Source organism: Quercus lobata, chromosome 10 (genome assembly GCF_001633185.2).
Source record: "Quercus lobata isolate SW786 chromosome 10, ValleyOak3.0 Primary Assembly, whole genome shotgun sequence".
NCBI lineage: Eukaryota > Viridiplantae > Streptophyta > Magnoliopsida > Fagales > Fagaceae > Quercus > Quercus lobata.
This window is the reverse complement of record NC_044913.1, coordinates 38,419,699-38,491,787: the sequence shown is the minus strand read 5'-3', so window position 1 is coordinate 38,491,787 and position 72,089 is coordinate 38,419,699. Positions and strand designations below refer to the sequence as shown.

The window sequence follows — 72,089 nt, the reverse complement described above, 5'->3', positions numbered from 1 at the left end:
AGAATGCCTACTAAAGCAAAATTTTCACTACCTAAGGGAAAATGGATGGGTTACTTAAGCCTAGAATACCCCACCTGGTTGCCCATTTCATGTTGGACAATGTAAGTCATCGTGCCATTCACCCAAGATGATTAAGAAATCTTGGTCCAAACCCTTGTTGGATTCAGGAAGACACGAAATTAGTCTGACCAAGGGAACCCTAATTTTGAGATAATACCCAATGTCTTTAAGGTATTGGTCGTTATACACCCAGTTAACATTGTGATGAGTGAGGTTCACTCCCATCTTACGATTAAGGGCATCAACACTACCTAGTATCCTAAATAAGTTTAGAGAGCATTAGGTCGAGTAAAGTCTATGAGCAATTAAAAAAAATCTCTATTTACCCTCTCCATAGGAATTTGCATTCACCCATCTATAAAAGGCAATCATAGTTACCACAACCCCCTCAAGTCTAAAAGCATGCCAGTCTCCTAAAAGGCAATGCTATATTGTAACCCGAGGTGGTATATTATATCGGTTTTTAAAAGCTTCTATACCCTCAGGAGTATCTACCAAACTAGTATATCTACCCATCTAGGAAATAAAAGAAAATTGTTAAAGAGTAAAGATAAGAATTATAGGCCAAGGAAGGAGAGGATCCTAAAGTCTATATACGAGCTAGATGGTACTTACAGGGAAGTGTATCAAGAGCACCTCGGATCGCTTCTTTGAGAGATTGAAGATTTGGAAAATTGAGGAAATGGGCTCCCTACGCCCTTTATATAGGGAGACAAGGTGAATGGGAAAATTCCCACTCGAAATTTCATGGAAAATCCTAATCGTAGGATCTCCATCGCGTCGTAGAATGTGGGGGACAAAGCGTCGTGTGAAGTAATAAATGGGGTGTTGTGAATGCCGAAGTGTCAAGAGCATACTCAGAGCAGGTGAAAAGACGGTACCACATGGGAACGTTCCTTAAGTGTGTAAAAATTTGGAACAAAAATCAAAACCCCACTTTCATCATTAAAGAAAAAGATGGAGTTTTGAGGGGCTATTGTGAGGACAGGAAGATCGAGTAAGTATATTGGGTTATAGGTCGTGCCCAAGGACGAACAAAAGCCTGAGGATGGTCAAAGGGATTGTTAAGTCTAAGTCAATGGGTCGAGGATAAAGGAAGAGAATGACAAGTCAGCTGTGGTTCCCGAGGAGCTGAGCCACCTCGGGAGAGCTTTAGGTAGGTAACCATTTTGGAAAGATAAGTTTCAAGGAAGGTAGCAAAGCTAAGTCAACAATAAAAGAAGAAATATCTAGAAAGAAGGCTATCACCACCACATTAAATGCACTGTACCAAATGAACTGGCTGCATTTATGGAGAAATGACACTTGAACAATGTCATATGAGCTCACAACTACTCACAAAGCTTCTAGGAGGTCCTGATAGGACAAGCATCCAAGGAATTTTCTACAAAATCAACTGGTGGAAGGCTGGGATGGAGGGATGAAAGACTATATAAGGAAATGGCCACCATAAAAAATTGACACTGGAGTAAAGTGACAATTACAAACATGGTGGCATAAGGAGTATCTGAATAAGCTTACATCCCAATCTAATTAGTTTCTTAAGCCCAACCATGTTGATTTTCAAGCCCAGCAAATAAAGTCATTATTTTCTCAACAATTCAAAAAATATTTGAAGTCATTTTCTCCAAGAAGTCAAAGAGAATTTAATGTTGGTTTCCTAACATTCAGCCATTATGTTTTGTTCCTCTTGACACCAAAGTGTTCCAAGTTCTGATCGAAGTGTCCCAAGATCCAGCAAGGCCAATCTAATGACAATCCGATCCAAAAAGCTTTCCTTGAAGATCAAAATAACAACCCATTATTTTAAAAAGTTTTTAATAAGTCAATTTGTCTTTATTCAGTGTCTCCTAGGATGAATCAGACTTTATGTTTTATTTCTCCTAGGCAGACAAGTAATTTATTGTGTTTCTAAGTTCCTAAGAGTCATATCTAACTTTGGTTTGATTACGTGAATGTATTTATTATTATTTTCGTTTTCCTATACTTGGGGGGCTGTTCCAAGCTCTATTTAAGCCTTTGGTTGAATCAAATAAAAATCAATAGAGTGTATTTTTAGAATTAAAAAAAAAAAAAACCTTGTGTTTTTCAGAAGATGAATTTCTTCTAAATTATCTCTTGGGTGGATTCCTTTGAGTGGCGAGTATCAGTTTTTTGTATCTCTTAAGTGGTGTTAATCTGTATCTCATAGAGTAGTGAGCCAAAATAGTTATGTATCTTTAGCTAAAATTCCTTTGGGTGGTGTTATCTGTATCCCTTTAGGTTTACTTTGGTGGTGAGCTTATCTATCCTTAAAATTATTAAGTGCTTTTCTTATTCCATAAAAACCAGAAAATATAAAATATATTTATCCAACCTATTTCTATTTATTATATCGGTTAAGTTTGGGTTGCCCCTTATGAATCTAGTATCAAAAATGGGGCATGTAATCTATGAAAAGAGAAAAAAGAGAAGAACACATTGTATTCAGATAAACTTGAGTTAATATAAGAACATCTCATCCTCGATCTTGGCCGAGGAGCGTTATTTTTATCAATTTGTGTTTTTAGTCTTATTGGCATGAATCATATTAGCTATAGCCCATACTTCATTTGCTGAGACACCTTCTTGTAAAACCCATTCTCTGACAAAATATATTGTTTTGGGCTTGTTGATCATCCACTGTTTTTGGTGGGTTGAGGTTCAAACACTAGTCCTTACAACTATCGTTAGTAATATTGCTTACATGGTTAATAGATTAGTGAGTCGAGTATTTTTAATTTACTACAAGTTCTTATAAATTGATGTTGTTATTTGAGGTTATGTTTGGTAACAGTTTTTGTATTCTATTTTCAAAAACTTGTTTTTGGGAATTTTTTTAGAAAAAAAATTTCTTGTATTTTTGAAATCAAAAACATGTTTGGTTAGTTAAAATTAAAAAGATAATTTTTTGAAGAAAAAAAAAAACTAAAATATGTTGTTACCAAGATTTGAAATCTAATGCTAACTCATTAAATGAGTTAGATTCATTAAATTAAATCTGTGTTTTTATTGACTTTTGAAAATTAGAAACTGAAAACAACATTTTTGTATGTTTTCAGTTTCCTTCACAAATTGAGTTTTGAGAATAATTTTTGTTTTCTGTCCATTTTGGGCTGCTAAACAAGTTTTTTAGTCTCAAAAATAAAAAATTGTTTTTGAAAACAGAAAATAAAGAAAAAAAAAACAATTACTAAACATACCCTAAGTGTTTATGCCATGCAGCTATTTAATTATAAGATTGTCATGTGATCTTTAATTGATTTTTATTTATTCTTATGGGAAAATAATATTGGCTTTGGCCCCTCCCCCTCCTCCCCTATTTTCCATTTCTTCGCTTCATTGTTTTCTAGTTTTCAATCAAGTCACGGGACTACCTCACAACCAACAAAAATTTGTTAGAAACACTCAACAAAAATCCAAATCTAAGTTGAAGACAACCACCTTTAAGGATACAAAATCTTTTTATAAAACACTCTCTCAAATCTAAATTTAGTGGATCAGATTAAAAGGTTGGTAAAGCAACTAATTTAAATAAAAAAAAACACCCACACACACACCAGTGTTAAGCTTGATAAAGAGCCTAGACAAACTATATATCCCTCCATTGAGCATGAATCACAAAGTATAAGGCTAGCATAACTAGAATAGATAAGGGTAAACAATCTTTGGATGAAGTTTTGGTTTCAAAACCCATGTCTAGACTCCCTCATAGGCTATAAGAAAAATATGAGTTTGTACCCATATTAAACCCAATTATTGAGTCTTTTGTGTTAATATTGCAAAATCTGAACTTAATTTGCGTTATAGGTACTGTTGAAAGTTATTTGGGATTTTGAGGAGAGAGACTGAATTTCGGTATCACCATTGCTGAAATTCAGCCAAAAGTATGAGAGAGAAGGTGCAAAAGGAGGAAAGAGAAAATGTTGAATTTCGGCAACGTGGATACCGAAATTCCCCTACCCAATTCTGTTGCCCGAGTGCTGTCTCTTGTGTGCCCGAGTGTGGAGTGCTCCGGAAAAAAAAAAAAAAAAAAATGCAATTGCGGTAATGCCATTACCGAAATAGGCGAAAAAAATTGGTAATTGTGGCAATGGCATTGCCGAAAAAGGGAAAAAAAAAAAAAAAAAAAAAGAATTGTGGCAATGGGATTGCCCGAAAATGTGAGAAAAAAAAAATTTGTGGCAATGGGATTGCCGAAAAGTGAGGGAAGAAAAAACAAAAAAAAAAAAAAGAATTGTGGCAATGTGATTGCCAAAAATGTGAGGAAAAGAAAAGGAAAAAAAAAGAATTGTGGCAATGGGATGCCCGAAAATATGAGGAAAAAAAAAAAGAAGAATAATTGTGGCAATGGGATTGCCGAAAATAGAGGAAAAAAAAAGATAAATTGTGGCAAAAAAATAAGGAAAAAAAAAAAAGATAATTGTGGCAATGGGATTGCCCGAAAATATAGGAAAGAAAAAAAAGATAATTGTGGCAATGGGTTGCCGGAAAATGAGGAAAAAAAAAAAAAAAAAAAGAATTGTGGCAATGGGATTGCCGAAAATGTGAAAAAAAAAGAAAGAAAGAATTGTGGCAATGGGATTGCCGAAAATGTGAGGAGAAAAAAAGAAAAAAAGAAAAAAAAGAGAGAATTGTGGCAATGGGATTGCCGAAAATGTGAGGAAAAGAAAAAAAAAAAAAATTTGTGGCAATGGGATTGCCGAAAATGTGAGGGAAAAAAAAAAAAAAAAAAATTGTGGCAATGGGATTGCCGAAAATGTGAGGAAGAAAAAAAAAAAAAAAAAAAAAGAATTGTGGCAATGGATGCCGAAAATGGAGGAAAAGAAGAAAAAAAAAAAAAAATGTGGCAAGGGATTGTCGAAATGTGAGGGAAAGAAAAAAAAAAAATTGTGGCAATGGGATTGCCGAAAATGTGAGGAAAGAAGAAGAAAAAAAAAAAATTGTGGCAATGGGATTGCCGAAAATGTGAGGGAAAGAAAAAAAAAAAGAATTGTGGCAATGGGATTGCCGAAAATGTGAGGAAAAGAAAAAAAAAAAAATTGTGGCAATGGGATTGCCGAAAATGTGAGGGAAAGAAAAAAAAAAAAAAAAAAATTGTGGCAATGGGATTGCCGAAAATGTGAGGAAAAGAAAAAAAAAAAGTGGTTCTGAAATCTCTGGAAGAGTAAAAAAAAGTGTAATATCCATAATATTTTTATAACATTTTCACAATAAATCACATGTAATTAGTTATTATTAGTTAAAAAAAATTTGTGGCAAAGTAATTGTGACAATGCCATTGCCGAAATAGGAAAAAAAAAAATTTGTGGCAAACTAATTGCAGCAATGCCATTGCCGAAATAGGGAGGAAAAAAAAAATCGGTGACAACCTAATTGTGGCAATGCCATTGCCGAAATAGGGGACAGGAAAAAGTTAGCAATTGTGGCAATGGGATTGCCGAAAATGAAAAAAAAAAAAAAAAAAAAAAAAAGAATTGTGGCAATGGGATTGCCGAAAATGTGAGGAAAAAAAAAAAAAAAGAGAATTGTGCCAATAGGATTGCCGAAAATGTGAGGAAAAAAAAAAAGAATTGTGGCAATGGGATTGACGAAAATTTGAGGGGAATAATGGAATGGAATTGTGGCAATGCCATTGCCGAAATAGGTGAAATTTTGTTTTTTAAAATAAAAGTTGTTGCCGAAATCTGGGGAGGAATTTAAAAAAAAAAGTGTTACGCTCACAATATTTTTATAATATTTTCACAATAAATCACAGGTAATTAATTATTATTAGTTCAAATTTGAATTTATCACTATATTACTTTTTTAATCTAACAATAACAACCTCCACTTAAAATTTGTTGTTAAAATATTGTAAAAATTGTGTGTACCTGTAATTTCTTTAAAAAATAAAATGTGGAATGGATTTGTGGCAATGGCATTGCCGAAATAGGAGAAAAAAAAATTGTTCCCATTGCCGAAATAGAGGAGAGAGATATAAAAAAAGTACGCATATTATTCTTTCAATATTTTTTTGACTGAACCAGTTTGGTTTGTCATGTTCTTTTAGAAATAGATAAGGATAGATTCAAGTACACATTTGCTACATTGAATCTTTTTCTGAAGTGCACGCTGTAAAAAAAACAAAAAAAAAGTACATAGATTCTTATAGAAGAAAAAAATGACTGATGTGCACGCTGTAAACAAAAAAAACAAAGAAAGTATACAGATTCTTACAATAGAAAAGAAAAAATGATTGATGTGCACACTGTAAACCAAAAAAAGTAAAGAAAGTACATAGATTCTTACAATATAGAAGAAAAAAATTATTGATGTGCACACAGTAAACCAAAAAAGCAAAGAAAGTACATATATTCTTACACTACGGAAGAAAAAAAATGATTGATGTGCACGCTGTAAACAAAAAAAAAAAGCAAAGAAAGTACATAGATTCTTACATGTACGCTATAAACAAAAAAAAGCAAAGAAAGTAAACCAAAAAAACAAAGATTCAATCAACCAATCACCTCAACTCTTCATCTCATCTGATTTTTATTTTCTGCAGAAAATATATTTTGCCACGCCTAAATCTCCAACGTGATTCTTTTTTGTCTACTCCTCATCTCATCTCCAACATGATTCTTTTTTGTCTGCTCCTCATCTCATCTGATTTTTATTCTTTGCAGAAAATATATTTTGCCACGCCTAAATCTCCAACGTGATTCTTTTTTGTCTTTTTATTGTTCAGTTGGTAATAAAAGATAAGGGAAGTGCAAATTAGAATTGCATCTCATCACAATTCCTCAGGTTGCAAAGTTACTCTTTTACTTTGTTTCAGTGTGCCACAACTAAGGATTGTAAGTTTTTGGTTAATGTAAGTTTTTTTGCTTTGCTTATTAACTTATAGCTCTAGAAATTAACAAATTTATTATTATTGTATAAACATGTGCTTTGTAAATATTAGAAGCTAATACATTGTAAAATATTATGTATTGTTGTAATTGTAATTAATATTATTTGTATGCCTATGATTATGATAATTGTTGGTGTTGTTGTTGTTGTTGTTGCTCTTGTTATTCAAATTTTAGATTAATGAATTATTTTTTATGGTTATCTGATTGTGTGTTTTTTTTTTTTTTCCAAGTATCACTCTATAATTCTCACTCTTTTAGTTGGCATCACAATTGTGGTAAGCATCTCAATTATAGTTAAACTAATTATTGTGTGTATGATTATTTTTGCTAAAACTATTATTATTATTATTATTAAAAATTTTGCTTCATAAATCCTTTATTTGAGTTTCTTTCAATTTTCTTGTAGGATATATTTGAAATGGAGCAACAACAATATCACATCTCTAATGACGCAATGGAAGGCAATGTACGTTGCAAGATCCAAATTTATTAATGTCCTAATAATATCTACAATTATTCAATTTACATGAAAATAATTTAAACATTAGCAATATAACATTGTATTTTTTTTTTTTTAAATTCAGGTTTCCACCTTATGAGTGCGACCCCAATCGTTTGCACCCCTCCCGCAGTTAGGCGAGCATATCACCCCATATTTGCATCAATGTAGATTATACCGTGTTACCCGCCTACCACATATAGATATTGATTGGAGTCTTATCACTTCTTTGGTGGAGCGATGGCAATCTAGTACCCATACATTTCACCTACCTAATTGTGAAATGACTATAACTCTACAGGATATAGCAATCCTTACAGGATTGCCTATTGATGGCAATGCAGTGTGCGGGTCAATAAATTTGATTTGGAGTACAGAATGTCGTAATTTACTTGGGGTGACACCACCTGCAACAGCATTGAAATTTGGTGGCCTTAAAATAACATGGGTAAGGGATACATTCTCAAACCTACCAGAGGGTGTCAATGCTATAACAACCCAACAGCATGCTAGGGCATACATGTTTCAGGTTTTGGCTTTACTATTTGGAAATAAGAGCCAAAGTAGATTGCATTGCTGCTTTCTCAAGCTGTTAGAGGACTTTGGTGTAGCTGGGGAATATAGCTGGGGTAGTGCTACACTTGCTTACCTTTATAAAGAGCTGTGTACTGCTGCTATTAAAAAAAGCACGGAGATTGCAGGTCCTGTTTTCATATTACAATTATGGGCGTGGGAGCATCTTCCATATCTGACCCCAATTCCAATAAATCCAATAAATTTAAATGGCGACGACCCATACGGTTGCAGGTATAATATTTACTTTTTATTTCTATACAATTTTGTAATCCTTGATACTTCCAAACCCTAAATATTGTATGACAATCATTAATTGTGTATAGGTGGGATACCAAGAGAACGTTTACTCACACACCAACACATGTTTTGCGTGCATACCGTTCTAATCATGACACACATAATAATAAACAGGTAATATATCACAATGCATCAATGGTTAATTTACTAGTTATATTATTGTCTTGATTGATTATAACATAGTTATTGTAATTGAAATTGTAAGTTGTTTGGACACCATACGATAACTATATGCATCCATGGTGTCTTGCAGAAAGATATATATGGACTACAACAGCGCCATTGTTGTGCTTCCAAATTGTAGAGTATTACCACTCAGAAAGAGTCATGCAACAGTTTGGGTTGTTGCAAAGATGTCCAAGGTGGCCTATAGACAATTTGGATAAATCTGTGCATTGTGTAAAGTTGACAGGAAAGTCCACTGTTAATTGGAGAATGCAACATGACCAATACTACCATCATTGGAACATGCGAGCTGAACTTCTAGTTGGAGATGACCATTTTGATTCAAGTGTGGACTACGCAGCATGGTACCAGCAAAATGGTCACCTATTCACAACACCAAAGGCGGCTGCCCATATGTACCAGGTTATTATTTTAGCTTTTTTAATAATACTGCACTAATATTGATAACAAGTTATTTACACATCCAAATACTGCACTAATATTGATAACAAATTATTATTTTGCTTTTTCAATAATACTGCACTAATAAATGTTATTTTCCTTTTTCTGCGGCAGCAAACTGAGGTCAATAATATGTTAAATTTAGCTGTTGCAAACCAACAGAGGAATGATCTCACAGCACAACAAGTCCTTCCACCAATAGTAGAGGGCCTTACCCGACTGAAGTTGTCAATGGAAGCAAATATTTCCTCCGTCCCTACTGAAAGGGTGACAACCTTCGGGCGACGACAAAGACGCCAAGGAAGACAGCCGCAAACCTATACTAAAACCCACTCATCCACCTCTGCACAACGTGGACAATGCGGAAATGATGATGCCGGACCATCCACCTCCGCACAACACAATATGTACAGCTCTACCCAAGCTGGGCCATCAACATTTGCTGGTAATGAGCCAACAACCTTCAGTGAGTATAATCCAATTAATTATTGCATGAATTTATATCAACAGATTGGGTCATCCACTTCCATAGGACAAGGATTTGAGGGTTTGTTTAGCTATGACCATTATCCCCAACCTAATTCAACACCTCCCTCCTATCACCCATCGCCACCTCCATCTTATGCTGGGCAATACAATTATGGCCAAGATAGCCAGTACAACTATGATTTCTGCACACCACAACCTTCCCAACCACCCCCTCATGTTGGTGATTTTTGCACGCCACAAAATACATGGGCATGTGCTCCAAACTCCGAGGAAGAGGCCTCCGTAACAGACTCTGAGGAAGATGCCTCAAATGAGGACAGTGGGGAAGATGCAGAAGATAGCCAAGATATGGAGGTGTCTTCAGATAATGAAGATGACAACTATGGTAATTATCAAACAGAGGTTGATATTAGAACACAGCCGAGGCGCATGGGGAGAAGTCCTGTGCAAGCACGAAGGTACCCACAACGAGAAAATAGGCATCCTCCATGTTGTGGAACACAACAAAAATTGAATGTACCCCAACGTCGCAATCACTAATCAATGTAAAATGACTGTTTATTAAAAATATATTAAAGTATTATCATTATTTATGCATCATTGTAGCAAAAAATATTATGCCTAGATAGTATACATAGCACATTATACTACTAACCGTAAGACCTTTGTGAAAACAAGAAATGTGTACTTATTTTTTCGCATTTGAAATTAGTGCCCAATTAATCTAATCATACATCAATTTACTATAATTGTTCATTCCTAATCCGACATAGAATCTATATGTGTAGCCACAACTGTAGGCGCATAATAGGTGGAATAAAAAAGGTGTCAAACTTCAATAAATGGGAAATCTTTTTTCCTTTGCATGATGGCTACTGTGGTGTACATTTTTATTTTCATTCTCCACAGCCTCTCTTCCACAGCCTCTCGTACATTGATTCTTATTCTAAAGTGCACGTTGTAAACAAAAACAAAAACAAAAAGTACATAGATTCTTATAGAATAGAAAAAATGACTGATGTGCATGTTGTAAACAAAAAAAAAAAAAAAAAAAGTATATAGATTCTTACAATAGAAAAGAAAAAATGATTGATGTGCACACTATAAACCAAAAAAAAAAAAGCAAAGAAAGTACATAGATTCTTACAATATAGAAGAAAAAAATGATTGATGTGCATACTGTAAACAACAATAAAGTATATAGATTCTTACAATACTGAAGAAAAAAATGATTGATGTGTACACTGTAAACCCAAAAAAGCAAAGAAAGTATATAGATTTTTACAATATAGAAGAAAAAAAATTGATTGATGTGCACGCTGTAAACTAAAAAAAAAAAAAGCAAAGAAAGTACATAGATTCTTACATGCACGCTGTGAACAAAAAAAAACAAAGAAAGTAAAAAAAATAAAACAAAGATTCAATCAACCAATCACTTCAACTCCTTATCTCATTTGGTTTGTGGCAATGGCATTGCCGAAATAGAGGAGAGAGATATAAAAAAAAAAGTACGCATATGAAAAAAAGTATCCTATAAGGATAGATTCAAGTACAATGACATTGCAGAGATTCTTTTCAGTATTTGTGGCATTGCAGAGATTCTTTCAGTTTTTTTTTTTGTTGCCGAAATAGAGGAGAGAGAGATAAAAAAAAGTACGCATATAAAAAAAAAGTACCCTATAAGGATAGATTCAAGTACAATGGCATTGCAGTGGCATTGCAGAGATTCTTTCAGTATTTGTGACATTGCAGAGATTCTTTCAGTATTTTTTTGACCGAAGGAGTTTTGTTTGTCATGTTCTTTTATGGTAAAAGTACCCTATAATGTCACTGAATTTAACTGATATGAAACTTGCATCCTATTTAAACAGCACTAATGTCACTGAAATTTCCACAGTTCTTATTTTCTACTCTTTTTCCCCTATAAATTCCATCAATCTTCTTCTCCACTCTTGTTCCCCTCATAATTTTACCAACCATTTTCAAATCATGCGTGCCATATATTCTACAAACAACTATAAGTAACAACACTTGCAAATAACTATCCGTTCGTTATCTCTTAGAAGGTGAGTTATATTTCTTAAGTAGTTACTTTTCTTTTTATAATATTCATGTTGATATGTTTTAGGGGCATAGCTAAACATGAAAATCTTTTTTTTGTTAAATTATTTGTTCATGCAAATCTTGTTTCTGTATTATGTGTTTTGCAACATGAACTGATTTGTATGATATGTTTTAAATTATTTATCCATGAATTCTTGCCTAAATTTCAAAATTGACGTATATTTCCTTAAAGAAATACTTAGTTTGTTAGCCTATAATATACACGTATGTTTAATACTATTATTATCAGTGAATATTTTTAATGGATTACCTTCTTGAATTGCATTGTAATAGTTGTGTTGTATTAATTTATTAATACTATTATTATGTTTTAGTGTAGATGGCAGAAAAGTTGTTCATTTTTCTCATCTATTCCGGTAGAATAATAAAACATGGAGAACATGGGGTTTATTACGAAGGGCCACCTCCTTCTATGCTTCCATTAAGTCGGAGTGTTACATTTGAAGATCTATGTGATGGAGTAGCATCCACGCTTCATATAAACAGAGAAGATTCAAAATTGACTATTTGGTATAGATTTTCATTTCAATGTCATCCACATCCTGTGACTTACCAGCAAGTTTTGGTAGCAGATGATAATGGTGTCAATGCAATATTCGATATGTTAGACCGCCAATATGGATTTGTAGGTGCAGAGTTATACGTGGGTGTAGAGCCTATAAGAAGCCACCGAGATGTTTTCCCTATTCGATATGCCAATGAAGGACCGAGTGCATCGTTTAGTTATTCACATAGCGAGCACTTCCATGATCCATATGCCACTCATATTGGTTATTATTCTCAAGATGCGGCTCATTCCCCAATCAACATTGGCGGTGCTGACTATCATGCTCCATATACCCATGTTACAACTGAGGACCAACATGTTCTTTCTCGGCCAATGAACAACAGTGATGCTGACTATGATAATCCAACTGAGCATGTCACACAAGAGACTACTTGTTTTGAATTTGAAACTCAGTATGACCAAACCGTCACTCAGAGAGCTGCTAATGATCCCAATGATACACATCGCATAGTTGCTACTACTGAAAATGCGGTCCATACATTATCAGAAAGGATGCGGACCATGGATAGTGATGACCAACTTGATGACGATGAGGTCCTTGATGATATTGGAGATGAACAGGAGCCTCCAAATGAAGGTAATCATGAAAGCAGTCCAACTATGGCAGTCCATCAACCTTCATCACTAAGCTTTTCACAAAACATGTAGGATAATATGATTGATCCAACCCCACCATTTGAAAAGCCCACTCAGAGTATTTGGGACCCTACCCAAGAGTTTTATGTGGGCTTGCTTTTTGCCGATAAGGATGAACTACAAGCTGCTGTTAAACGCTATCACATCAAGAGGAACCAAACATTTTGTGTAAGAGAGTCAGATCCAGAATGTTGGTCTGTAAGGTGCAAAAATTGTTCTTGGCATCTTCGAGCATGCTTCTGGGCTACATATGGGTTATTTGAGGTTAGGAAATACAATGGTCCACACACATGTACAGAGTCCACGCTCACACAAGATCACGAGCAATTAGACACCCATGTTATTGAAAAAGAGTTGAGGGATGTTGTCAAAAATGATTCAACCATAAAGATTGCTTCACTTCAACAAACTCTTTACAATAAGTACCAATACAGGCCTTCTTATTTTAAGGTGTGGGAGGCAAAAGAGAAAGCAATTGGTAGAACGTTTGGTGATTGGGACAAATCTTACCAATTATTGCCAAAATGGTTGAAAGCTTTGACTGATTCAAACCCGGGCAGCAGGGTTATTTGGAGAACAATACCTGATACTATGCCAGGCTGTGCGATATTCGAGAGAGTGTTCTGGGCTTTTGGTCCATCAATTGAAGGTTTTCAACATTGTAGGCCAGTAATTAGTATAGATGGAACTTTCCTATATGGTAAGTACAAAGGTACGTTACTGATTGCATCAACGTGGGATGGTGACAACAGACTTTTTCCACTTGCCTTTGCCATTGTGGAGAAGGAAACTGATGATAGCTGGTATTAGTTTTTGCGTTGTATTCAGAGTAATGTCACTAATCGGGAAGGGTTATGTGTCATATCTGATCGTTATCCTGGTATAATGGCAGCGATACGAACTATATGTCAATTGACACGTTGGTATCATCGTTTTTGCCTTCGCCATGTGGCTAGCAATTTCAATCAACAAATTGGGAATAAAAACTTGATGGCTATGGTAATGTGGGCAGGCATGGAGAATCAGTTACGAAAGTATCAAATCACCAGGGATAGAATTACTCAATTAAGTGCAGATGTTGAGAAGTATTTAAGGGAAATACCAGTGGAAAAGTGGACGTTAGCATGCGATGGTGGACATCGTCATGGGGCAATGACCACAAACTTGTTTGAAAGCTTCAACGGAGTTCTAAAGAGTGCTAGAAATCTGCCCATAACTGCATTAGTTGAACTTACATACTATCGTTGTGTCGCCTACTTTGTCGATCGGTATACTAAGGCATGTGCAGAGGTTACTGCCGGTGAACGCATTACGGCCTATGCAAAGAATAAATTCAATAAATTGGAAAAAAAGGCACCAAAGCATTCATTTACTGTGTTCAGTCATGAAGATGGTCTGTTTGAAGTCAGAACACCAATAAACCCTAACTCTGCATATAGGGGTAATCATCGTCATGAGGTAAATTTGAGGCAGAACACTTATAGTTGTCAAAAATGGCAGGTTTATAAGATTCCGTGCTCACATGTCATTGCCGTGTGTAAATATCAAGGCATCTCTGCAATGCGATATATCGACTGTTGCTACCATTTGGAAGAACAAGTTGCTTGTTATGCACCTAGATTTCGCACGGTTCCAGACAGTGTACATTGGAATGAGCCTAATTTCCCGGTCTTGTATCCTAATGTCAAGCTGCGCCATGAAAAAGGTCGACCAAGAACAACTCGGCTTCGAAATGAAATGGACGAAGGGGCAGAGCATCAACCAAGGCCATTGTGCAGTCTCTGTAGGCAAGAAGGCCATAATAGAAGAACATGCCCCACTCGAACTGTGGCTGGCTCCACTAGTGACTAAACTAAATGACCCAACATAAGTATTCAATCTACTTCAGTGGATTGGTTGGACTGTTGTTTTTTTTTTTTTTTTTTAATTATGTTTTTAAGAGTTGGACCATATTGTTAGTTTGTATTATTTGAAAGAACATGATACTAATTCCATATGCTATGATGTTACAGCGTGCACATCAATCATTTTGTAAGAATCTATGTGCTTTCTTTGCTTTTTTTGGTTTACAGTGTGCACATTAATCATTTTTTCTTTTCTATTGTAAGAATTTATATACTTTCTTTGTTTTTTTTATTTACAACGTGCACATCAGTCATTTTTTTCTTCTATAAGAATCTATGTACTTTTTTTTGTTTTTGTTTACAGCGTGCACTTTAGAATAAGAATCATTGTACCAAATAGTGTACTTGAATCTATCCTTATCTATTTCTAAAAAAACATGACAAACCAAACTGGTTCAGTCAAAAAAATATTGAAAGAATAATATGCGTACTTTGTTTATATCTCTCTCCTCTATTTCGGCAATGGGAACAATTTTTTTTCTCCTATTTCGGCAATGCTATTGCCACAAATCCATTCCACATTTTATTTTTTAAAGAAATGATAGGTACACACAATTTTTACAATATTTTAACAACAAATTTTAAGTGGAGGTTGTTATTGTTAGATTAAAAAAGTAATATAGTGATAAATTCAAATTTGAACTAATAATAATTAATTACCTGTGATTTATTGTGAAAATATTATAAAAATATTGTGAGCATAACACTTTTTTTTTTTTTAATTCCTCCCCAGATTTCGGCAACCACCTTTTTTTATAAAAAAAAAAATTCACCTATTTCGGCAATGGCATTGCCACAATTCCATTCCATTATTCTCTCCCCATTTTCGGCAATGACATTGCCACAATTATCCAAAAAAAAATTTCATCTATTTCGGCAATACCATTGCCACAATTACCAAAAAAAAATCGCCTATTTCAGCAATACCATTGCCACAATTTTTTTTTTCCTCACATTTTCGGCAATTCCATTGCCACAATTATTATTATTATTATTTTCTTACATTTTCGGCAATCCCATTGCCACAATTCTCTTTTTTTTTTTTCCTCACATTTTCGGCAATCCCACTACCACAATTCTTTTTTTTTTTCCCTCACATTTTCGGCAATCCCACTGCCACAATTTTTTTTTTTTTTTTTTTTTTTTTTTTTTTTTTCATTTTCGGCAATCCACATTGCCATAATTCTTTTTTTTCTTTTTTTTTTTAATTTTCGGCAATCCCATTGCCACAATTGCTAAATTTTTTTTTGTCCCCTATTTCGGCAATGGCATTGCCACAATTAGGTTGTCACCGATTTTTTTTTTTTCCTCCATTGGCACAATTCTCTTTTTTTTTTTCCTCACATTTTCGGCAATCCCATTGCCACAATTTTTTTTTATTTTTTATTTTCGGCAATCTCATTGCCCCAATTGCTAAATTTTTCTTGTCCCCTATTTCGGCAATTGGCATTGCCACAAATTTTTTTTTTCCTCCCTATTTCGGCAATGGCATTGCTGCAATTAGTTTGCCACAAAATTTTTTTTTTTTCCTATTTCGGCAATGGCATTGCCACAATTACTTTGCCACAAATTTTTTTTTAACTAATAATAACTAATTACATGTGATTTATTGTGAAAATGTTGTAAAAATATTGTGGACATTACACTTATTTTTACTCTTCTAGAGATTTCGGAACCTTTTTTTTTTTTCTTTTCCTCACATTTTCGGCAATCCCATTGCCACAATTTTTTTTTTTTTTTTCTTTCCCTCACATTTTCGGCAATCCCATTGCCACATTTTTTTTTTCTTTCTTTTCCTCACATTTTGGCAATCCATTGCCACAATTTTTTTTTTTTTTCTTTTCCTCACATTTCGCAATCCATTGCTCATTTTCGGCAATCCCATTGCCACAATTCTTTTTTTTTTTCCTCACATTTTCGGCAATCCCATTGCCACAATTCTTCTTTTTTTTTTTCCTCACATTTTCGTTTTTTTTCTCACATTTTTCCATTGCCACAATTCTTTTTTTTTTTTTTCCTCACATTTTCGGCAATCCCATTGCCACAATTCTCTTTTCTTTTTTTTTTCCTCACATTTTCGGCAATCCCATTACCACAATTCTTTTCTTTTTTTTTTTCATTTTCGACAATGCCATTGCCACAATTACCAAAAAAAAAATTTCTTTTTCACCCCTATTTCGGCAATGGCATTACCACAATTGCCTTTTTTTTTTTTCGGAGCACTCCACACTCGGGCACACAGGAGACAGCACTCAGGCAGCAGAGTTGGGCAGAGGAATTTCGGTATCCACGTTGCCGAAATTCAACATTTTCTCTTTCCTCCTTTTGCATCTTCTCTCTCATACTTTTGGCTGAATTTCGGCAATGGTGATACCGAAATTCAGTCTCTCTCCTCAAAATCCCAAATAACTTTCAATAGTACCTATAACGCAAATTAAGTTCAGATTTTGCAATATTAACCCAAAGACTCCCCAATTATTCTTTGCTCAAACAAGACTCTAACTCAGAATTCACACCTAAACCTTTGCCTAGGAAGCAAAGTAGTCTTAAGACTATTCATGTTTGTCACAACTATGGTGTTTTTGGAGTACACATTTGTCCAAATTGTTTAAAAAATCATCTTCATAAGCGAGTGTTCAATTTGTAATAAGGCTATGTCATGTTGTTTGGTGAGTCATTAAAAGCCTCAGGTATTTTTCCTCCATTTCAAGGGAAGGTTGATCCCTCCCAGTCCTTCCATAGACGTGCAAGGACCAATGCCTCTTCACCTTCATAATAAAGACTTGTGCCGTGTGGGCAAGGAAGATCCCAAAACTTGAGTGTCTTTCTGTATCTCCTTTGTTTCAATACTTCCCACTTATTGTTGGACATTTTTATTGATTCCATTGGCTATTATCCTTGCACTTCATATATCCTAGGAGCATTTGTACACAATTCCATGTTGGTATGTATTGCCTTTGTTTATTTATTTATTTACATTTAGCATAGTGCATTGTGTGCCTTTTGTTTTTGGTCAAATATATAATTTGTTTTTTTTTAAATGAAAATCCAAAATAGTGTGTGTTGGTTATTGAATGTTCAAATAGTGTGTAAAACACCTATATACGTTTAGACCCTCAATTTACAAATTACCAACACAAGCTTATAATCAGACAATGTATGTGCGGAATATGAAAATAAGTTAAAACAGAATTGGTAAAACAATCTAAACCGAAATTAATTACAACCACAGCAGTAATTATAAGGCAAAGATTAAGAGAAGAGAGATTCAAATACAAAGACAATACATAGATGTTTTATCGAAGAGGAAACCGAAATCCTCGGCGAAAAACCTCTCCGCCGCCCTCCAAGCGGTCAATAATCCACTAGAGAATAAAGTTAGGATACATGAATAGCAGAAGACCCTCCAAGCCTAATCTACCCAGTGCACCTAAGCCCTCCAAGCTTCTTGCTCCAACAGAGTTACGTCGAACCTTGTCTTCTCTAACTTACTGGATCCTGCAATCGCCCATTGCATCAACCAAAATAAATTGGTCCCTTTCAAACTGCTTCCCAGGTACCAAAATGCCTCCTCACAGATATGGGTATGGTGAGATAAAGATTTGGTTAATGTACCTCTCAAGGATGTATCAATGGAGAGGGTGAGAGTAAAAGAATTTGGAGAATCAAAGGATGAAAATTATGGATGAGTGAATCTTGTTTTTCTCTAGGGTTTCTCTCTCAAAATTCTCTCTGGAAGCTCTCTACTTTTCATAGGTATAAGGATATTTATAGTAGGGTGAGTGAGAAATGCGAACAGTCAGGTTTCTAACAAACAGGGCATTCTAGCGACTCAAGCTCGGGACTGGAACGAGTCACGAGTTTGAGTCGCGAGCTAACTATTTGGCCAATTTGGAAGTTTTGTCCTGTAGTACTCCAATTGGCGTGACTTTTCAGCTCCCCTACATGCTTCACATGTGTGCCACCTTTGGCGACTCGCCAGTCGCGAGGCCCTTCTTGAGTGCACACTCTTGAGCTTTTCTTCACACTCTCTCTACCCTTACATGATTTCCACCTAAATACAGGGTTTCTAAATGCTGAATTACAAGCAAATTTGGCACGGAATAAAGCCAACAAAATGATTGAATAAATTCAACCTTATAGTTATGTACCCTTGGTTGGCCATAGATTGTACACTATCTATATTTGTGTATTATTTGTAGCCTAGCTTTGTATCTTCGTGCACTATCCAATTGGTGGAGCCAAGTTTGGTGGCCACATGTGTGAATGTTGGTAGACAATCAATTATGTGACTAATAGCTTGTTTTTATACTTAGATCTATATGAATTTGTTGTACCTTGAATAAAATTGGCCATAAGTGTTTTAGAAATACTCAGCCTCAAGCTCAACAATCATTCTCTAAAACAATTGTAAGAACATGGTGCAAGAAGATGATGATGTCGAAAGTTGAGAATTAGTAAGAAGAGTTAATGCCTTAAATTACAAATTTCTAGAGAGCAATAATGACATGATCATGAGTGTTTTTCACCCTTAAGATCGAAGATAAATCAATGATTCAAAAATGGTGTAACTCTTTTGTAATTGTTTGTAGATTCTAGGTACTTGCATTATTTTCTTCTCTTCTCTGCACTCTTGGTTCATAATAACTGCTCCTCCAAGGAGTATTCTACACAAGTTCCTTGGAAAGTCCAATGTAAGGAACAACAATGTCTTGCATCCATGTCATATCCTTCACAAGATTTAGTGAAAATTCAAAATTGCATCAAGGAGTTATTAAATTTTGTTATCTTATAGTTTCCCATTCCCATCAGAACAGGGATGGACTTACATGGGGGCCCAAGGGGGCCCAAGCTCCCCTAATATTCCTAAAAAAAATTATTTTATTTTATTTTATATATAATATAACTAAGACCCAAGACAAAATAGAGTTGGGCCCCCCTTACTTCAAAAGCTTGCCCCTCCTCCAATACTAAAATCTTAACCCAGCCCAAAAAATAATCTTCAACACTTTTTACAAATAAAATCCCAGCCCAATAAAGTCAGAATTTACCCATTAAGTAAAAAAAAATGAAAATTAGAATATCAAATTGAGAGAGAGAAAGAGAGAGAGAGAAGAATCTAGACAATACCCAAACCCCCAGTACTCACACAAAGCCAACACAGGAGTCACAAAGGGATAGCTGGCCAGACCCAATTGCTAACATCGCCACCATCGATCAACACGACGCCGCCCTCCATCTGCCAAGAAATTCTCTTTCTCTTTAAAAACTCGAAGTGTTTAATTGCTATGATATATTTTTTCTCCCAATACTTGATATCTGATAAGGTTGTACTAGTCTGCTAGACTAGTGTACTACTATCCTGTGATTGTGTTTTTTATTTTTGGGTTTATGGTTGTGATTGTGAATCTTTATCTTAGGCTGTTGTTTTTTGAATTTTTGCTCAGATTTGTGTTGTGACTAGTTGTGAGATGAGAATGAGATATGTGAGTAAATTTATATTATAGATATAGAGAGAGTGTGTGTCAGATAGTAGCGAGTTAATAATAGTGTTATTAAGTGTTTGACTATTTATTGATTCTCAAAAAAAAAAAAAAAAAAAAGTGTTTGACTATTTATTGGTAGTGAGGGCAACAAAAGTGGGTTAGCAAAGCAGTGAGTCAGGAAAAAAAAATGGTAAAGTTAGGAAAATGGTATGTTGGCATATCATAATAAATTGACAATGTCATAGTGGGCAACAATCTATATAGGGTTGAATATTTAATACACTATTGTCCCACAAATTGAAGAACATAACAAAGACAAATACATCATAGAATAAAAATGTGGCACAAATTGAACAAAATAAAATTGTCACACTTGTTCACGTTGCTAACTCATAAGTCATAATGCTTTAATTATTATTTTAAAACTATATAAATTTATGAAACTAATAAATCTATCAATTGAGAAGACTAAATTTATATTTGATGCATTAAGTATATCACCCACATTCTAAGATTCATCTTTACTTAGTAACAACAATTAGTCATTTTGTAAAAATAAAAAGAGCATCGAGTTCCCTTTTCGTAGATGATTGCATTATAATGTATTAAGAAATAATTATATTTTGTGTCTTTTGTCTTTGTTGGTAGATGGTTACATTTTAATATATTAAAAAACAATGATTTGTGTATTTTTCTTGATAGTTTATTAATGCTATACGGATACTCATTTGAAGTTTTTATTTTTCTTATACTCCAGCCCTCCCTAACTTGAAATACTAGGTCTGTCACTGCATCAGAATCTGCAAACTAAAACCCCAGTTCCAATTAAATGGCAGGCAACTAGGGGTGGCCAAATCTGACACGATCTACAAACCTGACATGACTAACTCGTTTATAAACAAGTCATGGGTTGAGACTAAACGAGTTCGGATCATATTCAGGTTGACATGGTTAACCCGTTTAATAAACGGGTCGGGTTCGTGTTCAACATGTGAACTTGTCTAACCCATCTGACCTGTTTAGCTTATTAAGTTATTTATTTTTTATTTATTATTATTGCTTAATTTATGATTGTTTTTATATGTTTATTACTATATTTATGGTTTTAATTGTATTTTAATTTTAGATATATGGAAATTGATAAAAATTATATAGGTTAGGTATGACCTATTAATCAAATAGATTATTAAACGGGTTATTTATATTGACTTTTACATGACTTGTCAATTAAACTAGTTAAACGTGTTAGGTGGTCAGGTCGACTTGTTTAATAAACAAGTTGTGTTCGAGTTGAGGATTCCTGACACTTTTACTAAACAGGTCGAGTTCGAGTCAACCCATTTAGCTGAATACTAATGACTTGATACGACACAAACCCGACCTGCAAACACGAATTGCCACCCCCTATAGGCAACTTCCCTTTGTTGGTGGACACTTAAAAGTCGGGATAATTACAGTAAACCCACCTGTGATATGATCCGTTTTCACTTTGCCTACTCGTGATTTAAAACTTTACACTTTGCCTACTTGAGGTTAGCTCCATTAGCCTTTCTGTAACCCACCTCTTCGTTTGCCATTAAAAAAACACATTTTTAGGCAAAAACGAATATAACAAGAATCAAAAAGTGAGGGTTTTAAATTAAGAATTGGCAACCAAATTTACACAATTTCAAGCTGAGCTCGGTCCCTTCCCCGTCACAGTTGTAGTAGTCCACCAATAAATTTGCTCTCTCGTTCTTCTCTTCTCATCTCTATCAATTCTTTCTTTCTTATTTCATCAAATATATATATATATATATATATATATATATATCAATGTGTAAGAGACAAAAGAAACACACTACAATACCAACTTTTAGATGCAATATCTTTTTAAAGTGCCAAGCCTCACTTGAACCACCGGTCCTTCGATATATATATATATATATATATATATAATGTAATCAATGTGTAAGAGACAAAAGAAACGCACTACAATACCAACTTTTAGATGCAACATCGGTCCTTCTATACATATGGGTGAATATGTGTAACGGAGAAGAAGTGCAGTTCATCAAGTTCACTTTGTGTGATTTTTGTTGGAGAGAAGGACATTGAGGGATGATAGTGGTTGGGGAAGAAATCTAGGAGGATATAGCTTACTTGAGGTAGATATTTGCTTTGGGATTTTTTTTTTTTTTTAAAAGATTCAGGTGATAGGTTTGAAGTTGGAAGGCTCCTTTCTTTCTTTCCTTGGTGGTGTTGGTTGTGCAGAAAAGACTGGAAATTAGGAGAGGGATAAGTTGAGATCAAGGTCAATCCACAACAGTAAGAAACCAAACCCACTCTCAAAACGTGTTGCTGGATTTCTCTCCCTGTCTTACATTCCGATCTAGCACCTAGAAGCCACCACCACAACACCAAACCCATGATTGATCTACCATGATCCAAACGCACGGCTGGATTTTTCTATTCCTCACACTTCAGTTGTTGGCTTATCTCTATCTCACTCTTTCTTTGTTGAGAACGTTACTGGTTGTTTTGAGATGTTGGTCTTCTTGTAAAATTTGGTTCAAAATTTTGAGTTGTTGTGAAATTGTTGATATTGTTATAGATTAAAAATAATTTCATTGAGCCATTTGATTGGTGTGTTGTTCCTCCACTTTGTTCTCATTGAAGTTCATGAGCAATGAAAAACCCTAGCTTTATGATTCTTGTTATATTTGTTTTTACCTAAAAATGTGTTTTTCTAACGGCAAACGGAGAGGTGGGTTATGGAAGGCTAACGGAACTAACCTCAAGTGGGCAAAGTGTAAAGTTTTAAACGATAGGTAGGCAAAGTGAGAATGAGTCATACTACAGGTGGGTTTACTGTAATTATCCTCTAAAAGTCTGATAGTTCTTCTTTATTATAATCTAAGCCTTGCATTAATGGTGGTTTCATTCGAGACCACAATGGGCTATGGATTATTTGATGTAGTAGATCAGTACGTTGGCCCACCAACGTTTTATCTGAATTTTGGACGATTATAGATGGTCTTCAGCTTGCAGCCTCTCTTGGCATCACACAGAGTTGATAGTGAAGCTTGATTACATTTATTGACTAACCCTCTACTTGCGCAGACATTTTTGCTCCTATTGTCAATGATCGTAGAGCTCTCATGACATTGATATCTCTTCTCGAGCTTCTTCATTCTTACCTATGATGAAGGGAATCGAGCAGCGGACTGATGCACACGAGCCATGTTTTTCTAATGGAAAATGTATACTACTCATTTGATTGCAATTGGTTTATGTCATTTGCTACATAGGTACTCCACATAAGACTGCAAAATCCTTCAACTTTAGCTTACCACATTCCTAGCTAGTAAATGAGCCACATTAGTTACAATTTCAGTTGACTTGAGAAACCACATTCTGGTTATGGTAGAATATCTTCAAGGTGCTCATAGCTTCATCAAATATTTGATGTGTCCAGTTTTGGAACCATATGATCCCTTCCCCTTTAAGGCATTATTTCAAAATTGTGAGAAAGGCACATTCCAATATTAAATCTTGAACCCCTACTTTTCCTGTGCAAAACATTATGTTTAGATTGTTGCTATATTGCTTCTACTTCCTCTGCTTCGTGCACTAGCTTTTCCTTTTTGCTTGCTCGCACTCACATGTCTTCCTTGCATGTGCTACTCGTTGGCTTTTAATACTATCATTCATTCTATTTTCAGGTTCATTTTTGCTAGCAGAATGTTTGTTGCACACCCGCCAAACAAGTATTTTAATTTAAATTGTTGGGAGCTTTAGTATTATTAACTTCCACAATTGACAGTTGCTTCCAACACCATCCCTTTATATGTCAGATCTTGGACTTTCCCCTTTTCTCATTTTGGATTATGGTGGGCTACTTTGTACACACTCTTAGCAGTAAAGGCAGATTTTTGTACTTAAAAATAATGATTTATAACCTATTATGTAAATATGAATTGTACTCTTTCTTAGCTTAATCCATGATTATTTTCATTCAAATAATAATAATAATAATAATAATAATAAAATATCAACATTAAACGATCATATCATATATTATACATTATACACTATATAATAAAAATAAGGTCTTAAAAATTGTGTCAAGTATATATGCCTTCTCTATATAACAAGTTGATATATTATGTCTGTGCAATGCATGACTTAATCAAGAATCATCTGTAAATTTAAAAAAATAAGAATTTTTTTTAATTTAATTAAAATGAAATAATAAAATAGATAATAAAAATAAAGTAATCTTTTACTCTTGTTTTTTGAAGCGAAGTAATCTTTTGCTTTAAGTTATATAATGAATACATGTTGTGTAATGTAAGATTAAGTTTTTATTAAAAAAATCATATATAAGTCCAAAATTAATTGAATGAAAGATGGTAGATAACTATGCAACTAATATAAAAGGAGATACTTAAAAACAATATAAAGGGAGTTTGCATAATAATATATATTAAGCTTCAAAGCTCAAATAATAACCACAGCATATTTAAATGAAAAACCCTTTAATTCAATAATTAAAAATGATAAAAAAATAATTGAAAAAATTAAAAAAATAAAAGTAGAGATACTTACATGCGAATTGAATTTTTGACTTTGAAGGCGAGGGAGGAGTCACCGATTCAATAGTTAAAAACAATTCAGCTTTATAAAAACCGAAAGTTTAGTTGTAATATAGAGAGACTCACATGGAACTTGAATTGACCTTAAATCATGATGAATCCATATAGTTATATGCAAAAAGCGTTAACAATTACAAAGCACAAATAGAATTTTAAAATTTAAAAATAAATAAACATTGATAAAATATTAACAATCAATAAGTAAAGATAACCTGATATCAAATTGCACTACAACACATGAAAGACATGAAATTTGAAAATGATACACCAAATAAAACCCTTGAACAAATGCCCCAACTAGCACAATTGAAAAAAAAAAAAAATCAAAATACTAACAAACTATATACATAGAATAACCAAAACCTTAAAACACACACAAAATATAGTTCAAAATTGATAACTAAAAAAAAAATAAAAAAAAAAATTTGACAGGAACCAAGAACTTAAATAGATGTCCCTTATTTTGCTTTTTTATAGTAGGTTTCCTTTGACATAATATCTATGCATGCAAATTTAGAAACAAATAACAATAAGTAAGATGAATTTATTTAATCAGAACTATCATATACAAATGCATATGTGTAAGTTGCAGCTTGTAAAAAACAAAAAAAAACAAAAAACAAAAACAAAAATATGGGGTGCAAGAGGGATTGTACAATAAGACCATGGGTGAATACATAAAAGTTTTGAAATTTTCTATAATAGATTTTTAGTTGAAATCGGATTTAAATTTCTAGAACCTAGATGGTAAAGTTTTAGTTAAACTAGTATGTAGCCCCGTGCTACCGCACGGGAATTGATATATTATTAATAATGAGTTTATTCATGTTTAAAAGACTCAGTTAAGTCTAAATTCATATTATTAATCATAAAATTCCATTAACAAAATTTAGCAGTATATATATTTTACACAGAAAGATGAACTTTAGTGACAATGTTTATCCAAAAGATCCATTCACACTTTTGAATCTTCAATCTCTATTGGTGATTGAAATTTTCGCAGCTTAAAAAATTTTAAATTAAAAAAAAAAAAAAAAAACCCTCAAAGTTGTACTCATTTTGTAGTTTTACGATGGGTCATTTTGTAACATGATGGGCATTTGTGTGAAGAAAAAACCTTTGAAGTTCCATGGCTGATAAAAGAAATTCTTTCCAATCTCTTTTTATAGAGAGAGGGGTTTGTGCGTGTTTTTATACATCCTTCATAGTTGTATTATCACGAAGCAGGTCCAATGGATTTAGATTGGTACTACCGATTCCCAAAGCATGAGTGTTTAATGTGTTATTAATTTCATCTCATTGGCTTTTGCACATGACAGCAAAATTAAAAATAATTAGATTGTACACGTGAATAGTAAAATTGGACTCCAATTTCATATTCTAATTGAACAATTGGAATGATAATATATGATAGTAACAACAATAGGAAAATTCAAATAAAATTTCAAATTAAATTGTAACAATCTGAATAAAAAATTCTAGTAGAAAGACAAGGTGGAGTGATCCACTCCAAGAAGGCGACCAAACTTGCATAAATATAGAATAATAAATCTCTCTCCGGAAAATTTATATTGTTCATAACCTTTACCTTCATTTAACATTTTAAAAACATAGTGACTCACATCTGCCATCCAGACATCTACAGTCGGGTCCTCTCCAATTCGCGTGAGATTCCATTGACCACTAAGTTCCTTTGCAGCCTGCAAAAAGTATCATCCATCGGTCCACAACAGTGCTTTCTTCATTGTTATAGGTGCCAAACCTGAACAAAAAACCAAATATAAGGATAGTGAATTTTAGGCATAATGTGCATCTAATTACATATTAGCAATTTATAACAAATGTAAAGATGCAAACTTTATAAGTAAATAGTAAACAAAACTCAGTGTCAAAACCAAGAAGAAAGCACTTTAATCCGAAACTCAGTGCAAATGTAAAGATGCAAACTTTGTAAGCAATTTATAACAAAGATGCAAATTCTAGCTTTGCTATCTTTTTGGAAATTATGCAATGTACCCAAACTAAGTTCTTATCACCGATATTAATCTCTTTGGTTTTCACATTTGACTACAAAATCAAGAAAAAACTTAATTAGTACAGTAACTCACTTGACCCGATACATAGAAGTGGTTTTAATGAGAATGAGTCCACATACATTTAGCTACATGATGCAAAATTCAACTTTAATTTCAGATTCTAGACACATGGCACAAAATTAGAGTTCTAATTTGGAATTCAATTTCACACTCTCTCTGCTTCACCTATTATTTTATATATAGATTAAATTATTGCTAAATTTTATCCATTGATTCAAGGAAATCTATATATTTATATATATATATATATAATAGGTAAAGCAAAGAGAAAATCCAATTAAATTTCAAACTGAAATTCAATTAGAGTCTAATTTTGCGCTACATGTCTCATTTAATCTAAATTTTAAAATTTTGTTCCAAGAAAGTTAATTTAGTGTAAAAATTGAATTTCAATTAGAGTTTAATATTGCGCCACGTGTCTCATTTAATCTAAATTTTAAAATTTTGTTCCAAGAAAGTTAATTTAGTGTAAAAATTGAATTTCAATTAGAGTTTAATATTGCGCCACGTGTCTCATTTAATCTAAATTTTTAAAATTTTGTGTAAAATTAATTAATTTAGTGTAAAAAACGAGGAATCCAATATAATAAACCATAAAAAACATAATTATATAACTAAAAAAATTCAAATATATAAGTCATCTATCTATATATTAATAGGTAAAATTTAGAGAAAGTTGAATTAGAATTTGAAATTATAATCTAATTTTGGACGTGTCTAAATTTATGTGAGACTACACCATAATTATTCACTTAAGTATGTGCCATGTGTCTACTTAAGTTTTTTAATCCTTGTGTCAAGTGAATTAATGAGTTCAAAATACTAAGAATCTAATATTAATGAATTATAAAATTTTAAAAATCACCACATGTTTCTCAAAAAAAAAAAAAAAATCACCACACGTTCTATCTTATTAAAAATTAGAAAAAAAAATTATCATAAGTAGTACTAAATTTAGGTAATAATTTTAATATGTGACTAATTATATTTACTTAAAAAAATCATTTAAGTAATTATCTATATTTTATGATAAAAATTGTATTTAATTTTGTTAGGACATATGTGATTCACTTGATATGAATATATGTCACTATTTTATGTAATTGGCTAATCTTTTGACAAAACACACTTTACTTGGAATTGGGTAAATCTAGGTGTTTTTAATATTTTAAGAAATTGTGTTTCAAGATCAAGTGTTGAAGTCATTCAAGTCTGTCCAAGAAACAAGCTGAGAAGTGCAAATTCATTAAAACTCGACAGCTAGCTCGACAACTGCATCTATCGAGCTTAAGAAAGTTGTTTTAGTCTATGTACTCGACAGCTGCTCGACAGCTCCTATCTGTCAAGGTTTAAGAAAGAAATGGAAATTCTAATCTGTTTTCTTGGAATCCATGAATGTGTCTTTAGGCCTTCTTTTCTCTTAACCTAGACATATAAAAAGATTATTTTAGAGGCCATCAAAGTGTTCACAAGTTGCACAAGTGTTGAGCAAAGTTTGTTCAAGCAAATTGTGACTGAAGACAGAATTTTTCCTAGTTCATCATTCTTGAAGAAGTTGATGTGTATGTGCACTGTAGGATTTTGTGACCAAGCATCTTCTTGATCTTCATTATTATGATGAACTGAAGAACTTTGCAACCCACAACCTTTTCTAGTTGGTGATTGAAGTCGCTTACTAGGATCCGTGTAATTGGTTAGCCGTGCATCGAAAGGAGAAATTGTCACTACAGAACAAGTCCAATTGGGTATTGGGGTAAGGGTTCAACTGTAGGTTGGTATAAGGTACTGGGATTCCTTTACTTGTAACCGCTTGTTGTGATAATAGTGGAATTTCGGGAGTGGTGACCTGAAAATCAGCCAGTGGGTTTTTGCCATTAGGTTTCCCCATTCGTAAACAAATCACCGTATTATTTATTTTATGCTGTATACTTAATTTATTGGTAATTTGTTTGTGCTATCACGCATTTGCATGTTAATTAACTTAATTAATTCACTTGGCTAAATTAATTGATTAATTTATCACAATAGGTCAATTCGTTTTTGGCCTATCAAATTTTAAATGTATCTATACGTATGCATGAATGCATGTGTTACATGTTTTTTTTTTAAAAAAATTGACTAATTATTTATATTTTTATAATAAAAATTTTGTTTAATTTTAAATGCATCCATATGTTTGCATGGGGTTACATGCTAGTATATTCTAACAATTATAAATAAATAAAAATTAATATACGTGAGGTATTTAAAAAATTTATAAAAGAATTTTTTAGAAAGAAATTTATAAAAGACTTAGTTTGAAAAGAATTTAAATTTGCTAAATTTAAATGATAAAATTTTACCTAAATTATACTATTGTTAAATTTTATCCCTTAATTTAAGGAAATATATCTAGTGTGGGGTCATGGGCCCAGATCATACAATTGGGTTTTGAGCTGAAGGCCCAAGCCGAGGATAAGGGATCATCCGAGAATGGGTAAGTATAGCCAAGGAAACCCATGCTAGTGGATAAGGAAAACAATATTGAATATAATGGCCTAGGAGTTTGTGCCGAGGATGAATTTGTCCTCGGCTAGCCAAGGCCGAGGTCCGTAAAGGATGCCTGCCATCTAGAGGTGCGATCCATGAAGTTTTGGAAATATAGATAAGCATTGCAGGAACAAAAGACAAAGAAGAATTCCAAAATATCTTGGGAAAAACTGCTATCACCGCATTGAATGCACCCCAGCTAACTCTCTGGCCGCATTAATGAGGAAGTGACCTCCGCACAATATTATTGCAACCTTATAACCACCCTAAAAGACATCTAGAGGGGGCTGATGGGACAAGTATCAGCATAAACCATCAACTATCCACGTGTAGGATGGAGATGAAGGAAGATATGTGGTATAAATAAAAGTAGAGACCCCAGAGATCGGGGGGAGAAAAAGGAGAAAAGAAAGCACTGTAGCAATCTCAACAACTCCTGTAACCATTATCATCCAATATATACTAGAATAGAGCTCCTCAGATTGTGCTGAGGACAAACTTTTTTGTACAAACTTGGTTTGTTTCTGTTTGATTGTCTTGGAAACTCATTATAACTGTTATCCCATTCACTAAACCCTAGTTCTTCTACCCATTCTCTACAAATTTATTGTACTAGGTTCACTGGGCCAGTATCCCATACATTTAGGCCTGGGCTGAAAATCGTGTCCCTATAATTGGCGCTGTCTGTGGGAAGAGCTTGTGCGTTGGTGAATGCAACGGTTAATCATAGTGGGATCAAACTCCTACCAGCAAGAGTCCCTCGAGAAAACCATTTTGACGGTGGTGCATGCTACACGAAAGCTTCCCCATTATTTCCAAGAACACATAGTTGTTGTCATTACTCAGCTTCCGCTCAGGTCTACACTTCAAAGTACTGATTATGCGGGGAGGATTGCTAAGTGGGGCGCAGCTCTAGGGGCTTTTGACATCAAGTATATGCCCCGTACATATGTTAAAGGGCTAGCTCTCGCGGGTCTAGTAGCCCGGCTCGATGAATCCCCATTGGGGAAAGAAGTCGAGAACATAAGTGCTAGACAGAACTAAGATCTTGCATGGTTCTCAAACTCAAACCTATGGGGAAACTAGTTACTTTAAAGAAGAACCTTGACTATGTCAGATCCCCTCGGATCTCCTGCTAAGCGTTATACAGAGCCTTAGCTATGTTGGGTCCCTCAGACCTCCTACTAAGAAGAACCTTAGCTATGTCGGATCCTCTCGGATCTCCTATTAAGCATTATACAGAGCTTTAGCTATGTCGAGTCCCTCAGACCTCCTACTAAGAAGAACCTTAGCTATGTCGGGTCCTTCAGACTTCCTGTTAAGAAGAACCTTAGCTATGTCGGATCCCCTCAGATATCCTGCTAAGCGTTATACAGAGCCTTAACTATGTTGGGTCCCTTAGACCTCCTGCTTAAAAGAACCTTAGCTATGTCAGATCCCTTCGGATCTCCTACTAAGCATTATACAAAGCCTTAGCTATGTCGGGTCCCTCAGACCTCCTGCTAAGAAGAACCTTAGCTATGTCAGATCCCCTCGGATCTCCTGCTAAGCGTTATACAGAGCCTTAGCTATGTCGGGTCCCTCAGACCTCCTGCTAAGAAGAACCTTAGCTATGTCGGATCCCTTCGGATCTCCTGCTAAGCGTTATACAGAGCCTTAACTATGTCGAGTCCCTCAGACCTCCTGCTAAAAAGAGTCTTAACTTAAAAAGAGCCTTAACTATGTCAGGTCCCTCAGGCCTCCTGCTAAAAAGAACCTTAGCTATGTCGGATCTCTTCGGATCTCCTGCTAAGTGTTATACAGAGCCTTAGCTATGTCGGGTCCCTCAAACCTCCTGCTAAGAAGAACCTTAGCTATGTCGGATCCCCTCGAATCTCTTGCTAAGTATTATACAGAGCCTTAGCTATGTCGGGTCCCTCAGACCTCCTGCTAAAAAGAGCCTTAGCTATGTTGGGTCCCTCAAACCTCCTGCTAAGAAGAACCTTAGCTATGTCGGATCCCCTCGGATCTCCTGCTAAGCGTTATACAGAGCCTTAGCTATGTCGGGTCCCTCAGACCTCCTGCTAAGAACTTTAACTATGTCGGGTCCTTCAGATCTCTTGTTAAGAAGAACCTTAGCTATGTCGGGTCCCTCAAACCTCCTGCTAAGAAGAACCTTGGGTATGTTGGGTCCCTTGGACCTCCTGCTAAGTGTTAAGCAAAACCTTAGCCATGCATGAGTTCTCGAACCACATGCTTTGAGAAAATTAACACACATGGCATCTTTCTATAAGTGTCAAGACAGAGCCAAAATTATAACCAACTCCTCAAATTGGTAGCTTTGAAAGGAGCAATTTACAGTACAAATATGGGGCGCGTGAAACGACACTCCCCCGGGTGTAAATCAAAGGATCAAAACATAATTAACTCTTAAGAATTCAAAACCCCACCTTTTTTCTCGGATGAGAGGAAAAAACCGGAGTTTTAAGGGGCTATTGTGGGGTCATAGGTCCAAATCATACAATTGGGTTTTGGGCTTAAGGCCCAAGCCGAGGATAAGGGGTCGTCCGAGGATAGGTAAGTATAGCCAAGGAAACCTATGCTAGTGGATAAGGAAGATAATATTGAACATAATGGCCTAGGAGTTTGTGCCGAGGATGAATTTGTCCTCGGCTAGCCAAGGCCGAGGTCCGTAAAGGATGCCTGCCATCTAGAGGTGTGATCCATGAAGTTCTGGAAATATGGATAAGCATTATAGGAACAAAAGACAAAGAAGAATCCCAAAATATCTTGGGAAAAGCTGCTATCACCGTATTGAATGCACCCCAACTAACTCCCTGGCCGCATTAATGAGGAACTGACCTCTACACAGTATTATTGTAGCCTTACAATCACCCCAGAAGACTTCTAAAGGGGGCTGATGGGACAAGTATTAGCATAAACCATCAACTATCCACGTGTAAGGTGGAGATGAAGGAAAATATGTGATATAAATAAGGGTAGAGACCCCAGAGATCGGGGGGAGAAAAAGGAGAAGAGAAAGCACTGTAGCAATATCAACAACTCCTGTAACCATTATCATCCAATATATACTAGAACAGAACTCCTCAGATTGTGCCAAGGACAAACTTTCTTGTACAAACTTGGTTCGTTTCTGTTTGATTGTCTTGGAAACTCATTATAACTGTTATCCCATTCACTAAAACCTAGTTCTTCTACCCACTCTCTACAAATTTATTGTACTGGGTTCACTGGGCCAATATCCCATACATTTTGGGTCTGGGCTGAAAATCGTGTCCCCACATCTAGATTATCCACAAATTCATTATTTCTTTTATTTTTTTGAGAGGTCATTATTTCTTTTTATTGATATTTAAAAATTCACTTCACTTACATGGACCAAACATTCATGGGTGAAGAGAACCACCTTTTACTTTTTTTATTTTACGCTTAATTTTTTTTTCTTCTTTTTTTTACGCTCAATAACCATATAGATAAGTATTTACACAATTTTGACAATATCTATAATTGTATGGCTGACGTCAAAATGGGTTATTATAAATCATGATAAACTCTATTCCTTTATGGCTGATGTCAAATTGGTGAATCACTTTGCCCAACTAAGGCTTAGAAAAATTGTTGCCACTTTATGAACCACTTGGCACAACTTCCTTCTCAAAAAAAAATGGCACAACTACGACTTCTAAACTCAATTTTTATCTATAAATTCACTTCGCTTACATGTACCCAACATTCATGGGTGAAGAGAATCTCAGTTTTTATTTTTACGCTCAATAATCATCTAGATAGTAGATAAGCATTCACACAATCCTGGTCATTTCTACAATTGTTGCAACCACAATTTTTAAACCCAACTTTTGTTATATAATATATGATATGATATGATATGATTTGAATAAAATATATAATTCTCATGTAGTTTGGGATAGTTTCACATTAAACCCATAAATTTTAACTTTTAATTAAACCTGTGAACCTTTCAAATTGTTTCAATTATACCACTAAGCCTCTATCAGCTTGTGAGCATGCACTTTTTTTTTTTTTTTTTTTGTTAAAGGTTAATAATTTCCATTTATTATAATTCGAGATTGCAACATTTTTCAATCACAAAAAAAATCTAGGAGTATGATGAGTATTATGCGTTTGTGGGTGAAATAATTTTTTCATATAATAATTCATCGCACCCTAGGTATTTTTGTGATTGGAAAATGTAGCAACTCTAAATTATATATAATGAATTAAAATTATTAATCTTTACAAAAAATAAATAAATAAAAGAGCTTTTGAGCATGTACGTGAGCCGTGCTTAGAGACTACTATTATTAAATCACCTTAGCAATTAAATGATATAATTATTTTTCAAATTAGACAAAATTAATCATTCCCAAAATGAAGAAAGAAACAAAACTCCTTATTGCTCTCATCCAAGTGAAAAGTGACCATAGGAACTACGATTTTTCATCTTTATCTATATTTTTTACTTACAAATTTGAGAAAATTGGCTTTTTGCAATATGAATCAATGGATTCGATCAGGATTTTCATACCAGTAGACGAAGCTTTAGCATCTTTGTTGGCTCCATTGATGTCTTAGTAGCCAACAACATTAGAGAGAGGAAGTCTAAGGCAAGGCACTGACACAGTCATGCATATCCTTAATACCATTGTTTATAAACACATTGGTGACAGTACTATAAATCTATAAAGCAAGTAACTTTTATAATTTATCATACCCGCTTATTGCCGAAACAATGGTGCTAAGGATTTGCATGACTGTGTTAGTGCCTTGCTTGGACTTCTTCTCTCTAATGTCATTGACAACGGAGACATCGATGGAGCCGACAAAGACGTTAGAGCTTGGTCTATTGGTATGAAAATCCTGATCGGATCTATTGATACATATTGCAAAAAGCCAGTGTTTTCAGATTTGCAAGTAAAAAATAAAAATAAAAGTGAAAAAAACATAAGCAATGGAAGATGTAGATAAGGATTCATTATTAGTGCCTGCTTGTGTTTTTGGAAATTGTTTGATAGAGGAGAAGTGGTGTTGTGTAACTGCTCGGTTGTAGCCAATAGGTTAGAATTTGTAAAGTGTATTTCGAATTTTTGGAGATTGATTTGGTGGAATACAAATTCTTGTACCATAGTTTGTGTTTCACTTATATGTTTCATCAATCACGATTTGTCATTTTTTTTTTTCGATTTTAAACTTTGACTATTTTACAAGGAAAGTTAAATAAATACATGATAAATTGTGATTGGTAGAATATAAAGTTCTATATAAAAAATTGGATAGATGATTTATATTCATTTTAGTGTAGTCCATTTTTATTTGAAGAAACATACACTTTTTAAAGATGTACTTTTACTGGTAGGGTGTAGGGGAATTTTGAACCAAGAAATAATAATAATAATAATAATAATAATAATAATAATAATAATAATAATAACAATAATAATAGGTGAAGCTGTGAGAAACTCAAATTAGAATTCCAAATTAGAGATCTAATTTTGTGCTATTTGTTCTAAATTATTTATTCTTAAAGAGTTTTATTTTTTAATTTTAAAATCAAATGTGGGACAACATCATAAATATTCATTAAAGTGATTTATTAAGTACAAAAATCAAAGAGTCTAGAATAAATGAAAAAAAAAAAGTACTTTACAATAATTATAAAAAAATATGGATAATTTACATTTTATATTTAATAATATCTTTACAAATTTTTAAAGAGTTAATAAAATATCAAAATGACTATTAATAGTATTTAAATTATATATATATATATATATATATATAAATTATATCATGCATCTTATTGTATATCTTTAAGTGCATTCATGTTGTAGGGGGTGGGTTTGAGCACTCCTTCTATTGGACGAAAGGTCTCAAGCCCAATTGGTCCAATACAATGAATTTTTAGAGAATGGGCTTAAGAATTAGGTGTTAGTCTGAACCACCATCATTAAACACAGTTAGGTGCGAACTGACCAATAAGGAAATGGGTTCAAGCAGGAAATGTTGTCCCCGGGCCTTTCGTCCGAGGAGCTTGGTATTCTTCTTCTTCTTCTACTTTCAGTACTAGGTTACAGTGGTTTTCAAGACCGTGCAAACTGCTGTAGTTTTCTCTTTTTTCTCTCTTCCTGCTCTTTTTCCGCGATACCCCATTCTTGGAGAGTCTCTCACATTATATTCTCCCTCTGTCCCACTTTGTTTGTCATGTTTGAAAAGTCAAACTTTTTAAGGGACCATCAGTCGCCTTCTCAAGCCCTCTGTAAGTTGCGGCAACCAAGGCTGCACTGTTCAAGGGTCCTTTCCTCATTAATGCGGCCAGAACGTTAGTTGGGCGCATTCAATGTGGAGGTGACAGCTTTTCCTTGAATTTCTCCTACACCATACCTCCGTGTGTGTCCTACTGTACTTTTCCTTTTTTCGGGGAGCGCTTTGGGAGGCTGCCTTCGAAGGCGTGCCGTTCTTTCCTTCTGGATTCTGGAATGCCAAGGACAGAATTGTCCTCAGCAACATCTCTAGGCCATTTGGACTTTCATTGTACGTCCTCAGACATTTTCCTCTCTTCGGTGCGGGCCTTGGGTCCAATACAAAGTGGGTCGGGGTCGCTAAGTTCTTTAGTCCCACAATAGCCCCTCAAAATCCTGATGTCCGACTCCTTGGACAGAGAGTAGGGTTTTTGTGACATTAGGCCTCTGTCACGGCTTGTCAAGTCTCGTCCTCCATTAATACTAGTGATGAGAATCACAAAGCATTCAAGGATCTATTGCATGTTCCAGTTGGGCCTATTACTAAAGTAAGATCCAAGAAGATCAAAGAACACTTAATGGGCTGATTCAAGAGATTTGGGCTGATTCTAACGCAAGACATTCAAAGCTTGGCCTAAAGGAAGATGAAGGTGTAATACATTTAATCCAAACTATTGAGGGCTGATCTGCTTTGATTGGACATGATTTATGGCGTGGATTAATGGCTAATTGACTTTCTAGCCTCATATTAGTTAATAGCCATTTTTCCTATTCTGGAACTTATTATTTTAGACCAAATCTACCTTAATTTTAGGCTTTTATTATTTAGAACATTTTTTAGCTATTTTCCTATTTTGGATATGCTAATTTCATACCAAATCAACTTTTATTTAGGGTTTTATTATTTAGTACGTTTTTCATATTTTCTATTTTTCAGTCATGCCTTATAAGTAGCATGCACTCATTGTAATAGAGAATTATTGAATAAAAATCAGAAAATGTGAGGCTTTGCTCTTCTTTTGGTTCTTCAAGAACTGTGAACTTATCAGGGATTCTTCCTTATGGTGTTCAAACTTTATACATTTGGTTCGTGATTCAATTATAATCATTGGGTCAAGGTGTTACTTATACCTTTGGTTCGCGTTTCACTTATAAATGTTGGGTCAAGGTTTTCTATCAAAATCTGAATTTTAGCTTTCTTGGGCAAGTATTCCAATATTTTTGTTGGGTCTCAAAGCGTGTCTATTGAGGTTCGCATCAGCTAGAGTCTCTTCGTTTGCCCGAGACACGTTCCTAGTGCCTTGGTATATGAAGCGTGTCTTCATTAAATGCTGGCGACTCTGCGTTCCCCACGTTCAATGGGGCAATGGAGATCTAACGGTGGAGATTTCCTCACCTTTATGGGCGGGAAAACCCGCACAGTTATTTTTAATGGGAGGTATAAATACCTATTTGAATGGACTTGTCTCTTTACCTTTGTACTTAAGAGTTCTTGCGTACATATCCTGAGTTCAGTCAAACCTCCAGCCAAACTCAAGTCTCTCTCCAGCATAAAAAGCCTGTCCGAGGAGCTTTTCCTCATTTCTGTAAGTTTTCTTCTCTCTTCAACTTATGTTTTCCCTCTTCTAAGTTTATCTTTCTCTTGTTCCTCTCCTTCTTTCGTCATCCCCTGAGTCTCTTTGGCCATTTCTAGAGATGGGTAAATTAAAAAAGTTGGTTGAGACCGAAGAGGTAATGTAAAAATTCATCGCTGATTATAGGGTACCCCCCAATGTGGGTCTGAGGTACTGTGAGGAAGGGGAATGGCACTTTAGGAGAAATACAGGCAAGGTAGTGATCCCCATACTCGCCTTTCTAGAAGGGGGCGTGAGAATCCCCATGAGGCCAGTAATGAGAGATTATCTTAGACACTTTCGATTAGCCCCCACCCAGTGTTCTGCTAACGTATTTAGGATCCTGGATTGTGTGGATGCCTTAAACGAGAAAATGGGGCTAAGGTTAACCCACCACGAGGTAAACTGGTGCTATAACCTCCAACTCCTGAAAGACAAGTCCTACTATTTGAAGATGAGGGACGATAAGGTTCGGCTTATTCAGTGCCTCCCTGAGTCTAGCAAAGGGTTAAATAAGGACTTTCTCATCGTGTTTTGGGAGTGGCACGATGGCCTTCCTTGCCCCACAGTGGAGGGGGGAGCCAGGTGGGGTATCTAGAGTGGGAGAGGGATGATCTTTTTTGCTATCATGATTTGCACAGTTCAGTTACTGATATGAATATGCCTTCTTTTTGTAGATCCACACGCCTTTCAATGGCACGTCCATCTGACCAACAAGGAAGATTTGGAGACTATTCTCAAGGCGGCGGTTTTTGTAAACGAGGTGGACAACCAAGTCAGGGCCGCTTATAAGATCTTAGGGTACGATCCTATCTAGAGGTCATTCGCCGACCCGAAGTACGTGGTCAAAGCTAACGATCCCTGGCTTCAGAAAATCACTGTAGTTGAGCATGGGTTTTTGATTCCCGAGAGGTCTCCTGCTCCGGAGGGCATCCCGTTGGCCGGCTCTTCTTCATCCCACCAAGCAGCGAAAGCCGAGAGTGATTCGGGTTTGACCGAAGAAGGATTCGGTGCGTTTAACCAGGCTAGTCCGTCCGCGGATCCCGCTGGTGACTTGGGTGACCCTAACCTTTACAAGGCGAATCTCTTGTCGGCGAGGATATCCTCTCAGGTGGAGATGGGTATTAAAAGGAAGCCCCAGACAAGCCTGTTCGACTTAATTGAGGGCCAACCAAGGAAGGAGGCACCAGGAAAGTCGCAATCCAAACCTCCCCCTCCTCTACCATAACCTCAACCTGTTCAAACCAGGTCTTCTCCCACCCATTCGCGAACACCATCTCCCCGGTCCAAACTTCCTGCTCCCCCTCAATCGACTCTACCTCCTTGGCCTGAGCCTATCGACTCAAAAATGAAGAAGAGTTCTAAGGGCAAAGAGCCAATGGATAAGAGGAAGTCTCATACACCTCAAGAGGAGGGCGAAGCCCCACGAGCTCAAAAACAGCTAAAAATTGGGCCTCAAGGTCAAGGCAAGGAGGTCGATGCTCAATTTGCGCCCGAGGCTTGGCTTCCTGCCCTAATGCTCCACAGGGAGCCATTGATGGAAAATGCCTCCCTGAGGGACTTTCGAGGCGGCGAAGGCGCTTATGTGGCCAACGCGTTGGAGAGGACCCTACTCCTCCCCACTGACATGAAAGAGTTGAAGAATACGAGGAGGTAGGAGGTCTTCCTCAGCATGAAGAGGTACTTGGCCATGGTAAGGCTTCTGATACTTGTGACTCTGTCGATTTTTGCTCCTCAATTTCCCATTCATAGTGTGTTTGTTCCAATTGGCAGGCTGTCCAGGCCACTTATAGGCTGGAGGATGAGGTTAAAGAGCAGAACAGGACCTTGGAGACCAAAAGTAATAAGCGCCTGGACGCTACTCGGACCCTTTAGAACTCCGAGGCTGACCTCACTAAGGCTAGGAAGGATCTGAAGGAGATGACCAAGCTTAGGGACAGCGCTAAAGTAGGCCTGTCTAGTGCCCAAAAACAGGCCGAGACCCAGACAAAGCGCTTACTTGAAACTGAAGATCAGCTGGGAATTGCTGAGGAGCAGATTGTTGATCTTAAGAAAAGGCTAGTTGAGGCGGAGGGGGCCAAAAACGTTGCGGAATAGGCTAGGGATGAAGCTCTAAGGGCTAAGACAAAGGCTGAGACCTTCAAGGACAAAGTCGAGGAGGAGGCCTATGACGCGGGGGTGGTTGATACCCAAACCATCCTTAAGGCTCAAATCCCTGGGGTATGTCGGCTTTACTGCTCCCAAGTCTGGAATGAAGCCCTCAAACAAGCTGGGGTGGAGGCTTCATCTAATCTGTGCCATCCATAAGACTAACTCCGAGACGGTGAGTGCTCCGGAGGAGGCTGCCCTGACCGTGTCCCCCACTAACGAGCCATCCGGGGGAGGGGGGGCGAGCTTTTCAAGGTGACAGAAACAAGTGGGAGTTCTAACCTTGAAGCGCCCTAGGAGGCTGCCGGATCTATAGTCAGTGCTCAGGACTTTCACGTCGAGGAGCCACCTCTCTTGGTTCAGCCCCTTCAGTCAATTTCCCCGGCTGATGTCACTCAAGGCTCCGAGGCCAATCCTGCTCAGCTTCCTAAGGAGGGGGATGTCTCCTAGGATCCCGAGGTCAATCCTGTTCAGCCTTCCAAGGAAGGGACCAGAATAAAGTTAAAGAAGTAGGGCTCCCGGCCAACTTTTGTATTGGTTTTTTTTTTAGTTTAGTTTTTAGTTGGTTTGCTTCTGTTTTAAGAACCTTGGAATTTATTTGTAACCAAAATTTTCAACTATATGTATGAAATTCCATTCTTCCTTTCTCTTTTGAATCATGCGTTTATTGTTGTTATTGATATTACTATTACTGCAAATCTCGTGGTTTGTGAATCAATCATCCTAACGGGTGTGAATGATTGTACACATAATATATTTGAAGTTAAATCCCTAAATGCTAATTTACCGGCACCAAAAGGGACGCTTGGTTTGCGTTTACCCATATTTCTAGGGGGTTAAGTGTATAATCCGAGGTGTCGAATGTGCACTTAGGTCGTATCCACAGGTTTTTACAAATCTTGAAGTAGTTAGTTTCCCTATAAGCTTGAGTCTGAGGACCATGCAAGACCTTGGTTCTGTCTAGCACTTAGATTTTCTTAGAGTGACTAGTTTCCTCGTAGGTTTGAGTTCAAGGACCATGCAAGACCTTGGTTCTGTTTAGCACTTAGATTTTCTTGGAGTGACTAGTTTCCCCATAGGTTTGAGTCCAAGGACCATGCAAGACCTTGGTTCTGTCTAGCACTTAGATTTTCTTGGAGTGACTAGTTTCACGGTAGGTTTGAGTCCGAGGACCATGCAAGACCTTGGTTCTGTCTAGCACAGACCTTAGTTCTGTCTAGCACTTAGATTTTCTTGGAGTGACTAGTTTCCCCATAGGTTTGAGTCCGAGGACCATGCAAGACCTTGATTCTGTTTAACACTTAGATAGTTGCCAGAATGCGAGACGTGTAGTCAAAATGAACTTTAGAATTTGAACTAGATAAACGCTTTTATTAATAATAATAAATTCTCAGGTTATTTACATTCCATGGACGAGGTACAGCTCTTTCATCTAAGTCTTCTAGGTAGTATGCTCCTATTCTCGCCACTGAAGTAATTCGGTATGGTCCTTCCCAGTTGGGTCCAAGCTTTCCCCATGACGGGTTTTTGGCAGCACCCACAACTTTTCTCAGCACTAAGTCTCCTGGTGCTAGCGGTCTAAGCTTCATGTTGGCATCATATCCCTGTTTAACCTTCTGGTGGTAATAGGCCAACTGGACCATTGCCTTCTCTCTTCGTTCGTCGATTAGATCTAGGTTCTTCCCCAGTAGTTCGTCGTTATTGTCCGAGGTGAATGAGCTTGTCCTCAGTGTTGGGAAGTTTGCCTCTAGAGGGATAACAGCCTCGGCCCCATAGGTCATGGTAAAAGGTGTCTCCCCTGCTGACCGTCGTGGTGTAGTCCGATAGCTCCATAAGAAGTGCGGCAGCTCTTCCACCCATCTTCCCTTGGCGACATCCAGTCTCTTCTTTAGCCCGCTGACTATGACCTTATTAACAGCCTCGGCTTGCCCGTTTCCTTGAGGATAGACTGGAGTTGAGTACCTGTTAGTGATCCCCAACTCGCAGCAGTATCTTCTAAAGGCCTTACTATTAAACTGGAGTCCATTATCCGAAATGAGGGTGCGAGGGACCCCGAATCGCGTAACAATGTTTCTTTAGATGAATTTCTTAGCATCCACGTCCCTAATGTTGGCTAGAGGCTCAGCTTCGACCCATTTGGTGAAGTAGTCTGTGCAGACCAGTAGATATCTCTTATTTCCTGCTGCCTTTGGGAAAGGTCCTACAATATCCAGGCCTCACTGGGCGAATAGCCATGGACTGGACAGAGGGTTGAGGGCCCCGCCTGGCTGATGGATATTCGGGGTGAACCTTTGGCACTAGTCACACTTTTTAACATACTCTAGGGCTTCTTTCTGCATCCCCGACCACCAATATCCCTGGGTAATGGCTCGGTACGACAGAGATCTTCCTCCTGTGTGACTCCCACAGATCCCTTCATGCAGCTCTTCAAGCAGTAGTTCTGATACCTCAGGGTGAACACACAGTAAATATGGCCCGGAATATGAGCGTTTGTACAATTTGTGGTCCTCGGACAACCAGAACCGAAGAGCTTTTCTTCGTATTTTCTCTACTTCCGACTTTTCCTTGGGCAAGATGTCATCTTTGAGGAACCTCATGATAGGGTCCATCCAGCTAGGGCCCACTCTGACATCATGAACAAGGACCATGCCTTTGACTACTTCATTCGCTCTATCCAGGTGCACGACGAGAATAATTCGAGGCAGATCCCCTGCCGAAGAGGTGGCAAGCGTGGCCACCGAATCCGCATGAGTGTTTCCGCTTCTAGGGACGTGCGAGAAGCTAAAAAAGTTGAAGCCCAGCTGTAAGCGTTTAACCCAGCTTAAGTACTTTTGCATCCTTGCATCTCTGGCCTCTAATTCTCCCTTTACCTGGCTCACTACCAGTCTCAAGTCCGAGAACATCTCCACTGCCTTTCCCTCCATTTTCTGTACCATGGCAATTCCTTGTAGCAGGGCCTCATACTCGGATTCGTTGTTTGTGGCTGAGAACCCAAGTCTCAAGGACTTCTCTATGATGGCTTCCTCGGGAGATATTAGGACTAGCCTTACTCCAAATCCCCTTTGATTTGCTGCGCCATTAACGTACAACTTCCAACACGGGGGTCCTTGTGTAGAGATCACTCTAACTGATTTTCCGTCCATGTTCTGCTCCTCTGCCACTATTTCTACTGGGGGTTCAACAAATTCGGCTACTAAGTCAGCTAGGACCTGGCCCTTGATAGAGGTCTGAGGCATGTATTTGATGTCAAAAGCTCCCAGAATTGTGCTCCATATGGTAATCCTTCGAGTGTAGTCAGCGGTTCATAGTATAGACTTCAAGGGTAGTTGGGTTAGAACAACCACTGTGTGGGCTTGAAAATAATGGGGAAGCTTTCGCGTAGCGTGGACCACAGCTAGTATGGCTTTCTCCAGGGGTAGGTATCTGACCTTGGCTTCATGCAGTGACTTACTCACGTAATAAACCGGCTTTTGGATGCCGTTGTCGTCCCATATTAGCACCAAGCTCACAGCATAGGGGGCTACAACAATGTATGTGTACAGAACTTCATCGACTTCCGGACTGGACATGATAGGTGGCCGGGATAGGTAATCCTTGAGTTGCTGGAAGGCCACCACATAGTCCTTAGACCACTTAAACCCCTTCCACTTGTTGGTCAAGAGATAGAACGGCCTGCATCTATCCGCCGACCTGGAAATGAATCGATTGAGGGCTGCGATCATCCCAGTAAGCTTTTGGACCTCCTTTGCATTTTGTGGCGGTTTCAGGTCGTTTATGGCCTTGATCTGGTTAGGTTTAACCTCGATTCCCCTATGGGTAACCATGTAGCCTAAAAACTTGCCTGATCCCATGCCAAATGAGCACTTGGAAGCATTCAGGTGCAACTTATGTTTCTTTAAGACGCCAAAGGTGCCGCCGAGGTCCCCTAAATGCCCGGACACCACTCTACTCTTCACCACCATGTCATCGACGTAGATTTCGATGTTCTTGCCCAGCTGTGGTTCGAACATTCTTGTTATCATCCTTTGATAAATGGATCTTGCATTCTTCAAAACAAATGACATTACCTTGTAGTGGTAATTTCCGGTTGGTGTCACGAAGGCCGTTTTCTCCTAATCCCCTAACGCTAGTGGTATTTGGTGGTAGCCTTAAAAGGCATCTAAGAAACTCATCCGAGGATGGCCCGCTGTCACATCCACTAGCTGGTCAATCCGAGGCAATGGGAACGGGTTCTTAGGGCATGCCTTATTTAGGTCTGTGAAGTCCACGCAAACCCGCCATTTCCTACTTTTCTTCTTAACTACCACTGTGTTGGCCAGCCATTCGGGGTAAAAGACTTCTTTAATAGCCCCAGCATGCTTAAACTTCGCCACTTCGTCTCTAATCGCATCGACATGCTCTTTTGATGGGCAACGGGGTGGTTGCTTCTTGGGAATGATGGCCGGGTTGACATTGAGGTGATGGCAGATGAAGGCTGGGTTGATTCTGGGGGCGTCACAGGCATCCCATGCAAATACGTCAATATTCCTTTTAAGGAACTCAATCAGCTCCTCCTTTTCCTGAAGAGGCAGCTGAGCCCCTACTCGAAAGAATTTCTCCAGGTCATCGTCAATAACCACCTCTTCTAGGTCTTCGCATTTCGCCTCCCCGGCAGTTGGGTCAGGGGGCAAAACCGAGGTCTTTAGTTGCTATAAATTCTCCTCAACGGAGGCCAAGGACTCCGTGTCGAGCCGATGTGAGACGGCCGCTACCACGCATTGCCTCGCTGTGGGTTGGCAACCACGGATTTCAAGGACTTGGTCTCCTGACAGGAATTTCACCTTCTGGTGCAACGAGGAAGCAACAGCCTCTAAGGTATGGAACCAGGGCCTACCGACAATGGCTGTATAGGGAGAGTAGGTGTCCACCATGATGAAGTTCACTTCCACTATTTCCGAGCCGGTCTGGATGGGTAGCCTAATCATGCCCATTGGAATGACAAGCTTCCCATCGAAGCTCATCAGAGGGGAGTTGTAGGGCATCAAGCCCTCTGGTTTTAACCCCAGCCCCTTGTATAAGTCGGGGTATATAACCTCAGCCGCACTGCCGCCATCCACCATCACTCTTTTCACATCTAGTCCCCAATTCGGAAGGTGATTAGCAGTGCATCGTCGTGGGGCTAGATGGTCCCGATCTTGTCTTCCTCTGAAAAACTCAAAACGGGACGAAAGCTTATTCTAGCCCTCTTCGGCCTTGGTTGGGACTCCTCGGCAGGCAGTTGAGCCACCGATAACACTCGTGCAGGGCGTGTGCCTGTTCTCCCTGGCGCATCCATGATTACGTTGATCGTTCCTGCGGGTGGCCTCAGGGCAGCATCCCTTTTGGCCTCTTGATGGCCTTGATGACCACTGGAATGATGTAAAAGGTGCTTCAGTTTTCCTTCCCGGACTAGCTGGTCCAGGTGGTTCCAGAAGTTCTTGCAGTTCTCTGTAGTGTGGCCATGGCCTTGGTGGTATTGGCAATAAAGGTTCTGATCGCGTTTCGAGGGTTCTCCTGCCATCTTATTCGACCACCTAAAGTATGGCTCGTTCTTGATTTTCTCCAAAACCCGATGTACTGGTTCTCGGAATATGACATTGACAGTCTGTGCATTGGTTGTTCCGGGTTGCCTTACAAAGTCCATCCTCGGGCGGTTGCTGCTATACCGGTCCGACCTGAAATCCCTCATCTCCTGAGAAATAACCTTCTCTTTTCCTCTTTCCTGCAACTAGTCTTCCTCCACTCGTTTGTACTTGTCGATCCGATCCATCAGTTGACGCATACTGGTGGTGGGTTTACCAGTCAGAGACTTCCACAAGCCGTGATCAGCTGGGAGACTATTTTTGAAAGTAATGATGGCGACGTCGTCAAAGTTGTCTTCCATTTCATTGTACATCTCCCAATATCTGTCCGAGTAGGCCTTTAAGGTTTCTTCGTCATGCATGGATAATGACAACAAAGTGCTCAAAGGTTGAGGGGCTCTGCGGTTCGTAACGAAGCGGGAGCCAAAAGCTTGGGTTAGCTACCTATACGAGTCTATGGAGTTCGTCTTCAGACTGTTAAACCACCTCATTGCTACTGGTCCCAAGCTGGACGGGAAAACCTTGCACATCGGCACCTCGTTCCTAGAATGGACAGCCATCCTTTGGTTGAACTGGCTCACATACTCCACCGGGTCTGTTCTACCATTGTAAACGGTGAAGGTTGGCTGCTGGAACCGTCGAGGAAGTATGGCCCCTTCTATGTGATACGTGAAAGGGGACTTGGAAAGTTGATCCAATGCCTTGCTCATGGCATCGTTTCCCAAGCCCCTAGGAGATAGGCTTCTGCGCCTACGCCTTCGGTAGTGTTATTCTTCGTGGGAGAAGGTCTCACTTGGGGGAGTCTTCGATCTTCGTCTATAGTCGTCATTACTTTCATCGTCGGAGGGCGCATCAAGTCTGGAACGAGATTGCCTCTGTTGTACATGGTGCACCTTTCTTTTCAAATCGTCTATTTCTTGCTGCATGGACTGCCTATCGTTCTGTTTCTGAGACATATGTCTCCTAACTTCTTCTTGTTAAAGGGCTCGATTGTTATTTCGTCTCTGAAGCACATGGCTGCTCGCACGAGAGTGGCTCCTACTGGTTTAGGTGGTGCTTACGCTTCCCTCTCGAAACCTTCCATTCTCTTCGTTTCGGTCGCGCTCGGGGTTAGGGAAGTTACCCCGTTGTTGGGATTTGGCTAGTTCGAGCTGATGGGAGCCTGTTTGATGAGGGCCTGATCCTACCATGCCGGATCGTTGTCCTTACTAACACACAAGTTCTTCCCACAGACGGTGCAAATTGTAGGGGGTGGGTTTGAGCATTCCTTCTATTAGACGAAAGGTCTCAAGCCCAACTGGCCCAATATAATGAATTTTTAGAGAATGGGCTTAAGAACTAGGTGTTAGTCTGAACCACCATCACTAAACACGGTTAGGTGCAGACTGACTAATAAGGAAATGGGTTCAAGCAAGAAATGTTGTCCCCGGGCCTTTCGTTTGAGGAGCTTGGTATTCTTCTTCTTCTACTTTTAGTACTAGGTTACAGTGGTTTTCAAGACCATGCAGACTGCTGTAGTTTTCTCATTTTTCTCTCTTTCTGCTCTTTTTCCACGATCCCTCATTCTTGGAGGGTCTCTCACATTATATACTTCTTTCCAGTCGATCTTGACCCTCCGCCTGTTGATCGTGCAGGTCATTACTTGAGTGCTCGTCCCATCAGCCGCCTTCTCAAGCCCTCTGTGAGTTGCGACAACCAATGCCGCACTATTCAGGGGTCCTTTCCTCATGAATGTGGTCAGAACCTTAGTTGGGCGCATTCAATGTGGAGGTGACAACTTTTCCTTGAATTGCTCCTACACCATACCTCCGTGTGTGTCCTACTGTACTCGTCCTTTCTTCGGGGAGCACTCTGAGAGGCTACATTCGAGGGCGTGCCGTTCTTTCCTTCTGGATTCTGGAATGCCGGGGACAGAATCATCCTCAACAACATCTCTAGGCCATTTGGACTTTCATTGTACGTCCTCGGACATTTTCCTCTCCTTGATGCGGGCCTTGGGCCCAGTACAAAGTGAGCTGGGGTTGCTAAGTTCTTTGGCCCCACACATGTATATACATGGGGTTACAAGTTAGTGTTTATTAAGAAATCTCTTATAATATATATATTTTTTTCCTTCGGAGAAAGTTATACAGTAGAATTTTTTTTTTTTTTTAATTGGAGTTATACAGTAGAATTGATATAGATAAATCATCTTCTCCAAGAAAAAAAAAGAAAAATTTCAGATGGAAAATATACTTTGCAGCCTCACATAGCTGTCTCCACCGATTTTTCCTCCACCTCCTTTTGGGTCTCCTGCTTCATACCTTTCTTTAAGCTTTTGCTGAGAAGATTTTTTCTTTCTCCTGGGATAATCTTCTTCAAAAATTTCTTCTTCTTGACAATCAGCACAATCACAAATATCCCACCATATGTGTCCAGTGGGTGATTTCCCTTCATAGCAAGGCTTTCCATCTTCCCGAAATGCTTTGATCTGGAGACCATCTTCTTTAACATAAGACACTGGTTGAAGCATAGCAATTTGGGTTGGGAAGACCGTTACATCCTTCTTTTCTGATTGTTCTGTCATAAATTTCGTCTCTACTTCACCATTTGCTTTTCTTATGAAGAGAGGGTCTTTTGACTGGATCAGTTTGGTTGCCTGATGAAGCATCTCATATTTTGTAATCCACGATTCTGGGAAAAGAGAAGCCATCTGATCTTTGGTAAGTTGTCTTGGGACAAACGTGCACATGGGTGTCATTCCTGGATCAACCTGGATCAACAATGCATCATTAGATTGGGCTATATCCGGAACCGCTATATCAAAAGCATGATTCTGCAGCCGATAGGCCAACTGATAGTGAAGTGTGGCAGCAAACGTATCCTGCACTTGAGAGGCTCCTGTAATTTGGACTTGAACTTTAAGAGCATCACAAAGATGGGGGTCTTTTAAAGACATATTGAAGTTTGGAAAGAGAGTAACAAAGATTGTTCCCGCATTTAGAGTGGTTTAAACCGTTCCTATGACAGCATTTTGATATTCCAGAAATCTGGAATCAAGAAGTGAGATTCTTGAGACTACACCTGTACTTTATGAGAATCCTAAAATTATATAAAAATAAATTATTTAGTCATTATCACAAAAACATTCTGAATAAACCAATCAATTTTACATAATTTGAATTTTTTAATTTCATTCTGAGAATATGAATAATGATTTTTGAAGGAATTTTAAGTATTACAAAAAAAATTAGATAAGAAATTTTAGATTTATCAATTTATTTATATATGCTTAATTAATTTATTTTTATGGAAACTTTTAATTAAATAAACAGAGATGAAAAAAAGAAAAAAAGAAAAGAAAATAAAAAGGCGTGGACAAAAAGAAAAAGAAATGGAGAGAGGCCAGAAAAGCAAACGATCCCCATCCCATCTGTTCCTTTTTTATTCTTTCTTGTGCTTTCAACTTCCTATACTGTGACTCACTTCACCTTCACCGATCTATTCTAGGGTTTCGTTTCGGATCTCTCTCTCTCTCTCTCTCTTCATTCGTCTCGGTACGTATCAAATCTATATATCTCTCTCTATTTATATGTATCAATGAGGATTTTAGGGTTTCAAATTTATGTTTTTGTTAATTTTTAACGTTCAGAATTAAGAAATTTATTTCGTTAATTCTCTGTTTGGTTGTCGAGAAAGCTTATGAATTTGAAAGAAAGATGGAATATTGTGGAACGAAGAAATTTGGTGTCTTTGTATTCTAAATTGTTTCAATCTCGATTGAAAAAAAAGTGAAGGAACTCACTTTAAATAACAAAACCTAATCTTTGTATCGGGAAACATAGAGTTGCAATTCATTATTCATGTTTTTTCCCTTATTTTTTCTCTCACTTTCTCGGCAAACAAACGGTTCGTTATGATTGAGTGTGGTGCACAGTTATATTCTAGTGTTGAATTGGATTTTTGGCGTCTTGGAAACCAAAATGGTGAATTGTGATTGTGTAGTTCTCTGTTACACTCTGTAATGAAAAGCTCATGATTTGAAAATTTTGGATTTTTATTTTTATTTTTTCATTGCATGCACTTTCTTGACAACCAAATGGTTAGATTATTGTTGTGTGTTAATCCTTGTACCATTTTGTTAAATCTTCTAGTGTAGTGGCCAGTGGGGTTGAAGGTGAGAGATGTTGAGGTTCCATGTGGGAGGAAAAGTGGTGGAGAAAGTTGATTTGTTAAGGAAGAGCCACTGGGCATGGCGCTTGGATGTGTGGCCTTTCGCTATTATTTATGTTTTGTGGTTAACTACCGTTGTTCCTAGCATAGACTTTGGGGATGCTCTCATTGTTTTAGGTGGACTTGTAGCTCTTCACATCCTGGTCTGGCTTTTCACTGCTTGGTCCGTCGATTTCAAATGCTTTGTCCAATATAGTAAGGTATGTAATATTGCTTACAAATATATCAACATACGTGTATATAATGCATTATAGGGATTTTATTGGGTTTATTTTTGTATGCAGGTTAATGACATTCACCATGCTGATGCATGCAAAATAACTCCAGCCAAATTTTCTGGTTCTAAAGAAGTAGTGCCTCTTCATTTTCGTAAATTAGTAAGTCCAATATATTAAATTTTCTCTTTGTAAATTTTCTTTTTCCCTGATTATAAAGAAATTTTAAGATTTGGGTTTTAGTGCTGAGATGCTGTGCATACTTAAATCAAGCTGATTCGCTTCTTAAGGTCTGCCTGCCTCGTGGCTTAGCAGACACCTTCGGTTCTCACCACAGGTGGAATCCAAGTTTGAACCACGGGCTCTCTATGGGGATGTCCTGAATTACCAATAGCCAAAAAAGAAAAAAGGTTGTTTTGCTTCTTAAGGTCAATTTCTGCTGATAAAGCTTTATAACTAATTGTGGCTTAGTGGGTTCTAAATATTAACATTTTGGACTATTATTGAACTCCAGCTCTTAAAAACCGAATGTTACAAGGGAATGTAACATTGAGCTCAATTCTAGCTTTCATCAAGTGGTGAACCACATTGAGATGAGAATTTTAGCTTTGATATGGCTTTTCGTTGGAAACTTGTGACTTGATGTGGTTAGTTGTGCCACTGTCTTTTATGCTTTAGGTTCTGGAATTTGTGCCTTTTTGGGCCAAGTATAGTGGCACCTGGTGAAAATAATGAAGCAGGGATGAAGTCATTGGGAGCAATTGGATCATTGAACGCACCTAAAATTTAGGAAAACAAAAGCAGATTGAAGTTTGTGAGCAATGATGACACCTAGGATGATAGAGTTTGTGGATTTGTTATTGCAAAAATAATTGCATCTTTCTTTTTCCTTATCATTGTGTATTTATCTTCCCTTGGTTTGTTCTTATAGCTGCAAGGCATCCTTTTTCAAAGAATACTTTTAATATACAATATATGTGCTGACATCAATGCCAGTACTGGACTCAACAAAGCCTTGATTTTATCTACTTAGGGCCACACACAGACATGTTGTGTTTACTGCCACTGTTGCCTTTTGGTTTATCATATCAATCAGAGAATGAAATAGGAGTAATTATTCAACTCAGGTATCCTATACATAAATATTAAGTTGGGAGTGTATATATTAGATAGATAATAGATTCCATCTTTTTTTTGGGGGGGGGGGTTGGTGGTGGTGGATAATAGGTTCCATCTATTTCGTTGTATTATTGGCTTATGATGTTGGCAATCTTGTTGAAGTGAAGTTGTGAAATTCATTTGCTTGATGACATAATCTTTCTCTTGAACAGCAAGCAGGTTCTTCTTCATCCTCGGTTGATTTGGAAGAGATTTACTTTGATTTCAGAAAGCAATGCTTCATCTTCTCAAAGGAAAAGGAGACCTTTTTCAAGCTTCCTTACCCTACGAAGGAAACAATTGGATACTATCTCAAAAGTACTGGCCATGGCTCCGAAGCTAAGGCATTTGCTGCTACTGAAAAATGGGGACGGAATGTGTGGGTTACCTTTTTTTACCCTTTCCCTTACCTTTTTTTAGCTGTTTGGTTTTGCTTCTTCATACCTTTGAATGGAAGTGTTAGACTGTATAAATAATAAAATCCTTTTCCTGAATAGCTGTGTAGGAAATATATACAGTAGTTCCCATGTTACGTGGGTAGGAAATATATACACTAGTTCCCATGTTATAGAAAAAGTAGGGCCACCTATCATTATGTCCCAATTATTCAATTAAGTATGGTGGAAACAAGTTCAGCTATATATATATATATATATATACACACACACGCGCGCGTGCGCACGTGTGTATTAATTTTCACACTGTAGGCTGCAACAGTTTTGGAAGTTATTTGGAAAATCGCATTTCAATTGGAAGGTCACATCTAACCTAATAAAAGATATGGGGATGGACAGAATGTGTCAAATTGACTTGATTACCACTTACTAGTACACTTAATATGCCTGCATAAGCAAATACTACATATATATGATGGGGGTGATACCAGTTATTTTGGAATTTGGAATTTACTGAATGAGGCTGGAAGGTGTTAAATAATTCTTCATTTATGCTTGAATTTAATTTTCTTTTACTTAGGTTTCCTGCAAGTTGATATTTTTAGAATTCTATTAATTTTATCATTGTTTATGATGCTAGTTGCTTCTTTCTTTGTTCTTCTTCTGGTCACAACCTCTAGGACCCTTTGTTCTTGTATTTTTTTTTTTCCTTTTTTTTTTACTTTTAAATATGAACTACTAAGATTCACCATCTGATAGTTACTTTGAGGGGCTCCAAAGTATGTCAATATTTGGACAAGGCTTTACATTCTTCTCTGTTCACTTGTGTTTTGTGTACTTGTCTGATATTTATTAATGACTTGTTTCCTCAGGTTCATTTTTATGTCTACCCTAATGTTGATTGTGATACTCCCCAAAAAATACTGTTTATTGAGAATAACCTCTCTTTGAATAATTGGATCTAATGTGTTTGAGATTATTTTTGTTTTGTTTGCTGACTTATAGATCTAATTTGTGGACTTATCTTTGACTTTTTATTTTACTTCTCATATTAGGTTGACATTGTTGGTGGAAGTTCGTCTCTCTGAGACTGGTCTTGGCTTAATTAATTTAATTCTCCTTTGTAATGTTTACATTTCTTTGTCATGTAGATTTGATTACCCACAACCTACGTTCCAGAAATTAATGAAAGAGCACATCATGGAACCATTTTTTGTATTTCAGGTTGTCTTTAGTCAGCTCTCTCTCTCTCTCTCTCTCTCATTTTCAGTTTTCTTTTGTATGTTTGTATGCAGTTCTTCACTCTTTTGCTACCTTGGTTTTTTTCTCTCCTTGCGTGTAGGTCTTCTGTGTGGGTCTCTGGTGTCTGGATGAATATTGGTATTATAGTTTGTTCACCCTGTTCATGCTGTTTATGTTTGAGTCAACAATGGCAAAAAGTCGGCTAAAGACATTAACTGAGCTAAGACGTGTTAGAGTTGATGGCCAGACCCTAATGGTGTATCGGTGTGGGAAGTACGTTGTCGATGTCAATTAAGCTGGTTCTTTAATTTTTATATTAAAATTTTTGTAATTGCTTGTCTAATTATATGTGGATATTTTTTAGGTGGGTTAAACTCTCTGGTACTGATCTACTGCCTGGGGATGTTGTATCTATTGGGCGCAATTCTGGCCCGAATGGAGAAGATAAGGCTGTACCAGCAGACATGCTTATATTAGCTGGAAGTGCTATTGTGAATGAAGCCATTCTTACAGGCGAGTCTACCCCACAATGGAAGGTGATTCTCTCTTTCTGATAACTTAATCTTTATTGTGCTGACAAGTTTTGGTAATCTTATTTCCTGCATGACATTGCATAATTCATTGTGTGGGGTGAAATACTCTTCTTCCTCTTTTTAATAAGTAAATTCTGCATAGTTATTTATTAAAATTTTTTCCTAGTTGTTAATTTTTGAGTTTAGGCAATCTTGTTGGGTGCTATGCTGCTTTGTGTTAGTGTTTGATGGTTAGCATAATTCTAAGACACGAATTACTGTCTTCAGATGCCTCATAAGAATAATTGATTCTATGTTCAAAGACAGGAAGTAGAAGAAAAAACAAAAGCCGATTGTATCTTTAGTGATTTAATCAATTGTTTTCATGTAATTGTAGTAGACTAATATCAAACTTGTCACATGCTGGACTTTCTTATGCTTGGTTATATCTCCCTCTTCTTTTGTGTTTGCGGTTGTTTACAGTAATTCTGCCCTAAACTCTTCATGATTTTCCTTTTAGCTAAATTGATTGCTTTAATATATTTAATTGTTGACTTTATATTTTCCTCTATCTGTTCTGTTTTAATAATCTCTTGTCCAGTATAAAATGTTATTGTGTAGATGATGATGGGTATTGGAGAGCCCCCACCTGCGCTCGCATTTCCCCTAAAATAGAAAATAACTTTGTATATGTGAGGACATTTGCATCTTCATCTCTATCAGAGTCTTTTCTGGCCCATAAGCATATGGATGCTGGGGCATTTATATATTTGGTGTTGGTTTTATTAGTTTCCTTTTTTTTATCAGTTTCCTTTTTTTTACCCAAAAAAAAAAAAAAAAAAAAAAATTAAGATGGTATATTTTTTTTCCAGGTTTCAATCATGGGAAGAGGAATTGAAGAGAAGTTATCAATTAAGAGAGATAAAAGCCATGTTTTATTTGGTGGGACTAAGATTTTGCAGCATACTCCTGATAAGGTAGTTAATGTTAAAAAAATCTTTTAATATGGTGAGACACGCTCATGCCTTTTAAAGTTATGCTTTTAATTTTCCTTCTGGAGACAGACCTTCCCTCTGAGGACCCCTGATGGTGGTTGTGTAGCAGTTATTCTGAGAACTGGATTTGAAACAAGCCAGGGGAAACTGATGCGAACAATTTTATTTTCTACTGAGAGGGTAATTGATCTGTGATTCTCTGTCAAGCTGTGATTACACTACTTTATAGGCATTTTAATTCCGTGTTTGGGATGACCTTTTTTATTTTGCATATATTTTCAGGTTACTGCTAACAGCTGGGAAAGTGGGCTGTTTATTTTGTTCTTAGTTGTATTTGCACTAATAGCTGCGGGTTATGTACTTAAAAAGGTAAATTAGGGTTCCCTTAGGGGAACAAAATGGATGTTCATTACTGTGTTTGATTTCTATTTGTGATAATGAGAATGTCACTCATGTAGGGGTTAGAGGATCCTACGAGGAGCAAGTACAAGCTTCTGCTAAGTTGTTCACTTATTATTACTTCTGTGATTCCTCCTGAGCTGCCAATGGAACTATCAATAGCTGTCAATACATCTCTTATTGCTTTGGCACGGCGTGGAATATTTTGTACAGAGCCTTTCCGAATACCATTTGCTGGAAAGGTGTGTTCTTAGTTTTTATTTGTAAAGTTTCTACCTACATGGGGGATAGTGCTCTTTCCCAATAATAATCTGCATTTGGAAAATCTTTGAAATTGGTGCGATTGGTCACAAGTCTTATCTTCCCTCTTGGGAGTGTTTTAGAATATGCTATGAGCAGTAGCTTTGGCATCCACATTTAATACTCTGCTAGGCCTTATACATTATCTGTTATGTCACCCTTTTTCTCTATTCCTGGTTGTATACTTAAGTACGGGTAAGTGTGGCATGAAGCTGAGAAACCTGTTGCTAATGCATATATTGATTTGTCATTACATTAAATGTTTTTAATTGTTTCTCCCTCTCCAGGTTGATATATGTTGTTTTGACAAAACTGGAACACTTACATCAGATGACATGGTATGCACCTATGGAGCTCAGGATTTGATGCTCATTTATTATTCATATATGCCTTTTTGTTCATATATTTTTGGTTTCCTTTTATGAGATCTTTTGTCTTTGTCTCTTTTCAGGAGTTTTGTGGAGTTGGTGGATTAACTAGTAGCATGGAATTAGAATCTGATATGTCTAATGTGTCTGTGCGCACAGTGGAAATTCTGGCTTCTTGCCATGCCCTCGTTTATGTCGACAACAAGCTGGTATGCAGATGTCATTGTTTGGATAATAAGTATTAAGTAATTTTATATGGTTTTCAGTTTTGTGACAAACCTTATTGTTGTACTTGGATGGTGAATTACATTGGGTTTCTAAAGCTATTTGTTTCGTCTATATATATATATAGTGTATTTTGGTAAAGAATTGCACTTTTCACAGCATAAGATTTTAGGCAAGTGCTTGGCATCAGAAATCTTTTATTAACAATCTCAGGATTCTTACGAATTTGATGTAATTATCCAAGTATCATTGGTCTGCAAGGAATGCCAACTGTGACCATTTTTCTGCAATCATATTTGAATACACTATTGAATGTCCGTCAGCTCCCTTATGGAGAACCTATAATAAATTTTCCTTAAAAGTAGTTTGTGCTTTTATGGTCCTACTTTTTGGCTGGTTGGTTTGCTTGTGGCATTTAGATTGGATGTGCCATGTATGTATGAGAAAGAAAATGAAATAGAGACTGCTGCTTCAGATTTTGTTAGCCTTAAATGGCTCACAACTATTGATTTGTATCTTCTTTTTCATTCACTTTATCCTTCTTTTTTACTCATGTTGGTTGGTTCAAGTTACCTGTTGTTGTTAAACTGTTTGAGACTACTTTCTTAGAAGATGCCCCTTACTAGAAACTAGGAACTTGAGAATAACATCAGTTAGAAAAGAACTCTCAACCTATCTGTTAAGAACTTACATCCAACTTTGGCACAATAGAAAACATACTTCGGCAGAGATTATTTCTTTCTTTCCCTGTTGGCACTGTTCAGTATGTATGTTCTTTGAATCCTTGCTGTGTCCCTGTGTAATTTGGTTGTCTGTGAGAATGGAACCCTTAACCTATATGTTGAAAATTTACATCCACCTTTGGCACAATAGGAAACATACTTTGGCAAAGAGTAGTTTTGTCTTTCCCTGCTGGCATTGTTCAGTATGTATGTTACTTTGAGTCCTTGCTGTGTTAGAAAGCTCCATTTTTTTAATCATATTCTGTTCATATTTTACTTGAAGTTTTGCTTTTATGTTTCATTTCTCACTGATGAACATTATTTTCAATCTTTTATTTGAAAATTATTTGCTTATAATTGCTCCTGTTGCTGTAATATCACAAATTCCTGTAGGCCCACTCTTGTAACAAAATAATAAGAATTGTTGCCTATAGGTAGGTGATCCTCTAGAGAAGGCTGCACTTAAGGGAATTGATTGGAGTTATAAGTCAGATGAAAAGGCCATGCCAAAAAGGTATGCTGTGACATTTCAATATCATTAGTCTTATTGCTCTTTGAGCTTTATTTCTATATATAGTTTTATTTTCATTCTTTAATCCGAGATTGGAATGTGATTTTATGGACACGTATTCGTTCTCTTTATCTTTTTCCTTGCTTTAGCTACGCTTTTTGCTTCTGTTATTGGTTCCTTTCTTTACATGTTCTTTTTGTTAAAGAACATGTAGCAAGAGATTTTTATTAAAAGAGCATAAGAGGGTAAAAAAATCACTTAAGAACCAGAGTAAAGACAAATGAAGGTAGCAATCAAAAAGAGCTCAGTTGGTCATTGACTGTATCTTTGTCTATTAATTTTGGTGGAAACAGCCACTAAAGTCTTGAAGCCAATTTCTGCATAAATAGATTTTTTTTTTTTTTTTTTAATGATTTTATGACATGCTATAAATTGCAGGGGAAGTGGCAATGCTGTTCAGATTGTTCAGAGACACCACTTTGCATCCCACTTGAAGAGAATGGCAGTTGTTGTTCGCATTCAGGAGGAATTTTTTGCTTTTGTGAAGGTCTGTTTTATTCGTGAACCCTGCAATTGGTATGCATGCATGTAGGGATTAGGAATGCTATTTTACTTGATGCTTGCATAATCAGGTAGCTTATAAGTAAGAAGTTATTGTGTATTTTATGGTAAAATTTTGAAAATTTTATAGGTAGATATGAAAATGTATTTGGGAATATGCTATGATATATAACGTCAAGATTTTTCTTTAGAAAAAGAAGTTTTTCAAAAATTCCCTAGAATTTTTCTGATTTTTGAAATACCACCTAAAAGGTTATCCTTGAGTTCTCTGGATGCTCTTTTAGGTTTTGGACTTGGGCCAACACCTCCCTAGGCATTATGAACTCAAGCTGAGGAGCCACTCCTCTAACTCCCAGTAAAACTCAATGGCTTGGTACTCTTAGTTTGTTGGAATGTCAAAATGTGACATTTCTGGTTGATTTTACAATGAAAATGTTCCTTACAATGCAAGTAACTGCATAAGCATAATTGGAAATTCTGGAATGCAAGTGGCTTGAATAGATTGATATTTGAACATCCTTTCTCCATGTAGTTTATTGATTAATTTCAATCAGTGTAAAAGCTTAGAAATCAAAATACTGTATCATTGTAGGATCCTCTGTTACCCTTGTTGTTAATTGTTGAGCTGATTATTGTTCAGTATCCTGCTAGTGATAAAAAAATCCAAATAGAAGCGATTGGAGATTCAGTCCTGCTCTTTCTTTCTTTTTGTAGGGATTTTTTTACCCTTCTACCGTTAAAATTCTTTGAATCTCATTGCAGGGTGCCCCTGAAACTATTCAGGATAGGCTCATTGATGTGCCATCATCATATGTTGAGACCTACAAGAAATATACACGTCAAGGGTCTCGTGTTCTGGCTCTTGCTTTCAAGTCTCTTCCAGATATGACAGTAAGACTTTGAGATTTATTTTCTCCCCAGTGGCATAGGATTTTGTTTTCCGCTATGTTGAGGGTTTTTTATTTTATTTTAATTTGATTTGATTTTATTTTCAGGAAAAGTGTGTTATGTTTTTTTGTCTTCTAAGAATATAAAGTATTGCTTCAGGTTTAGAGTGACAGAATGATTTCTTTATTGTTTTGGTTATCTATAATGCCGGGTGTAAAATGACAAAATCCATTTCATCTTTTCAAGATTTCAACGTCAAAGAGTTACCTCAAAAGTGGACAAGTTTTGTTGAGAAATATGCCCAGCTCAGTGTTCTCTTTTTAGAAAAAAAGGGGGAGGGGGGGGGGGGATTGTAATTTGACACTGTAACTGTTGTTGACTCAATTATAATATACTTGTCTGAAATTTAGTTGTACTTTTGTGTATATAGTTTTATGCAATTCTGGGCAAAGGATAAAATGCATGTGGTTATATTGTCATGTTTGTGAACCCTTTTTCTCTCATTCCTTTACTTCTATATATTTCACTCCTTTGGTTATTTTGGAAAGGATAAAATGTATTTTCTGAAGTTTCTACTTCCTCCTGATATCTGAGAGTTTTGAAATTGGAATTAATATGTAGTAATAATATTAACAAAAAATCAACCTGAGTCATGTGTGGTTTTGAAAATTAACTGTTATTACACTTTGATTACTCTCTAACTTTGGAGCTAAATTGAAGTCTAAAGGTGTCGTTTTAGTGGTGAGAATCACAAAAACTGCCCTTTTTACTCTTCCGATCAAGAACACTATTGGTTTTCCTCTTTCCCAGGCATTAATTCATTAGTTATTCCAATAAATCGTTCAATCTATTTATATATGTTTGTTTGACTTGTTGCTTATTTTGTTCCTGCATGAAGGTTAGTGAAGCTAGAAGCCTGGATAGGGATATAGTGGAGAGTGGCCTTACTTTCGCTGGTTTTGCGGTAAACAATAAACTGTTCTATTTACATGCAGTATCTATCACTTTCCTATGGTAGAAAAATATTTGCAGCAAATGCTTAAGAGTTGTTTCATACCCCAAAAAAAAAAAAAAAAAAAAAAATTACAAATGCTTGATAGTTGTTACTTATCATATTTATTGTTATTAAATGCTCTTAATTTAAATGTCAGGTATTCAATTGTCCTATTAGAGCAGATTCAGCCACAGTCTTGTCCGAACTAAAAGCATCTTCACATGACTTGGTAAGGGACTTTATTTTTATTTTTTATATACCTTACCTATTCTCTTTTTGATTGACAAATAAAACAGGCACCTATACATGATTGAATCTATGACCTCACCCCCAACTCCTTGTTTGTAAGGAGAGAAGTTTAACCCTCTATCAGATCTGTCCAAAAAGGGTGGAACCGTGGAAGTCAGTCATGGTAGCATTGGTTTATCTGTTATAGATAAAAAAAAGTTGCTAGTGTGATTAAGAGCTGTATTTGGTAATAAGTTTGATTAGTGTCTTTTTAGGGATGGATTTGGATTTTGTAGGTGCACATCCAAATTTATCCCTCAATCCCTAAAATTTTAATTTTAGGCTCCGTTTGTTTTGATGTAAAATATTTTTTGGAAAAGCAAAAATTTTCAAGTTTTTGGTTGTGTTCTTGCTCCTGAAACATTTCCAGTGTTTGGTTGCATTCCTAAAAATGCTATGCAAAACATATTTTCTACTACTTCTCCACATGTTCTCATCTCCCAAACACATAATAATAATAAGTTTAGATTAAAAAAACATGATTGGTGACTGGTGGTGGCGACAGGAGACTGGCGACATCAATGCAGGGTGGTGGTTTGGCTGCTGAGTGAGCGTGGGGGGTTCGAGATTGGGCTGATGAGTTTTTGGTGAGGCATAAAATGTTATGATTGCAAATGAAAGCGTAAAACATTTACTCTCAAAAGTGCCTCAATTTTACTGTCAACCCTAAATTGTGATGAGGTTGACCAGCAGTTTCAGTCACCCTAAACATCTGCATATGTGAAAAATATTTTCCATCGAAACAAACGGAGCCATAAGAGACTTATTTTTCCCATGAATATCAATTGGTAAAACACGCTTACGACAGGATGATCATTCACATGTTTCTTTTTAAATTTTGGCAATTCATCTAATTGATGCTCAAACTTTTAGGCATGGACTGAAGGCCTCTTGTCTTCAGCCTGAAGGTTTTGGTATGGAGACAGTAACTAGTTCCTTTGTGCTCCTTCCACTATATTTTTCTTTGTTTCCTTTTTAAAAAAAATTTCTTTATTATGGAAACTATGCAAACCCCTCCCCCCCAATTCTTATTTTTTTGGCCTTTTTTTAATCTTTATTTCGATACTTAGTCCAATCTAAAATCTACACCAATCCTCCTTGCCCCTCATCTGCTTGGGCTACAGCTCAAATTTATATCTAGAAAATAAGTTGTAAATATCTACATGAAGACACTGTTTCCTATTGACAGGTGATGATTACTGGTGACCAAGCTCTGACAGCTTGCCATGTTGCTAGTCAAGTTCATATTGTATCAAAACCAGCATTGATTCTTGGTCCAGCGAGGAACGGTGACGGGTATGAGTGGATATCTACTGATGAGACTCAGATGTTTCAATACAGGTGAAGGTTTTATTCCTTCTTCCCCCTGGTGGCCCCCCTTCTTTCTTATCATGGTTACCTCTATTTTGTTTAATTTGATCCATATTTCATCCTGGCTTTATATCCTAATAAACTTGCATAGGACACTATGTTTGCTTTGAACTCATGTCCTATGGCTTCATGCATCTTATCTCGTATTATGAAGTCATTTAAATAGCTTTACCAGTTTGTTGAGCACTGTTCCAAATTATGATTTACTTTTTGTTTTTTGGATTGATCTAAGAAGTGTAATTGATTTCAGTGAGAAAGAGGTTGAAGCTTTATCAGAGAGTCATGATCTCTGTGTTGGTGGGGACTGCATTGAGATGTTACAACAGACCTCTGCTGTTTTACAAGTCATTCCTTATGTGAAGGTTCTGATTCATACATATGTCGAACTGGTTGTTGATGTTGTAGCCTTTGTAATGCATATCTGGATTGTTGTCTCAGGTTTTTGCAAGAGTTGCTCCTGAGCAAAAAGAACTGATCATGACCACTTTTAAAACAGTGGGAAGGATAACATTGATGTGTGGGGATGGAACTAATGATGTTGGAGCTCTGAAGCAGGTAATATGTTGCTAAAGATAGTTATTTCTTTTTCATTTAATCTTTTCAAGTTTCATGGATATTTATTTTTCCCAAGTCAGAATTCAGAAGTTATCTTTTCTTATAGGATGATATATTACCCTTAACTCCAACCAGATTTCCACCCACAACATTTTTGGTTAAACCACCCTGCCAGAACTGTTAAAACTGATATTTCGATTACACTGCTATTTGCCTATTTTTAAGTGACTCCTTTCAGCCAATGATTGTATATACCTGCAAAGTTTACTCAGGTTCTTTTCACCTTGTTTCTGGGTTTACGGAAACAATATTATTTCTGGTGGCATTATTCCTACTTCTGCAGCTATAGGTTTGCACTTTTACCCAATATGGGAAGCTGCTTCTGTTGGCTTTTGTATTAGGACCCTGCCAGAGTAGCTTTAGATTTAGAATTGCAGTTATCTATACTACTATTTAAGAGACTTCATCTGTTTGGGATGAACTTTTCTCTACTTCAAAAATACCCTTACACTCTACGTTTAAGCACATGCAAGATTGGAGGACAATCTGGTAAAAATACATCTCTAACTCCCACTAAAACATTGCCTACAAGACAAGACCACTCTCTTGTTGGTTTTCAAATTGCTTTATCCACTTTTAGATTTTGTGTTTTCATCACACCCATAGGTATTTTTGTTATTGAAAAATGCAGTCCCGAATTATGATGAATGAAAATGATTAACCTTACGAAAAAAATAGAATCTCACGTGTGTGCTCAGAGGCTAGTGTGTGTGTATATATATATAATGAGATACTATTTGCACAAAGCTAGCTCTCTCTCTCTCTCTCTCTCTCTCTCTCACATTGGATATGCTGTGATTGGAAATTCAGTTGTGGCAAATTTCAGCATGAAGGATTTACATTGTCAATAGACGATATACTTGGAAATTTTCATATATATATATATAATGAGATGCTATTTGCACAAAGCTAGCTCTCTCTCTCTATCTCATTGGTTATGCTGTGATTGGAAATTCGGTTGTGGCAAATTTCGGCATGAAGGATTTACATTGTCAATAGACAATAAACTTGGAAATTTTTTTCTAGTTATAATCCTGTATATACCAATTAAAAAAAAAAGTATAATCCTGTATCTAGTTTTGCCAAATCAGATGCATCAGAAAAAGGTACAATCATGTTATTTATTTTTGTTTTCAGGCTGATGTAGGAGTTGCCTTATTGAATGCGGTGCCTCCAAGTCAAAGTGGAAACTCATCCTCTGAAAAATCTAAGGATGAAAGTATGAAGTCCATCAAATCAAAAAAATCAAAGCCCACATTGGAAGCAACTGGAAAGGCTACCATTTTAAATGGAGAAGGCTCTTCAAAAGGTAAAGGTACTACAAGATCAGACACTAACCTTTCAGCTGGTAATCGCCATCTGACAGCTGCAGAGATTCAAAGACAAAAGCTGAAGAAGATGATGGATGAGCTAAATGAGGAGGGTGATGGTCATGCAGCTCCTGTTGTCAAGCTTGGTGATGCCTCAATGGCATCACCATTCACTGCAAAGCATGCATCAGTTGCCCCAACCACTGACATAATTCGTCAGGGTCGAAGTACTCTAGTAACTACCCTCCAGATGTTCAAAATACTTGGCCTTAACTGCCTTGCTACAGCATATGTGTTGAGTGTTATGTATTTGGATGGTGTCAAGCTTGGAGATGTCCAGGCTACAATCAGTGGTGTCTTCACAGCTGCCTTCTTCCTGTTTATCTCACATGCCCGTCCCCTTCCCACTCTATCAGCTGCACGGCCCCACCCAAATGTCTTTTGCTCCTATGTCTTACTTTCTCTCTTGGGACAGTTTGCAATCCACTTATGTTTCTTGATTTCTTCTGTAAATGAGGCTGAGAAACACATGCCTGATGAGTGCATTGAGCCAGACTCCGATTTCCATCCCAACCTGGTGAATACAGTTTCATACATGGTGAGCATGATGATCCAGGTGGCTACTTTTGCTGTAAACTACATGGGCCATCCTTTTAACCAGAGCGTCTCTGAGAACAAACCATTTTTGTATGCCCTCTTGGCTGCTGTTGGTTTTTTCACAGTTATAGCTTCCGATCTATTTAGGGACTTGAATGACTGGTTGAAATTGGTGCCTTTGCCGGTGGGGTTAAGGAATAAGCTACTGATTTGGGCTTTACTCATGTATTTGGCCTGCTACTCCTGGGAGAGACTCTTGAGGTGGGCTTTCCCTGGTAAGGTTCCAGCCTGGAAGAAGCGACAACGGCTTGCTGCATCTAATCTAGAAAAGAAGAAACATGTCTGAGTGAATGAAGACTTGATGCGGAGTGGATGGAACTGCATTGGGCATCATTTGAATGGCTCTGCAGTTGGTGCTGATTGTAGCATCAAAAGAGCGCCATAGGGAAGGGATATAGCCAATTGGTCTTACTTTTGTAACTTTAATTTGATTAAATTATGAGGTTTCTTCCTCTTGTAGTGAGAAATTTTGTCTACCAACATAAAATATTATTTTGCAGAGAAAAATGAATATTAGGCACTAGTCACTACTCAAAAACTGTGATATGAGATACTTTTTGATATAGGAGATTCAAATGAATATTTTCAACTTTCAACACCAATGTATCTGACTTTCTCCCAGATATGGTAATTGTATGTCAAAAAAAAAGAAAAAAAAGGAAAAAAAAAGGTTATTCGATACTGAGGACTGTTTTACTCTTTGTTTCATGCTAAAGGGTTCTGTATTCCTGGTTTTTTTCAGCTATGTAATTTATAACCAATAAGATAGGCATAAAGTTATCAAAAAAAGAAAAGAAAAAAGATAGGCAAAAAGAATGAGGCAGAAGGGTTGAACAATGGCATTGTAGTTTTCTCTCTCTCAAGGTATAAAGTTATGTAAATGAATAACCAATACGACAGGCATAAAGAATGAGGCAGAACGGTGAACGGATGGGTGCATAATATGCACTGCATATCATGGCCCAACTTTTAAGTTAAGTGCAACGCTAAATGCGAGTTGGAACTCCATCTCCATTGTTTCTATATGTACAGTTGCAAAAAGAGTAGAGAACTTTGCCATAAAACCTGACCAGAATTCTGTATAATCCTTATGAGTTCATAGAAAGTAGAAGTATTTTACTTACAAATGAACAATTCTTTTTTTCATAAAGTGCACAAATCAGTGGTTGGTAAATCATTATTGAGACTGATCTGACTTGTACCTTGAAAATCATCTACCTTGTTTATAAAAAAAAAAAAAAAAAAAAAAAAAAAAAAAAAAAAAAAAAACAAGGATCTTTAAAATTGTTTTTGAGAGAATGACATTTTTTGACGGGTGGGTTTTGTTTAAAATCGTTTTAGAAAGAAATTTATGCTACTCAAACCTACTTGTTAGGCCACAAGCTTTATAATTCAACTTTAACAAAGATGTCTAGAGTTCTAATTCTCTCTACTCCAACTATCGATTATATATATAAAAATAAATAAATGAGTTTAGCTATATAGCTACTCAAAGTTAAGCTGAGATGAGATCATAAACACAATATATTAGGGGACGAAGTAGCGTTAAATCAATGGAACATTACAAGTTTGGAAAGAAACTTATACTACTCAAACCTACTTGCTAGGCCACGAGCTTTATAATTCAACTTTTAACAAAGATGTCTAGGGTTTTAATTCTCCCTCCTCCAACTATCGATTATATTTATATATATATATATATATATTTATATAAATAAATGAGTTTAGCTATATAGCTACTCAAAGTTAAGCTGAGATGAGATCAGAAACACAATATATTAGGGGACAAAGTAGCGTTAAATCAATAGAACATTACAAGTTTGGTTTGTGATATATAAATTGCATCACTAGAAGTGAAGCAAGATTGAGTCAATGACAATATTGTTGAGGTCACTATTGTACTCAATATCACTATTAAAATTTCCTAATAATCATGTAAAAATGTTTATGTGCTGCTAGCCAAGAAGTCTGTGGTCCTTAAGAAAGTGAATTCATCACTAGGACAATGCTTTTTTGGCTACCATACCCGTACTCATCGGCAGCCTTCTCCAACAATTGCTGGAAAGTGGGATTCTTCAACATAGAAAGCGGGATGACAAATCTTTTCAGTTCTTTGCCAACGTACACCACAAAGTGCCCCTTTGGTGCTCTTTTCGTCCCCTCATTGTCATGCTTCCTAGCCATTTTGAGACTAAAGTGAATGTGCTTAAACGGGTAGCTTCTATATCTATATATATAGTAGTCTAAATGTTTGTAAAACTTGAATTGTGCTTATTATCAATGTCTAAGAAAGAGGGTGGGGGCAGAGAAAGTGAGGTGATACTGTGATAGCTTCTTGTTCCGTGGCTAACATGTGTAAGAGGGGACACATGGGGTATGTAGCTTGTACACTAAATTGGAACTAAAACAAGCTCAAGATTCTTCACACAAGTAGATATTACAAACACGTTTTACTTTTAAAACTTACGAGTTCTGAAGAACAATGAGTCCACACGGTTTAAATTCAATGAAAGTACAAGACGATCATACAAAAATATTTTCTAGTCATATCTCAACACTGAATGCCATAAGAGTACTAAAACCTGCCATTTTTATTTACACTTGCAAATGACTTGATGCAGTCTTCATTATATGCATGTGGCTACAAATAAGAGCTTATCTTCATCATTTCATGCGTGTATTTGCTTCCACAAGTGCTGAGTCTGCTGTCCAATGATGTGACTTAACATGAATGGCTTTCTCTATATAGAAATCACGTCTTTTGGGTTCACTATCCCAGCCTATCCTAGAACAGTCGAATTTTTGTTGCTTCTGAGGTTCGTTAGTCTAATTATCTTGAGGCTCACTGGTCTCAATCGCTTCACCGCCCACGTTTAATGGGCAGAGTTTGTCAATGCAATATGCAGATGGCTAGCTAGGAGGAAGTGAAGCATGATATGCTACAGCCTCCTTGTCCTTGGATTGGAAAATTACACTTTGGCAAAAAGGGAAAAATTGCAAGTCATTCTATTTGGATCAAAGGTAATTAAAATGAGATTTTTTTTCAGCAATTTGTTCATACGTGCAAGAGATATAATTGTCAACTAATTTTATGATAATGGCTTAGCAGCAAAGTTATGCAACTATGTTGTAGATTTGTAACGGGGCATTGCGTCAATTGCACTATCTTCTTGACTGGTTTTTGTATTTCAAATGCCTAAGATAGTAGTAATAAGCTCAAGATTCAAGAATACCAAGGTCTACAATAACCTTCTCAAAAAGAAGAAAAAGAATAAAAAGGCTTGACAATAATGTTCATAGTATCAACCATTGGGTATGTGCTTCCACCTTGAGGATCATCTGGAATTCATGTTGAAATTTAAGACAAGTGGATCCAAGTTTCAAATCATCTTGTCTTTTTCCGCCATGTGCAGCAAGGGTTTGAACTGTGAGATATTTATGTTTTTTCGATTAGACTTGACAATGGAGTGGGTCTGTCCAAGCGAAGCGACTTTCTCAATGAATATAAATGTGGATAACATTTTGACAGAGACTAGGTGTGGCCATACTATTTAGTTTGACAATTCCGCATTCTATTATTGATGCACAATTATTGCACAAATGATCTTGATCATGATCACCTATAAAATACAGAAGAGTTTATCAAAGGGCACCGGGGTGGTGAAGCCTTGGGCTCTCGAATGCTTAAATCCGAGATTAAGCTTTCTTTACAAAAGGGAAGGAAAATATTTCGTTTTAGGATATTGGCTTATGTGTACCTTTCTCCTTTTTAGGGATGTTTTCAGGTGGTTACTAATTAATGGAGAACCATTTCCTTAAGTTTTGCAATTGTGGTAAATGGGTTGTAATTGTCGGGGCCCTCCCTTCGCTGCCCCCATGGGGATGGTCTACAGGGTTCATAACTACTTCTCTTACTACAGAACGCATACCTAGCCAACATTTAGATCAGGCTCTACTCAAACGTTTTTGGTTCACACTAACATTACTCACTTGTTTAATTGTTATTGAGCAATTTTTGGATATCAAACAAATCTCCCCAGAAGGTCATTTTTATGTGGCCGATTTCCCCTCTTTTGCAATCAGTTTCGCTACAACACTTGCTGCTCTAGCTAATTGTCCAAAAGATTCCCTTTGTATGTGGAAAAAGCCTGTGTCAATAATTATGATTTTACGTATGGACAATTCCTCAATATCTTGTTCATTCGCAACAAAATATTTTCTTCGCACGGCAGTAAAAGAAAAAAAGTTTTTATGGAGAGATCCTATTTCACCAACTGAGTTACAGGTATCTAACATATTTATACCTAATGATTTTCCACAAAGTGGTGACGAAACAAGGTATAACTTGTACAATTCTTGCATAATTCATGAGGTGTGGTTAATTCATTTGTTGGGGCATAATTCATGGTTACATATGTCTCTATTGGATTGCCACTTACCAAGCCAAATTATGAAACTAAATCCATATTGACAGAAAGTATCTTATGAGCCACTTTCTCCAGGTTAGCACTCTTGTTTTGTGGGACTAACCAATGGATGATTGACATGTGTAAAAATAAGTCAGCTCAGCATTACACTACCAACACAAGCTAATATACAATCTTACTCCTCAAAATTTCAATCACCCGCAAACTACTCTACATTTTCCCTCTTTCTTTGGAATTTGAGAACACAATTTCCTTTTTCATCTCTCTCTCTCTCTCTCTCTCTCAACCATTGTCTTTAGGGTTTTGACATCTTGCTTGCCTAGATTTGCAAATCATAACTCCTTTTATATTAGAACTATTAAGAATAAGCGAGTTGTCAAAACCCTAAAGACAATGGCTAAAATGGAAGAGAGAGAGAGAGAGAGATGAAAAGGGAAATTATGTTCTTAGATTTCAGAGGAAGAGTAAAAATGTAGATAGTTGGCGGGCGATTGAAATTTTGAGGGGTAAGATTGTATTTTATGTTGTATTGGTAGTATAAGGTTGAGTTGGCTTATTTTTACATGTGTCATTCATCCATTGGTTAGTCCCACCAAACAAGAGTGCTGTCCTGGAGAAAGTGGCTGTAAGATACTTTATCTCATTCTTGAGCCTGATGTGTCTGATGGAGGAGGGAATCTCATGTTCCGAGGGTACTTTTGTACTTCACTTATTTATTTAGGAAGTCTAATTGTTTTGCTCCTTGCCTTGCACTTAATGCTTGGATTTCTCCATTCTATTGTTTGGATAATACAACTAGTTTTCTCTTTGAAAACTTGGGAAATTTTGGCTCTCATTTTGGGTTTTCGATCTGCTTGACTAATCTCATGATTGTGGTCATTCTCATGACTTTCTCTGCTTGGTCACTCTTCTGGTTGTAGTCATTCTTAAATCTTGTTCTAGTCTACCTATCCCATGGTTGCAGTCATTCTTAGATCCTAGTATTCTTGACAATCTGGTGGTTATGACCATTCTTATGACTTGGTTTGCTTTTCCAATCTCTTGCTTATGGTCATTCTTATAACCTGATTTACTCAACCAGTCTCGTGGTCATGGTCATTGTCAATCTTAAAGCCTAGTTTGGTTGGCCAATTTTGTGGCTTTGGTAATTGTTAGGTCCTAGTTTGTTCGGGCAATGAGGTTGCATGCATTCTTATGATCTGGTTTGTTTTCCCAGTGTTGTGACTATGGTCATTTTTATGAACTCAACCAATCTTGTGGCTATGCTCATTCTTATGACCTAGTATGCAAGGTTGATCGTTTGTATGTGATCATTTTTAAGAACCGATATTCTCAAAACAACATCAAAGCATGGTATATTAATGTCAAAAAGGTGTAATCGAGGTACCTATTGTTTGCGACATCTAGATTCTTTCTCTCTTCCTTGATAAGTTCCTCTACGTTGAGCTATTCTCTATTAATCTCTTATCTGGTCATCTTGGTTGAGCTCTCCTTTAGTAATTTTTCTTGAACTTTTCTATGCTAAGCTCTTTTGTAATCAACTTGGTTAAGCATTTCTCTACTAAACTTTCCTTTAGTTTTTGGCTCAGCTCTCCTTTGGTCATCTTTTTTGAGCTCTTCCTTGTCCCTCCCCCCAACCCCCACCCCCAACCAATTTGGAGGGAGACCCATTCTAGATGGGGCAAGCCACCTTAGTTAATGAGCCCTTGGATTTGTCTAACCTTTAAGATTGGAGAGTGTTAGGAACTCTTATAGGTATATAGATAATAATTGTTGTAATGTTGCATTTAGTTAGTTAGTTACAATTCCAAATATTTCAATCACATTTAACACATGTTGAAATTATTATCTATATACCTATACAATCACATTTCCATCAATGAAGAATAAACCAATTGTTTACTTAGTGCATTTCTTTTTTCCCTCTCTCTTAATATTTCTCTATGGAGGGTGACTACCTCGAATTAAGTCAATTTCCCTACAATTTCTATCAATTCCCCTACAATTCCTATCCATCCCCAATAGGAACCACTAGGTTCCTAACAAAAAGGGGACCTAACCTTATATTTATAGTTGATGATTTTTAGACCCTTTACAAACACAATTGGATTAACCTAGGTAATTAGCCAAGTTGTTACTTAGTCCAATTTAACAAATACTAGGTTATCACAATCAAAAAAATCATATCATGCAAAGTAGCGGAAAGATAAATAACACAAAGATACGATCATCCAGGAAACCAAACTGGTAAAAACCTGGGGAGGATTTGACCTAGCTATCCTCAAGGTAAACTTGAATCCACTATCTTGAAAGAATCAAAATTCATACAATAAGACTTACAAGCCCCCACACTCAACTTCTTATTGCTACCTACCAGTAGAACTTACTGACACGACCACGTACAAACTCCGAATCCATGGACTCCTTCTTTCTTGGATTCACCACCAAATACAAGCACACCCGCTTGTGTTTTCTTTAAACTTCAATGGCAGCAACCGAGTTGATCATCAAGGTGTAGATAAAATCTCCTCCTTGAAAATCCTAAGTTTGTGTAAAGGAAAGCTCCTCTAGATCTCACAAGAGATTTACACAAACAGCAATATGAGCAACACTAAAACGTGGCTAGGGTTTGCCTTTTATACTTAGGACAAATTAGAAAACCCTAAACGTTTTAAACAACTAGGGCTGAGTTGGAAATCTGCAGAAAAACGCATTCTGCACGAGATTCGATCGATCGAGCTAGGCCGAAATGCACAGTAACTTCTGCATTAGCTCGATTCCAACTTTACATAAAATATACAACTTTGAGCAAGACTAAAACACTTTTAAACACATTGTTTTGATCATGGTTTGCCAACAATACACATTAGAGTTCTAAATACATAAATACCTAAGTCTTTAGAACCTAAACAAGGTACAAAAGACATGTTATGTGAACATAAATTGACCAACCTTGTTCTCAAAAACCAAGAAAATAGAACAAAACACAATTTGCTTCCTTTTTCTTCCTTTTTTCTTTTTAATATTTATTTATTATTATTTAACAAAAAACACCTAGAATGAAATGCATGAATGTTATGCAATGCAATTCCTAGAAAAGAAAAAAAAAAAAAACCAAAGAACAATGGTCACAAAGGGTAGAGCAATGAAGCACAAGGACCAAGAAGGCCAAGACAGATTAGGGACACAGAATCACACCAATTACTTGACGAAGTGTCTTAAACTTACTTCTATCAAGAGGTTTGGTGAAGATGTCGGCATTCTGACGTTCAGTAGAAATATACTCAAGACACATAATTTTTCTTTCAACAAGATCCCTAATGAAGTAATACCTAATCTCTATGTGCTTAGTCTTAGAATGTTGAACAGGGTTCTTAGATATATCATTAGCACTAGAGTTATCACAATAAACAACCATGGTATCTTGGGATATCTCATAATCAGTTAAAACCTTTTTTATCCAAAGAAGTTGTGAGCAACAACTTCCAGCAGCAATATATTCTGCCTCGGCAGTAGACAAGGACATAAAATTTTGCTTTTTACTCATCCAAGCAACGAGATTGGCTCCAACATAAAAACACCCCCCAGTGGTGCTTTTTCTATCATCAGCATTACTAGCCCAATCAGAATCAAAGAAACCAGTAAGAGATAGATTAGACTCTTTACTATAAAATAATTCATAATCACAAGTTCCATCAACATATTTAATGATTCTTTTGACGGCATTTAAGTGTGAAACTTTAGGATTAGATTGAAATCTAGAACAAACACCAACACTAAAAGCAATATCAGGCCGACTAGCGGTCAAATATAAAAGGCATCCAATCATACTTCTGTATAATGTAACATCAACAGACTCACCTGACGGATCATTTGTTAATTTTGCATTGGTGGCCATTGGTGTTCTGGCATGTGCAGTGTTGTCTAGTCCAAATCTCTTGACTAGATTTCTTGCATATTTTGCTTGGTTAATGTAGATCCCTGAGTCCGTTTGCTTCACCTGTAATCCCAAGAAATAAGTTAGTTCATCAACCATACTCATCTCAAACATAGCCTTCATTTCATCTGTAAAAGAATGAGCAAGAGAGTCATTAGTAGTACCAAAAACAATATCATCAACATAAATTTGAGCTACAACAAAATTGTTCTTATCCTTTCTTATGAAGAGAGTAGTGTCTGCAGATCCCCTTTTGAAGCCATGCTTAGTGAGATATGCAGTCAATCTATCATACCAAGCCCATGGAGCTTGTTTCAAACCATACAGAGCTCTCTTCAATTTATACACATCATCCGGTCTGTGAGGGTCAACAAAGCCTTTCAGTTGTTTAACATATACTTATTCTTGCAACATTCCATTCAAGAAAGCACTTTTGACATCCATTTGATATAGCTTGAAGTTCAGATGACTAGCTATAGCCAACAGTATCCTAATGGATTCCAATCTTGCTACCGGTGCAAAGGTCTCATCAAAGTCAATCCCTTCCACTTGTGTGTAACCTTGAGCAACAAGTTTTGATTTATTTCTGATAACAGTACTATGTTCATCTGACTTGTTCTTAAAGATCCATTTAGTTCCAATTACATTTACACCCTTTGGTCTAGGAACTAATTCCCACACATTATTCCGAACAAATTGATGAAGTTCTTTATGCATAGAGTTTACC

The 72,089-nt window shown here is 36.8% G+C and overlaps 4 protein-coding genes across 5 annotated transcripts; 3 read left to right on the top strand and 1 right to left on the bottom strand.

The window, feature by feature from the left end:
- Positions 1–12,808: 12,808 nt before the first annotated feature.
- Positions 12,809–13,600, top strand: LOC115964717. The gene has a single exon (XM_031083977.1). It carries the CDS (start codon positions 12,809–12,811, stop codon positions 13,598–13,600), a length of 792 nt encoding a protein of 263 aa, XP_030939837.1.
- Positions 13,601–13,675: 75 nt separating this feature from the next.
- LOC115964716 lies at positions 13,676–14,641 on the top strand. Its single transcript, XM_031083976.1, has one exon. The coding sequence runs from the start codon at positions 13,676–13,678 to the stop codon at positions 14,639–14,641; it is 966 nt and encodes a 321-aa protein (XP_030939836.1).
- Positions 14,642–44,618: 29,977 nt separating this feature from the next.
- On the bottom strand, positions 44,619–45,167 carry LOC115964715. Its single transcript, XM_031083975.1, has one exon. It carries the CDS (start codon positions 45,165–45,167, stop codon positions 44,619–44,621), a length of 549 nt encoding a protein of 182 aa, XP_030939835.1.
- Positions 45,168–48,420: 3,253 nt separating this feature from the next.
- Positions 48,421–63,600, top strand: LOC115966065 (probable manganese-transporting ATPase PDR2). Of its 2 annotated transcripts, none has more exons than XM_031085404.1 (22): positions 48,421–48,596; positions 49,199–49,472; positions 49,557–49,649; positions 50,819–51,024; positions 52,192–52,264; positions 52,383–52,555; positions 52,647–52,818; positions 53,667–53,771; positions 53,859–53,969; positions 54,072–54,158; positions 54,248–54,430; positions 54,776–54,826; positions 54,940–55,065; positions 56,238–56,317; positions 56,753–56,861; positions 57,638–57,766; positions 58,662–58,727; positions 58,915–58,986; positions 60,235–60,386; positions 60,667–60,778; positions 60,855–60,971; positions 62,169–63,284. In XM_031085404.1, exons 2-22 carry the CDS (start codon positions 49,224–49,226, stop codon positions 63,282–63,284), a joined length of 3,582 nt encoding a protein of 1,193 aa, XP_030941264.1. In that variant the 5' UTR covers positions 48,421–48,596; positions 49,199–49,223. The 2 variants fall into 2 exon arrangements, with proteins under 2 accessions (XP_030941264.1, XP_030941263.1); XM_031085403.1 differs by having other exon boundaries at positions 48,422–48,596; positions 49,194–49,472; positions 62,169–63,600.
- Positions 63,601–72,089: the final 8,489 nt, after the last annotated feature.

Excerpts from the sequence above, each read along its gene's own strand:
- LOC115964717 (XM_031083977.1), top strand. The coding sequence starts at position 12,809 with ATGATTGATCCAACCCCACCATTTGAAAAGCCCACTCAGAGTATTTGG.
- LOC115964716 (XM_031083976.1), top strand. The coding sequence starts at position 13,676 with ATGGCAGCGATACGAACTATATGTCAATTGACACGTTGGTATCATCGT.
- LOC115964715 (XM_031083975.1), bottom strand. The coding sequence starts at position 45,167 with ATGAGGGATTTCAGGTCGGACCGGTATAGCAGCAACCGCCCGAGGATG.
- LOC115966065 (XM_031085403.1), top strand. The coding sequence starts at position 49,224 with ATGTTGAGGTTCCATGTGGGAGGAAAAGTGGTGGAGAAAGTTGATTTG. Across the intron at positions 49,650-50,818 it reads CTCTTCATTTTCGTAAATTA|CAAGCAGGTTCTTCTTCATC; the intron begins GTAAGTCCAATA and ends TCTCTTGAACAG. Across the intron at positions 53,970-54,071 it reads TTTTATTTTCTACTGAGAGG|GTTACTGCTAACAGCTGGGA; the intron begins GTAATTGATCTG and ends ATATATTTTCAG.